Source organism: Papaver somniferum, chromosome 8 (assembly GCF_003573695.1).
Source record: "Papaver somniferum cultivar HN1 chromosome 8, ASM357369v1, whole genome shotgun sequence".
NCBI lineage: Eukaryota > Viridiplantae > Streptophyta > Magnoliopsida > Ranunculales > Papaveraceae > Papaver > Papaver somniferum.
The window spans coordinates 110,597,111-110,669,199 of record NC_039365.1 but is presented as its reverse complement, the minus strand read 5'-3'; the positions used below and the strand labels follow the sequence as shown (position 1 = coordinate 110,669,199).

The window sequence follows — 72,089 nt, the reverse complement described above, 5'->3', positions numbered from 1 at the left end:
AATAAACAACTGAAACAACGAAACTGATTTACATAACAATATAACATCATGCTCAAAAGCAATCTCTTGTTGTTGCCTGGATACATTTACTTTGACCCACTGACCAAATCAAGTCTCCTGGGATAGCCCGATACAGCTGATAAACTTGCGAAGTGACATGGAAACATATATGGCCAATATTGGGTGTGCTGAACTAGATAGCTGATACATCTCTTAAACACAGTTAACTAGGAAACAGATACTAAATTTGTCTGCGCTATACACTAGTTATGATATGATTCAATATATTCCTTCACATGATTATCTGGTAAGATGGTAATTCTTGCGAAGTCTAGGTACTAATTAAAATTCTTTAAAGACATCCAAAGTTTGTTACACAAAGATAAATTGGCTTTCATCTACTAAAAAGGTTAATCCAACTCTCAAACGAAATCCTTACCAGAAATTATGCTAGAGCATCCACCCTGCTATAAATGATGCTGGTTCTGATAAATATCCTGCAAAAACAGTCGAGCAAATAGCCACATTAGTACATTTGACTTTCAAGTTTAAGCATCCCCCCAAAAAAAGAACGCAAACTCAAAAGAGTTGAAACAACTACAATAGCCATGTGACACCATGCCGCAATTAGTTGCACGAGCTTCAGATTAATTTTCAGTTAGGCCAGATGAAAAAACAGAGAGTACATGATGCATTTAGCAGTGAAAGTTAGGATTTGAATAGGAAAAAGCATTGGCCTAAAATCATCTTAAATCAAATAGGTTGTAAACACAAAACGAAAATACAAATAGAAAAGGTTGTAAACAGGGAAGAAATGCGCAGACTATTTATATCAGTTGAGAATTGCTTCAGTTGAAGCCCATCAGTATCAGGATTATACAACAGGGCCACTCTGCTTTACCAAGTTGACTTGCCACAACCTCTACTTAATATGAGCAATTTACAAATCCTAAATTAGGTTGACGCATGCTCACAGAAAATTCATAATCAGATTATACCATAACAACCAAACAGGAGTCAATGATAATACTAGTAAGTAAATAACCAATGTGGATTAACACCAATAAAACCCTAATTCTAACTAATTTCTCCAAATTCTTGAAGAAATTTAGCAAATTAATAAATGAATTTACGAAAATCGAATTGTAACTTACTTAACATGGAAGAGAGAAAATTAATGCGCTTACAAGAACTGTAATCGTACTGTTTGGTTGCTGATTTATGACAGTGATTTTCCCCGTTACTTCATGGGCAAAGGAAAAAATTTGAAAGATATCAGAGTCATTGTTAAAAACACCCGTGCTTTATTGTTAACAAATCAAAACGGGCTGTTTGCTATGTTATGCCCGAGCAACTTTCCTTAGGCCATTATATTCTGCCAACCCCTATATTTTTTTTTTTAAATACATTCAAAAGACTAACTTGGGGGAGTTAGTAACCCTTACATCAGAGTGAGTAGAGTCATCTAATGCTGGGTAGAAGAGTCGACCCGAGCATTTGATATATCTACTTCTAAAGCATGATTAATACAAGATGGAGCAATAAATCTCCAATTGAGAATAGTTCTAAAGGATTTAGCTTCCTTAGCCAATATATCAGCTACATGGTTTGCTGTTCTTGGCACATAAAAAGAACCTAGAAAATTTTGACAAAAAGAAAACTCCCTTTTCACTAAATCCATGATGGACTGGTTCTGCCAAGATATTTGAGATGGTTTCCCATTCAGATAGTCAAAAAGATTCTTACAGTCCCCCCCTACACTGAAATTTGATAGATTTTCTTCTTTAGCCCACTGAGCTACTTGGAGGAGTCCTAATGCTTCTGCTTCTTCTGGGAATGAGGCTGTAAGTGGTCCTGCTCTGCCTTGTGTGAAGTCACCTGAGTTTCGCCCTGCTGCACAGTTGGGGAATCCAATAAGAAAGGCATTGGAACAATACCGTCTTTCGCCTGTGTGTGTTCCTTGAGATGAGATTTGTATTGGTCTATTTGAATTGAATCACCATTATCAGAGACTAAAATTCTAATCCCTTCAGATGAGGAGGAAGAAGGAAAATTTGGGATAAAATTTTTAAATGTTGATTTTGGCTGGGTTCTAGGAGAAGGTAATGATGCATGGATGCAATGCGATATTGAATGCTTAGGACTAGCATGGGATGAAGAAAATGCAGATGCAATTGATTCAGAAGAAGCAGGAGAACCTAAACTCTCATGAACATCAACAAAATGAGGAGAGTCAAAAGAAAGTCTTCTATTCACCAGTGGAACCGAAATATTGGTTCCAGAATTAAACGGGTTAACAATGTCCTGCAGAATTTCACTAGCCAGAACCGGAAAAGTTTCAATCGGAACCATAGAATCTACAACTCTGTGAGTTTCCGAGTTAACTGAGCGAACTGAATCGGAGCTAGAAACATTCAACGGGATGAAATTTTCAGAAATGCTAAAGGGGAAAGTATGTTTTCCCAGAACTGAATTAATAGGCAAGTCTTTCTCATAATGAACTGGACCTAAAACCTCATATGACTGATCAACTCTCCTAGAACTACCAACACTTTTAGGATTAGCATCGAGGGTTTGCATGCTAGGCTGAACACTTGGCTCATGGGTTTCCCTAAATAGGTCATAAAGAGTGTTACGAAACCCTCAAATTTCCAAGAATTTCTCGACCGACTCAGAGTTTCCATGAACATAAAAACTATCTTTTGGGTTCCATATCTGTATAGGAGTGTTGTTTAGCCAATAAATATCGTCACCAGGAGAGGGGGAATGCATTGTGATGTCATAAATATCTTCTAAAGGGAAATTTTGCAAAATAACACATTGATTTATCTTATGACCTACACGAAAACAATGGGTACAAAATTTTGATGGAAGATTAAGGTAGTTGAAAGTTAGTTCTCTCGCCGGGAATTTATCTACCTTGACTAGGTGATGGAGTAGGATAATTGGCTTTGGTTTTAGTGGAGGCCCGATATCCGATAATGGCTCAAGGGTGGAAATGAATACGCAAGTTTAGGGGAGTTTATTGGACAAAAGTCTTAATAGTTTGTTGGGTTTTATCTTGACATTTTTAGATTTATTCGTATGTAGTTGATGTCTATCTTTCTTAGGTTTATCTTTTCTTAGTTAGCAAGTTTAGGGGTTGTATTTAAGGGTTGGATTATTGTTTTAGTCAACAGTTTTTGATGAATGGAAAAGAAAAGGTTACACTCAAAGAGTTTTCATGTTCAATTTTATGTCTAATCCTATAACCCTGCATCGATTTTGGCGTTAGAAACTAATCAACGTTCATGGCTCGAGGATGAGGAGAGCGTAAAGTTGTTTTTCGTGCTGCTCCACAGCTAGAGGGGATGATGAAGTTTGACAGGATTACAAAACTTGAACGACAGGTTGAAGTGCTCACCCGCTATTATGCAGAAACAGCAAGAACACCATCAATATCCAAATCGGTGAGAGGCGGATGAGGATGATGATGAAGAAGGCATCTATGATGGCTTCGCTGGTAGCGTAGTGGGAAGTTAACTCGCTGCATATCAATCGCGTGTTTCCAGGAGTTGTGAATCTGGATTGAAAGTTGACGTCCCTTACTTTAATAGTAGCTTAATTGATTGTGTTTGTGATGTAGCGGAAGTTCTGGAGTTTAATGGTGTTGCACGAGATCCAACTGTGGACAGTCAATGGACGTTCTGTGTAACTGAGAAAAAGGAAGACAGCGCTATTGCGGATTGGGAATTACCACCAATCTGTGACACTTATCCGGATGATGAAGTTTTCTTTCGTTGAGATTGTATCGATACTTTTACAAGAGAAGATACAACAAATGTAAGTCCTCCTTTGGTTTTATGTGGTTCTGTTAATAAGTCTCAAGTTTTACGTATGGTAGAGAATATTGGTTTTCGTTCAAACTTTTATGAGAAAAGAGTTCGTCATGCGGAGATACTTGGAAATAATTATAAAAGTAAAATTCGTGGTCGAATTTTCTGGAACACTGAAACAGAAGCTACAGTTGAAAAGTTATCGGGAAATTTGGGTAGTGGCTTGTGATGTTCTAACACAGCAGACCCCGCTACTAAATTTCATACAGTTGAAATTTTTGTGCAATGGTCAACACCACAAGGTATAGGATGGTCGACAAAAGTTGGTCAAATTCTGTTTACTAATGAATATGACAGTTTTATTCAAATGGGGATTTTTGTTAACACTGGACAACATAGATCCATGATGGGTAAGCCTTTTACAGGAAATGGCGTTGGATTTTTTGTTGCTAATGATTTTTATGATGCTTCTAAATAGATCCTTGAAGATACACGTCCAGTTTACATGTCAAAGGTGGAAGAATGCTTTAGAAGGAAGAATACTACAGTTGTTTATGAGATACATAGAAGCAGTGAGGAGTTAATACAGTATCTCGACGTCTTGTATTATGCTATCACAACATATTCAGGCACTGATATTCGGATGAAGGAAGTTCATGTGCATTGGCATGCAACTACAAGTTTAAGATGGACAACTGCGCATCAAATACCTGTTATTGCAGACGAAATCTTACCATCTGTGAAAGCAAGAGAGTTATTTTCACCAAGTGAGCGAGACGGTTCGCAGCATCGAGGTCATCTAACAGTAGCAAGGTTGGTTGTCTCCTGTTTGTTTTCGTGGAGTTGTTTCTGCTATTGTGACGATATCACATTATAATGTTCAAACAAGTATAGATAGCTTCGGGTTTGATGTTGTGATGCTACTTATTTTTATTGGGTTTGTCGTATTTTTCCAGAACACTTCGATTCTTTCATGCTATGTCCGCCAGGAGAACTGTAGACGGCTTTTTGCACCTATTTTTCAGATTATGGAAAGGCAAGGAAGTTTTACACATAGAATCAGCACCGTGCGTACGAAGAGTTACGTCTCCCTATATTCGCGCATAAAATATTATCTCTGGTTTGGTACATGTGCCTCGTCTAAAAAAGTATCTTGATTCTAGCAGCAAACAACTATTGGACAACAAAGTCCATTATCGGGAGAAGGGTCGGAGAGGATTATCATCAAAGGTCAAGCATACTTTGTTGGAAAAAGATTAATAAAAAAATAATTTTTTAAAGTTTTAATAAAATTTTTATAATTTATTATTTTATTTTGTGAATGAAACTTTTTAGTCTCACGTTGTGGAGTTTCCAATTTTTAGTAGTTTTAAGAAACTATATAAACCTTTTAGTCCCACATCGGGGAGTTTTTCTTCTTAAGTTGTATTTGTCAATTATATAAACAAATTCACTATTTTTTTAAAATTTATGGGAAAGGGGTTGCTCTATATTTAGAGGGACCCCCAAGGGAAAAAAAATATTTTATATTGTTTTCTCAAGCGTTCGAGATTTTGCTTTATGGTTTTTTCGGAGTTGCCAAGCTCAAGTTGAGCATCTACTACATATGCTAGTAGTAGGTGTTTTATCCTGGACATATCCGTCCTGTGAGGGCTATAGCATCTCTCTTGATTGTGGCTTGGCGCTAATGTCTTAAGGGTAACGTGTTGAACACATGACTCACTCTGTTTTTCCAAAGTTTTGCCTTGTTGCTGTTGTGGAGATATAGGGAGCTCATTCGTTTCATCAAATCGATCACTTCCATTATAAAGGAGCTAAGTATCAATAACTTTTGCTTATTTGATTTTTCCTTGTTTTTGATTATTGCACCCAACAATCTTAAGACATTAGTATTTGTAATAATAAAAAATGGTTGGTTGGTTTGTGAATCATGGATGTTAATTATGCAGTGAAAAACAAAAACGAATTTTTGGTCAGCTGTAGAGTTTCGAGTTTATCTCTTAACCTAGAAGTAATTTCGATGAACCCTTTTGACACAAAGTAGTAGACATCCTGATAGTTACCCACGTAAAATTTCAGAAATTTTGGAGTTTTAAAAGTATTTTTTTGATATTTTACAAAACTGAGAAACGTTCCTGAAAAATTCTGACGGGCAGAATTTTGTTGTTAACTAAAGTAGTTTTTATGGGGTAACCATGAGTTTTTTGATATGGTGGTTTAAACGAAGTTTATAAATCTAGATATTATCTTCAAAACTCATATTTTATCTGAACTAAGGTTTGTGAGATATGGTGTATTAGGTGATTGGGAAATTACCGTGTCCGTGGTCAGAGTATAAACGAAGTTTGTGACATGAAATTGAAAAGGAACATGGCTACCAGGCGCATGTGAATGAACACAAGTCTTCCAAAGCTGACAAAGGAGAGAACATCAAAGACAACTCTAAGCATAGTCTTCATAATAAAGGTATGTTTCGTAAAATTGAATCCGGCATTACTTTAATTAAGGGTGATTGTTATGTTTGTAAAATTCCTGGCCATACGGCAGTAAAGTGTAGACAACATAAAACCTTAATAAGTAGAAAGTTAATGCTAATTTAGTTGAAACAAAATGAACCATGATGTCGGAAGTTATTTTAATAACCAATGTGAGAGACTGGTGGGTGGACTCTGGAGCCACTAAGTATGTTTGTTGAAACAGAGACCTGTTCACCTCTTATCAGAGGATAAGGGATGTCGAGAAACTCTATATGAGTAACTCATCTGCGACAGAGGTTGCATAAAAGGGAAAGGTCGAGCATAAGCTCATATCTGTAATATTCTCACACTGAATGAAGTTTTCATGTTCCGAGCATATGAAATAATATTGTATCTTGTTCTCTTGAAGATGGTAAAAGATTGAAGATCTTAATTAAATGTGGAAAACTTGTTATAACTAAGGGTATTGATTTTTTAGGCAACAGTTATAGGACTTAGGGTCTATATAAGTTTGAAGGAAAATCTGATAAAGTGAACATAGTTGATTCTTGTGCTTTCTTTTGTGTGTCTTTGAATGTTTTGCATGGTAGACTTGGAACCGTAAAATTATAAGTCAATGTATAAACTGCCTAGCATAGGCTTCGTACCCAAATTTAGTTTGGATCTTGAACACAAAAGTGAAATGAACATGCTATAAAATCTTTTAGCACAAATGTTCATAGTAATTCTAATCCCTTAGAATTAATTCAGTTAGGCCTAGTTGACATGAGTTCAACCCAAAACCACTATGGTAAAAGATGGTTTATAACTTCCGTAGATGATTGTACGAGGTACTATCTTGTATATTGCTTAGGGATAAGGATGATGCCTTAGAAGCCTTAAGATGTATAAACTTGAAGTTGAACCAATTAGAAGCCTTGAACATATAATTGTATCCTTAAGAGATGATAATTCCATGTTGATTAGTTCAGGATTACCTGCGGCTTGTGGGAGGAGGCAGTCCTCTTAACTAGTATATCCTGAATATAGTACCCTTAAGGATCAGATGAAACTCCATATGATTTATGGAAAGGTAGATGACCTTCTTATGAATATGTCAAAGTGTGGGGGTGTTTGACTAAGATTGTCATTCCTCTTCCTAAAAGAACTAGATAGAAACCAAAAATGTTGATTGTGTCTTCATATAAGGTATGCTGAGTATACTTCTACATATAGATTTTTGGTTGTGTGTTCTGATTTTTCATACTTTGGTGTGATTTTTCTGACTTTGTTGTGAATACTATTACATAATCTAGGGATGCTGAGTTCTTTGAACATGTTTATTCTTAAACCTGTACCTCATTAGAGATGTGTTGTTGATCCCCTAGATTTATTTTCAAATAGTCAGAACTTATCTTAAAGGAAGATGAAGTTAAGGTTGAGCCTAAGAGAAGTAAAACAATTAGACTTGAGACTTCTTATGAAGCCGACTTCATAACATGCCTAGCTTAGTCTAAGCCCTGGACTTGTAAAGAAGCCTTGATATCTACTGAAACCCCATTCTGGTAAGAAGCTTCATTTAGTGAAATGGACTCAGTCCGTCGGAACCTGACTTGGGAGGTTTATAGTTTACCTCCAGAGAGTAAGACCATGAGATGTAAATGAGTCTTTAAGAGGAAACATTAGGTATATGGAACTGTAGAAAAATATTAGGCTAAGTTGGTAGCTAAAGGCTATAAACTAAAAGAAGGTGTATATTTTCTTGATTCTTATACACATGTGACGAGATTTACTTATGTTGAGATGCTAATTGTTATTGCCGTCATAAACAAATTAGAGATACATCAGATGGGTGTTAAGACAGCTTTTCTAAAATCGTGAATTAGATAAAGAAATTTACATAGACCAACCTGAGGACTTTGTAGTGAAAGGTTATGATGACAAAGTTTGTAAGTTGAACAAAATTTTGTATGGTTTATAAAATAAGCACGTAAACAGTGACATGGAAAATTTGATCATGTGATAATGTGTAGTGGATTTAAGTTAATGAATCTGACAAGTATATTTACAAGTAACTTGTTAAGGATGCCTGTGTGATTGTATGCTTGTATGTTGATGATATGCTTATACTTTATACAAACATAGATGTGATTAATTCCACTAAAAACATGAGCTGAATGAGAACGTTGACTTGAAAGACTTAGGCCCTGTTGATGTAATCTTAGGGATGAGGATTAGAAAATAATCTAACATATGTAGTCTTAGTCATTCTCATTATTTTGAATTTTTGCTTAAGAGATACAATCAGTGTGATTGTAAGCCTTCTTGTACTCCGTACGATTATTCTTGTAGACTCAAGAAAAAAGGGTAATGGAGTATCTTAACTTGAATACTCAAGAGTTATAGGATGTTTGATGAATTTAATGAACTGTAAGAGTCCAGACATTGCCTATATTGTGAGTAAGTTAAGTAGATATAATTATAGTCCAGAGCAATAGCATTCAGATGCACTGAGTAGAGTATTATGGTACCTAAAATACTCTATTACCTTTTATTTGATTTATCAAAGGTATCTTGCTGTCCTTGAGGGAATTTGTTATGTAAACTGGATAGTTGACTCAGAGGAGTCTAAGTCTACGAGTGGATATGTTTCACTCTAGCATCATGGTTTGTTTTTGGAAGATTTACAAACAAACATATATTCCTCAATTCATTATGGAATCTGAGAGTATTGAGTTAGATAAAGCACGAGAGGGGGCCGAGTGCCTAAGATGTTTTTTAGAAGACATTCCTCTCTGGCATAGGCATGTGCCAGCTATATCTATACATTTTGTTAGCCAAGATATAATAGCTAAAGCTGAAAATAACTAATCTCAATCAGCGTTATTTCCATTGATTGGATAAAGTCCAAGGAGAATATCGCGCAATCTTTGACGAAAGGTTTATCCCAAGAGATAGTTATAAATGCATCGAGGGGGAAGGGGCTTAAGCTCATAAATTAAACTTGCCATGAAGGATACTCAACCTTGCTGACTGGAGATCCCAAGATCAAGGTTTCGAATGAGACAACTAATTTGTGGTGGGTAAAGGTAAACACTATCAGAGAATTTTATTCTCCGTCCCTTCCCTATGGTGTAGACGTGATAGTGTGACTGCATGTGAAGGATAACTTTTAAGAAGTCTTAATGAGTTCTATAGTTTCAATTTAAGATTGAAGTGGGGTGTAGCAGTAACACTCTTTATGAAAACTCATCTATCTGAATGAGAAAGTGGGCCGCTTCCTATGAGAATATGAGCTTTGATTCTCTAGAGCATTCTGAGAAACAGGATATGTCCAGGGCCAAATTGGACAAAACGGCACGAGCTTGGGGCAATCTTGGAGATATCACCCGTGGTTGTTATCACGAATTACATCAAATGCTAACAGTTCAAGACATAGTTCACCGTCTCTAGCAAGTAATTCCGGTAATATCTCACTAAGCAAAGGTTCAAGACATCATGGACACCTCTGCCTAAAATGGTATTTCCTGCGCTTTTTATGTGATTTTCGTTTTGATGGTTTTGGTATTACTGGAACTTAGGACCTAAAGGTCACTAAGGGTTCACTAGTTCATGCTTTTTCACTTTGATGAAAGATACCTATATAGTCTCACCATGTGAGAACTAAAGATGAAAGCTCTCAATACTATTATGATTTATGCAATCCATAGTATGACCCTGGGGTCAACACACTTTTGTGTGAGGGAGAGGACGTAGAAATGACTAGTATGAATTCAACACTTGCACGATCAGTCTGTTTGGATCGTGAGGTTGGGATGTTGATTTACCAAGATCTATCTGTGTTTTCATGTTTTATTGAGTTTTCATTCATGTGGGGGATTGTTGGAAAACGATTAATAAAAAAATAATTTTTTAAAGTTTTAATAAAAAATTATAATTTATTGTTTTATTTTGTGAATGAAACTTTTTAGTCCCACATCGTGGAGTTTCCAATTTTTAGTAGTTTTAAGAAACTATATAAACCTTTTAGTCCCACATCGGGGAGTTTTTCTTCTTAAGTTGTATTTATCAATTATATAAACAAATTCACTATTTTTTTAAAATCTATGGGAAAGGGGTTGCTCTATATTTAGACCCCCAAGAGAAAAAAATATTTTATATTGTTTTCTCAAGCGTTCGATATTTTGCTTTATGGTTTTTTCGGAGTTGCCAAGCTCAAGTTGAGCATCTACTACATATGCTAGTAGTAGGTGTATTAGGGTGTTTTATCCTGGAGATATCCGTCCTGTGAGGGCTATAGCATCACTCTTGAGTGTGGCCTGGCGCTAATGTCTTAAGGGCAACGTGTTGAACACGTGACTCACTCTGTTTTTCCAAAGTTTTGCCTTGTTGCTGTTGCGGAGATATAAGGAGATCATTCGTTTCATCAAATCGATCACTTTCATTATAAAGGAGCTAAGTATCAATAACTTTTGCTTATTTGATTTTTACTTGTTTTTTATTATTGCACCCAACATACTTTTGAGAATAATCAGCTTAAATCCTTTTTTAATAGTGTTCTTGTGAAAATTAAAGCAAACAAAAATTTATTACTTGCTTACTGTGCGTTAACGACTAGCTCGGATCATAGATTGTTATGTGCTGAGTATCAAGTAGGTGGACTGAGGAAATCAATGGCCTCCGCCAACAATGGTTGACGGCATTACCACCACTAATGACGTGGATTTTGTTTTTGATCGAGGAAGGTTGAAACAGAAGATGGTCGTGTCTGAGCTAGTAAGGATTAGTCGACCAAATATTCAGGAGTATCTTATCAAGACGGTAATAGGTACTCATGACGTTATCAAAAATTGCCAGGGTGGAGTTATAACTTCATTGAAGCGTTATGAAATCGGTATTCGAAGGAATGTTCTTGATTTACTCTATGGGTTTAGCGATAGTTTGGATGCAAGCAACATTTTCAAGGGATTATTAATGTATCTCAACTCAACGAATGGAGACACTACACCAAGGAGTTTAAGCGTTTTTGGAAGCTCAGAACGTGATCGAGAAGATCTCATTAAGCAACCTAAGACGTGCAGCATTAATGTTTGTGATGAGTATAAAAGTTTTGGTGTTCGGTTTCATTCCTGCAGGTTGGCTAACTGAATTCTTTTTGAGCCAGTTTGCTTGTCCACCTGTGTCGTACATGAGTGCGAATGAAGTTAGGGAAGGGAACGTGCTGACAAAACATAAGATGGCGGTCACTGGTTTCACACCAACAAGGGGAAAGCGATCCAACTTTGAGGGGTTTATCGCATTCCTAAAGTCCATCGCCAGAGGTCATTCAAAGAGCGTGCAGCGTGGATGAACTGTTTGTTAATGTCAAGTTAAGTCAAGTAACTGTTTTGGGCAGAACCATTAGTAAGATTAATGAGAAGTACACGAAGGAAGCAAATGGCGATCGATGGTATAAAAGTTTACATGCAAAACACAAAAGAAATTTGTTTCTTGTTTGCCGGGGTTTTTCGACTAGCTCGGGCAAGAGATTAGTATATGCAGAATATCAAGATGGGGTGACGACATTATTGCCAACTCATTTCAGTTTGATAAGTAAAGGTTTGGATCTTGTTTTTGACCGTGGGAACAAAGACGAGAGGAAAATGGTTTTTGTTTTTGACCGTGGGAAGAAAGAAGAGAGAAAAATTGAGAGGCGAATTTTATTTGAGCCCGGGAAAATGATGAAGTAGGATAATTGGTTTTGGCTTTAGTGGAGGCCCGAGATCCGACAATGGTCAAGTGTGGAAATGGATACGCAAGTCGAGTGTTTTCATGGAGTTTATTGGACAAAAGTCTTAACAATTTGTTGGGTTTTATCTTAACGTTTTTAGATTTATTCGTACCTAATTGATGTCTATCTTTTTTAGGTTTATCTTTTCTTAGTTAGTAAGTTTAGGGGTTGTATCTAAGGGTTGGATTATTGTTTTAGTCAACAGTTTTTGATGAATGAAAAAGAAAAAGTTAAACTCAGAGAGTTTTCATGTTCAGTTTTATGTCTAATTCTATAACCCTGCATCACTAGGAGCTTCATGACTAGAGGTTTTTCAATAATAATCCATACCAAGACTCTTGGTAGGCATTCCACAGTTTCACTTCCTTTGCAAACTCTGCTAACCGTACCTATTCTACTTGCTATCAGACCTAATCTTTCTTCGGTTATGTGCTCGCATTTAGCATTAGAGATATTGGCCCATAGAAGAATTTCTTTAACCGCATCAGTAGAGATGCGCATACCGGGGAAGGCATAAGTTGCAGATAAAATGTTACCATACGGGTACCATGGCCCGTTTTAAGCTATCCATTTTAAATTCTCAGCCGAACGGAAAGTAATAATAAACAGGTTTGGATCCACTTCACGTATTTGAAATCCTATACTAGTACTCAAAAATGACTAAGCACTCCTCTAATATTGGTAGCAGAAAAGAGTACGATTGAGAAACTCGAGCTAAGATGTTGTTCTCTTTTATACCAAAATCTCTCATTAAAAACAGAGGGGTTGGGAGAATTCGTATGTTAGTGTAGTTGGCATATCTCTGAGTTAGTGAAAGACCACTTAAGTGCTTATATAAACTATAACTATCACTCATTGTTGAGAAAAAACTCTAAAAATTGAATGCAGGATAGAAAGAGATCGAAAGAAAAGAGTAGAGCTTTAAAGATGAAAAGAGAAGAACATAGAAAGAAAAAGAGTACCAGGAGAAGAGCAGTAAAGACTAGTTAAATAGCCAAAGAGAAGACATCCAAATTTGAATTCTTGGGAAACTAACCTTAAAAATTGTTCTGCTTTTTTGATTGTAAATTAAACCTCGACCAATCCTCAATCGACAACATTCTTATAGGGATAATCAAAATAAAGAAGAAAAATCTTTCATATTTAAGATGATATCTGGGCTACACGGAAACAAATTTTGCTATTGTCTTGTCACTAGGCAACCATTGGTAACTAGATAATGATGGCTATGAACTGATCCATAAGAAGAAGGATACACGAAAAGGAACAATAAATTTTCTTAACCTTGTTTAACTAAAGTTGAAATAAAGATATAGAATAGGCGGCTACTCTATCATACTAAAGATTCAGGCTAGATGAAGAGAAGGGCCATTGAAAGGTCAAGAGATAAATAGGGTACCATTCATAATACCGCAATTCTCGAGAAAATCACTGACTAAGTTTCTGAAATTAAATTAGCAAGACGTGTAGAGAAACTTAAAGAAGTTAATGCCAGGGCAAATCAAGGGTTACAGCTTGATATAAAATCCTATCCAAGAATGGAATAGCTATCGAACAGAAAAAACTTAGAGAAGAAAAAGAAAACATGGCTTGTAATCATTTTAGGATCCCTATAGATGCTCAAATATCGTCAACTAAGGTGGTACGTTGCGGCGTTCAATATTATCGGTGCAGGTTTGCCTACGAGAGACATTTTTGTTTCCAGCACAGGCTCAGCGACTAGCATTATGAAATTTAAGCGAAGAGGAGAAGGCACGATTGGGGAAAGAGAGAGTTAAAGAGATTCATGCACGCTTAATCACCGGTGTTCCGGTGACTGCAACATATTTTCATTCCGAATACCCTCCTGGAATGGATTATGCATACGTGCATGAGAAATTTGCCATTTATCAGCAAATACGAGAGGGGGGGATGATTGAAATCAGCGACTCAGAAGAAGAAGAATAGCAAAGGAAGGAGGATATGGAAAGTTACCTAGGAACACAAAAAGAAGAAAGGCGAAGGGTAATAGGTTATCAATAGAAATTTGGGACTTTAGCTTTTGTTGCTATTGTTTGTTAGTTTTTTTTTTTTTTTAAAGTTTAGATTCCGTATGTAGTTATCAAGTATCTATATGTGTTATTATAACTTAAGTTTCTCTATGTTTCCTAAAAGTTTTAATCAAAGAATCCCCAAAGAAATCAAGAATCATGATAATTTCAAAACAAATTAAACTAGCAGAAAGGAGCCACCAAAGAATTTAAGAGAGAAAACGAGCAGCAGGTAAGGCAAACTAATTAAGAAACAAAACAGGGAAGGACGGCAAGTTAGAGAATCCTATGATCAGAACTTGGATGAATCGGAGCGTGCCAGACAACATTGAAGCCGGATAAAAAAAGCAAGAGAAAAATTTCTAAAGAGTTAGGAAGCCGATTTAAACAAAGAAGCAGAAATTGGACAAGAAAGAATGCAATGAAAATAAAATCAAATCAAAGAAATATGAAGACGCAATGCAAAGAATGCAAGAACTATGTGAATGTAGAGAATGATGTATGCCTAAATTAGATAAACTAGTATGTTCTAATGCAACCCAGTCTAAATCTCAATTCTGAATTCTCAGGGAAGAAGCTTAGGAACAAACACAGGTTACGGTAGTTCACCCTAAAATCTTATGGATCCCCATCTGGTTTAAGGGCGAAATCCAGATGGGGGATTTACTCGCCTAACATAAAAGATGAGAAATAATAGAATAATATGAAGAAGAAGGATGAAGAAAAAGAGCCGTTAGAGAAGTTTTTCCAGAGCTCTAGAGGAAAGAGTTTTGGACATTCATGGAGATTTGCCATTGATTTCTGCCAACGGTTAGTTCGTCCAACATAGACTATTTGAACCCCTAAATATATATAATACATATAAATTTTATTTTCCCTCACATTTTCTTTACACCTCTTTCTTAGAAATCACATGAAAATATTTTCTAATTTGTTACTGAACCCTTCTATTCACACGCAATCTAGTTCCAGAAATATAGATACGTCATTGACCCTAAATATCTGAAAAATGTGCGGTCTTAATAATAATGTAGGAGAAAATGCTCGAGACAAGAAGCAGAGAGTTCACGGCAAAATTTCCGCTTATGCAGGTTTGTTAGAGCAATGCTCGGTTGAACCCACAAGTTTTGTTATCTCAAGCTTGTTGTCAATGTTAGTTGATCAAAACTATATGTTGATTTCTAGTCTACTAAGTCAAGTCTCGGACTAGGTTAGAATTTCGTAGTTGAGTATCAGACGTCACCCTTGAAGACTGAATATCAACTGAGACATTTGAAGAAATTCATTAATCAGGTATGTCAAGACGAACCATTCTATTTTACTCAATATCTTACCATTTTATCTTATAAGACTGTGTCATATGAAATCTAGTAGATTTACAAAGAAGAAATTTTGAGTCAAGCTTGTCTTGTTAAATATCTTGAAATATGATTCAATCATAGATGTTCAAAGGTCCTTAATAATATTAGTTCGAAACAATCTGTTGTTCAAGAACTAATTTGTGGATCAATTGAAAATTGCCCTTGCAAATGATTTTATCATTTGGGAATGTTTCAAACATCAAATGAGGAAAATTTAAAACTTCTGATATTTTGACTCCGGGTGGGTTGGCGAACCACTTCGCAAACCATATATATATGACTTTTAAACCAAAAGTTCATAATGAGACAGTTCACGAACCATGATGATCTTAATTTCTCATGTTGGTATAAAAGGCTAACAGTTAGAGAACCCGGTTCACGAACCGAGTCCATCTGAGTTCTCAAGCCGAGTAGGGTTGGCAAACCCGGTTCCTTAACTGTTGCACCCTGACTCGGGAACTTGCCATACGGTTTATGAGCAATTTCCCCAACGGTCTTAGTAGAATATAGCAGATGCTCAAAGACTTATTTTTTAAATATTTTAGCATTGTTATTAAAAAGGCGGGGGTCTAACAACCACACCCAATATTTCGTTTAGGCAATCTGTATGGACTAACTCCAATATAATTCGAAAAGAATCAGCTAGACAGTCAGACTCAATCAAGAAAAATATATCCAAGAGTTATATCTCCGTTTCTCAAAATAATCAACAAATCAAACAGATAGAAATCCTCGAGCCTGATTATTATGAGAAACAACTTGAACGGTACCAAAGACTAATGTTCAAGTGTCAATCAATTTCAATCGACAACCAAAGGTTGGATTTACCAATTGATTGAACTACGCACAACCTGTGATATTTCAATTATATAAACAAATATAATGCGGAAAAGAAATAACACAACCACCAGAAATTTTGTTAATGATGAGGAAACCGCAAATGCAGAAAAACCTCGGGACCTAGTCCACATTTGAACACCACACTGTATTGAGCCGCTACAAACACTAGCCTACTACAAGTTAACTTCGTACTGGAATATAGTTGAGCCCTAACCAATCTCACATTGATTAAGGTACAGTCGCATTCCTTAAGCCTCTGAATCCCAGCAGGACTCTACGCACTTGATTCCCTTAGTTGATCTCACGCACAACTAAGAGTTGCTACGAACCAAAGTTGAAGACTTGATAAACAAATCTGTCTCCCACAGAAAAGTCTATTTTAATAGATAAATCTATCTCCCACGGAAATACCTAAGAAGTTTGTTCAGTCTTTTGATAAATCAAGGTGAACAAGAACTAATTGATAATTCAGTTTTATATTCCCGAAGAATAGCCTAGATATATTTCGGTTTGTCCTTTATTTGCTCGTACCTTTGTCATTTTGTGACAGAAAGGGGGATAAATATATGGAGTAAACAAGTGATATTGATTTGTATTGATTTGGTATCACTAAGGAAAGGATAATGGTGCTTAAACGTTATATCTAACGAAAGAGTAAAGCATAGACTAAGGGGGAGTAACATATCATATGATGATGGAAATAACAAAGACGTGCGGATTGAAAATCTACCTATCTTACCTTTAAGGACGGGGGGGGGGGGGGGGGGGGGGGGGGGGGGGGGAGATTAGATTTGTTATTATAATGTCAACAGTGGCATTTAAAGGATTGAATGTATACATGTTATTGTGTTGTTGAATTTGGGAATCAAGCGTATGTGTAATGAATTCTTGTAATTTGTTTATCCATATGATGTAAGAGTTTTGTCACTAAAATTGACAAAGGGGGAGATTGTTAGAGCATAGCTCGGTTGAACCCACCAAGGTTGGTATGTCAAGTTTGGTTGTCATATTTTAGTGAACCAAAACTCATTTAAAGAGTCGCTTGATTATTTACTAAAGTCAACTTCGTATAGGTTAGCTTGAAAGCATTAAGATATGAAACTTACAAGTATTACATGAAGACTTGAAGAATGTGAATAAGTAAGGAGCTACAACGACGACATCATCCTTCCACCTGAGGTTAGTAATATTTGACTTGAATTGTTTCATTCCCTAACGTATCTTTCAAGCCGTGCATATTGAAAACATAACTGCGAAGCTGTGAATGATTATACTCTAGTTAGACATAGTATTAAGGAATTATAATACGAAGTATAACGTCTATCTTTTGAACTTCATATATGATATATCGACATAATCGTATGAATGCTATTGTGAATATATATGGGTATGGGTGAAGATTTCGTCCTAGGAAACAATGTTTTACATTCATTTAAAGGAAGTAAATTCATAACCTTGTTTTGTGAATCGAAAGGGAAATCACTAGGCTTATTGGTATTGTTATTCATTGCAAATCTTTTTAATTACCAATATGTCTGTGTAGTATAACCGCTCATAACTTGTTTATGTATCTTGGAAAAACTATTCACAAGGCCTGACTTTTCTATTGGTATGACTTTTATTAGTGAAACCGATCTTAAGTAATCACCTAAGATGGTAAGATCGATATCTTGAATTTGATGGGACTAAATACTAGCCATTGGGTAACCGATCCTAGTAAGAGGTGTGACCGATCACAAGAGAGAGTGTAATCGATTCTTGTAAGAGGTTCAACAAGTTTTAGTAAGTTGGTGTAACCGATCCTATAACTTGGTCAACCGATCACAAGTTTTACCATAAGAAGTGGTAACCGTTCCTAGTACTTAGTTAGCCATTTAATGGTAACTAGTGTAACCGATCCTAGTACCCACTTCGAGGTAGAACCGAAACTTTATGTTGAGGTAGAACCGTGAAACCGATTAATGGTGATTTGATAGTATAATTAATCACATAGTTCTTGGAAGTCAGATGAACCAATTTTAAACTTGTTTGGAAGTGCGGAAAATCGGTTACAAGATTGTAAATATGAAAAAGGAGTTACAAATTAAAGATGTCGACATACTTTGAACATGTGCAGTAATTCTTATCTTTTATTGTTCAAAGATATTCCTTAATAGCTAAAGGAGAGAATCCCTGATCGGAATAAATTGAGAATCTTTTAATTAAGGTTTTTAGTTTTTATATGCTTTTAATTTCCAGCAATTAAAATGCATATCTTTAGAAAATAAAAATTAGTAATGTGCATTTACTAATTGGAGATCTTCTTCTAAGATTTTGGTCATTAATTAGACAGATTATTTCTAGGAATTATGAAAACCGATTTGGTGTTTATTGCATGTCTTTGAGAATATTCGGTTTTGAAAATTCCTTGGTGTCCAAAATTCCTTGTCTATAAATATTGAAGTTTGCATTTATTGCAAACTAATCCTTCGTAACAACAAACTACCTCTTGTTGTGCTGCTACTGGTAAAGTCGCCTATTCGGAGAGGAGAGTAACCTAATTAGGCAAAATCTATTACGGACGCTCGTTTTAAAGTTTTCTTTGGGATTGAGAAGATCTATTAGTACCGTTGGTGGGAAACTAGATTATTGTGGTTAATCTTTTTTTTCGATTGATTTAATTGACTAACAGTGGTTGAACTTTGATTGCACCTAGTTTGTTTATGCTTGAGGATCTTCTCTTCTGATATAAGATTCACTCAAACTAGGTCAGATTTTCGAATGGGATCTTTAGACTGTTTGTAGTTCTAAAGACAATCTTGTGATAATCCATTGTTAACAGACTCTGTTCTGTGCGTGATTGATTACAAGAGATTCAAGTTGTTGTGTGCAAGTATTTATTGAAGATCTAAGAAGATTTAAGGCTCAAATTCGGTTTCCATGATTCCTGGAAATGCTCTGTCCAAAAATAATGATCGAAATCTCTTGGAAAATCTCTAATTAGTAAATGCGCATTACTAATTATTATTTTCCTAAAAATGAAATTAGTAACCTTAATTAAAAGATTCTTAACTTATTTATGTTTCGATCCTGGGATTCTCTTCCCTTAGCTATTAAGGAATAACTTTGAACAATTATTTCACATCACGTGTTCAAAGTATGTCGACATCCTTACTTTGTAAGTCCTCTTTCATACTTACAACCTTGAAACCGATTTTCGACACTTCCAAACAAGTTTAGAATTGGTTCATCTGACTTTCAAGAACTATGCGATTGATTAAGAACACTCAATCACAAATCATGGGTGTAACGGTTCTACCAAAACAAGTTTCGGTTCTACCTCTATGCGAGTATTGTTCTTAGTCACACTATCTTTCCAAAATTCGGTTGACTAGGTACTAGGATCGGTTCCCCACATATATATGGTATCTGACTTATATGTATTTCACATGTCCATAGGATCGGTTCCCCTTTGCCTAAAAACGTGTTGCACATGTTCATAGGATCAGTTCCCCTTTCTGCTATAAACTTGCTGCACCTCATACAAGGATCGATTCCCCTTTGTGATGTACTGCAGCTCGTACTAGGATCGGTTCCCATTTACCCAGATTTGGTCAAACATAAAATCACAAACTCGATCATACCATCTCAGGTGATTACTTTAGATCGGTTTCACTAATAAAAGTCATACCAATACATAAGTCTCAGGCCTTTGTGAATAGTTTTACCAAGAACACAAACAAGTCATGAACGGCTATACTAATCACACATATTGGTTGTTCACAAGATATGCAATGAATAACAATACCAATAACACCTGGTGATTTTATTTTCGATTCACAAACCAAGTTCATGAATTTACTTCCTTAAAACACATGAAAAACATTGTTCCCTAGGATGAAATCCTTACCTCATACTCATACATAATCACAATAGAATTTAAACGATTATGTCGATATCTTATCTACAAAGTTTAATGGTTAAGAAATAAACCTCATGTTGTATTCCTTAATACTATGTCCATCTAGAGTTCAAACATGTTTCGCATTTTTGTTTTCAATATGTACGATTTGAAAGATACGTTAGGGAATGAAAAAGTTCAAGTCAAATATCACTAACCTCAAGTGGAAGGATAATGTTGTCGTTGTAGCTCCTTGCTTCTTCACATCTTCAAGTATTCGCAATACTTGTAAAGTCTCATATCCTAATACTTTCAAGCTAACCTATACGAAGTTGACTCTAGTACATAATCAAGTGACTCTTAACATGAGTTTTGATTCACTAAAATATGACAACCAAACTTGACATACCAACGCTTGGTAGGTTCAACCGAGCTATGCTCTAACAATCTCCCCCTTTGTCAATTTTAGTGACAAAACTCTTACATCATATGGATAAATAAATTACAAGAATTCATTACACATACGCTTGATTCCCGAATTCAACAGCACAGTAATCTGCATACATTCAATCCTTAAAAATGTTGATGTTGACATTATAATAACAAAGCTAATACTCCCTCTAAAGTAAGATAGGTAGATTTTCAATCCGCACGTCTTTTTTATACCAATTAATATGATATGTTACTCCCCCTTAGTCTGTGATTTCACTCTTTCGTTTAGATAAACGTTTAAGCACCAATATTCTTTTCCTTAGTGATACCAATCAATATAAAATCAATGCCAGTATCACTTGTTTACTCCATATATTTCTCCTCCCTTTTGTCACAAAATGACAAGGAAACAAAAAAAATAAAGGACAAACCGAAAAGAATCTTACAAATCTCAAAATAGACCTGCAACCTGTATAGTTAAGCACGAGGGTTCCACACACCATTTTCTGATAACCAATATCAAAAACCGAATCTACAAGTAGTTTTATTTTGATATGTTACCAAGGAAACGATTTTCCCATTTTAGTTTAGCAAACCAAAAATCAACTAAGCACTTTAGTTCCTTTGCTAAACCGATTGTACAAAAAAAATCGCTTATTCGATAAGACCAAAATAAAGATAACTCTATTTTTCTCATCAGGTTCTAATTATCCATAAACTTAGACCTTTCAATTTTAAACAAAACAATTACTAGGTTAGTTTACTAGCATTTCTTGTTAAGGCAATCGATTAGACTTGAATAACCAAAACCTCACTTCGATACGTCTAACTAAGATCATAATTAACTTAGTTTCTCTTATCCGGAATCGAATTGGACTAAACAACTCATCCCGTAAACCTTTTATTTCGTTAAACCATAAATAACTCATACAAACCAAATAAATCAAATTGCATAATTATTCACCTCAACCGGAGGCAATTGAAACAACATAGACATTAAAGTACCGCAATTGCACCGAAATTTTGTAAGCCTAAACAATTGATACCACACAATAAAGTAAGATAACAATAGTTTTTCTTTAACCTGAACCAATTGAATCACACATACATACATACACACATAATGGAATAAACATCAATTGTACCGAAATTTTGTTAAGCAAAAGCAAAATATATATGAAACAAAAATCGGGCTTTTCTTAAACATGAAAACAATTAACTAACAAGATTGTTACCTCAAATTTCGCATCCACTTCTCCAATATGTTTGCATCTTCTTCCAGGGAGAATTGATATTGAAATATCATCATGTTGTCATCCTTATGCAAGCAAAATCAGTTTTAACAATTGCAAGCAAAAGTTGAAAACCGTCGAAACACATACGCTTTTATGCTAAACCAAAACCGATTCAACATATTGTGACTTTTCACATATTGTTTCTACCAGAACCCCTCATGATCTACTAACATGGGCTAGAACTTAATCCTGCTAAATTAAAGAAATCACCCAAACCACAAGGGTTCACAACATTATGAGATCGAATATCAAGGTTAGAAAACCGAAATCAAACATCCCATAAACATACATAGCAATAAGATAAAAAAGCATTCAAGCACAGGCTATGTAAACCGAAAACTATCACAAGAAAAATTATAAATCAAATAATTTTATTCATAATAGTTTTATTCATAATAGACTAATACAATCAATGAAACAAATCAAAAATTGACGTCTATTTCCTCTTGCAACTCAGTCCTTCATGTCAGTGCTAAATGAAGGCGGATTACTACTCTTCAGCTTTTGAATTTCTTCAAGTAGAAAACCATGTTGCTTGACCAGAATTTCTTGCAGATGAGAAATTTTCGTGAAGGACTCTGCAAGAACATGTAATTCTGTCTCTGATTGAATACAAAAATGTGTCAATGCTTCAATACACCGATCTTTCTTCAACGTATTCTCTCTTTCCTTCTTGCTAAGACAATCTCCGCTTTTGATTTTACTCTTAATATCAAGAGACGATCTAGGCTTATTCTTCAAGTGATCTTTCTGATCTAGCATCTTTTCCAGAGAAGCCATTTGATCCAGACCCATAATTCGGACAAGGAATAACCAAATTAGGAGAAATATCTTTCTATAATTTTTCATACTACCAAAAATATAATATTCCTAAAAATACGAATATATCAAATATCTTCAAATACTATTATTTCCATAATCTACACAAAAATGCCTTGATTTTTCTTCTTCCCCACTCAAAGATTTGGCACACGTGGTGAGGAAAGAATTCTAATACCGATCAGATGGCATAAGTATGAGATTTTCTCTCATTATGGAATTTTGAACAACCAGAGTGTTCTTGATCTAGTATAATATGAAAAGATCTCCTTTTGTTACCTCGAATTAACGAAGTATCTTGGGATTGACTGGAATTGCATATGCAACTCTTAGCAATTCTATTTTTGAGACAATTTTTGCATCTTGTCTTATTTCTCCCTTTACCATTAGGTGATTTAATAACATCGGAAGACATGCCCATTCTTAAAATGGTTAAATCACGAATGGAGGAGGAAGGAATAAGATTAACAATTAATGCAATATTAGTTGTTTCCTCTTCTTCAGAATCATATGAATCAGAGGTCTCATCTAGAGTTACAGCTAGAGCCTTGCTTCCAGTGTATTTCTTAAGATTGGGACAGTCTTTAGCAGTATGTGAAAAAGCGGGGGTACAACAACCTCACTCAATATTTCGATTAGCAATCTGTATGGACTAACTTTAATATACTTTTAAGAGAATCAACCAGACGGTTAGACTCAATCTTAATAAAAAAGTATATCAAGGAGTTAATATCTCTATCTCTCGATTTGATCTATACTCAAGCAAATAGAAATCTGTGAGTCTTTATCAAATACTAGAGAGATAACTTGGATGGTACCAAAGACCAATATCCAAGTTTCAATCAATTTAAATCAACAACCAAAGGTTGGATATTCTAATTGATTGATCCTTACGCACAACCTGTGATATTTCAATTATATAACAAAATATAATGCGGAATAGAAATAACACAAACACCAGAAATTTTGTTAACAAGGACACCGCAAATGCAGAAAAACCCCGGGACCTAGTCCAGATTGAACACCACATTGTATTAAGACGCTACATACACTAGCCTACTACAAACTAACTTCGGTCTGGACTGTAGTTGAAACCTAATCAATATCACATTGATTCAAGGTATATTTGCGCTCCTTACGTCTCTGATCCCAGCAGGATACTACGCACTTGATTTCCTTAGCTGATCTCACCCACAACCAAGAGTTGCTACGAACCAAAGTCGAAGACTTGATAGACAAATCTGTCTCACACATAAAAGTATATAGGATTGAATAAATCTGTCTCCCACAGAAATACCCAAGAGTTTTTGTTTTGTCTTTTGATAAATCAAGGTGAACAAGAACTAATTGATAATCCGAACTTATATTCCCGAAGAACAGCCTAGTATTATCAATCACCTCACAATAATCTTAATCGTATGGTAGCGAAACAAGATGTTGCGGAATCACAAACGATGAGACGAAGATGTTTGTGATTTCTTTTTATCTTGCCCTATCGGAGATATAATCTCAAATCAATTATTCAATTGAACTAGTACGATAGAAAATGGCAAGATCAGATCGCTCAACTACAAGAGAAGTAGTTTCGCCTGGCTTCACAATCCCAATGAAGTCTTTCAGTCGTTAACCTGCAGGGTCTCGGGAAGAAACCTAAGGTTAAAGGAGAATCGACTCTAGCAAACTAACTAGTATCACATAGGAGGTGTGGGGATTAGTTTTTTCAGTTGATAGATGTCTCCTTTATATAGTTTTCAAATCAGGGTTTTCAATCTAAGTTACCTTGGTAACAAAGCATTCAATATTCACCGTTAGATGAAAAACCTGATTTCTCCAAGCTAATATATTTCAACCGTTAGATCGAAACTTAGCTTGTCATACACAATTAAAATGTGTTTCATTTAGGCTTGAGTAACCGTACCTAAATGTGTACACTTGGTTGGTTCAAAAATAGTTAACCGAGGTTAGCCATATGAGTAATTTCATATCAACCATATTCATCTTTCTCATAACTATTTCAAATGACTCATAAGAACTAGTTGATAGAGTTGTTCAATTGCTTGGGTCTTTATTCATAGACACAATTGAAAAAAAATCGGTTTGATTCACTTGAATCAATTCATGAACAATATATCCATGGTTTGCAAAGATTGCATTCCTTATTGATTTGTTGTTTTAAGTTCATGAACTTCCGATTTGATAAATAACCAGCTTGGGTACGCATACGGGTACGTGTACCTTAGCTTACCGGATTTGAGTTTGGAAACTCAGCAGAAATTTTCGGTTCGAAAACTTCCGTGAGTATGCGTACCTAAGGTGACTGGTTTTCCAGTTTGTAAACTATAAACTCCAGCAGAAATTTCCGGTTTGAAAACTTTCGGCAGTACGCGTACGGGTTCACGTACCCAACCCGTCTCCTTTAACAATGTCGCATGCACAAATGCACACAATTGGTTTCCGGCACATGGATTTATATGCTAATGTGTGAACACACTATATATATGCTTATATTCGTAGTTGGTTACATAATCTCAACTCTACATTTCAATCATTGAAACATTCTTCTATAATTTTATAACAATCGTGATTCACGACTATCGTCATCAAAGTTATTTTCAAGATTGAAACGTCATCATGACTTGTATCACGGATAAAGATGAAAAGTGGTTAAAGCGAAAGCTTACCAACACGTATTTCGAGAAAAAGATAGGCGAGTAAACTCGGCTCAAAATAGCAAATATGTATGTATGAAAACTATCATACTTATACGACTTTGTCTCAAGAGTATGAGATAGAGAGATATACTTTTGAGTGATATATAAGTTCAAGTTTCCACATACCTTTTAGTTGGATGAAGTTCCACTGGTTCCTCGAGTAGTTGTTCGTCTTTGTAAGATGATCGTCATGGAGTCTGGAGCTCAACTACACTAATTTTTCCTAAACCGAGACTTAGCTATTAGTAGCCTAGAAATCAAGACATATAGTTTTGACAACTAAACTTGACAAACATGCTTGAGATAGCAATGCATGCGAGTTCGACCGAGCAGTGCTGTTAATATGACCAAACCCTTTACACTTGAAGCATTATGGCTGATAATCATCATCTTCATTATGATCCTTTTTGACAAGAACTCGATCACGTGGACGAGAATATCGATGAATATCCTTAATGAATATCTTATTTCTTTTCTTTAAGAGATCTCGAAACTGTCTAGTAATCAATGATAATGATTGTTCAATTTCATCATCAGAATTTTCAGCAATCTGTTCATCTGAATCATCCATCTGTCATTCCTTTCCATTAGAGCTTTCGGAATTCTTGCAGCTTTAAAAACGATTCCTTTAACTTGAATAGATTGTGATTCATGATCAAAGATCTTTAACTTACCAACGAGTGTGCTTTGTGGGAGAGTTGAAAGATCGTTTTCTTCTATGATTGCATGCTTCTTAGAATCATATCTTGATGGCAACGATCTGAAAATTTTGCATACTATATCCTTTTCAGAAACAGTCTTTCCTAACGAGAAAGAAGCATTAATTATCTCAGAAAGTTTAATATGAAACTCTTCAAAAGTGTCGTTGTCATCCATTCGAAGGTTTTCACAATCGGAAGTGAGAGTTTGAAGTCGAACTTCTTTCTTTGATAAATTTCCTTTGAATACGATATGAAGATTATCACAAGCTTCTTTCGAAGTTTGACATGTAGATACATGATGTTGAAGATCACGGCTTACAACATGTATTATAGCATTCAAACCATCTGAATTCTGCTTTGCAAGTACCTTTTCTTCGTTCGAAAAATCTACTAAGCGTTTAAACTCAGTTTCCGAATTTTCTATCTTTGGACGAATATAACCACCGACGACTAATAGCCATGTATGAAAGTCTCGTGATTGAAGAAAAGATATCATAGCAGATTTCCACCATAGATAGTTTGTTCCATCAAATCTTGGCGGTACGTTAATTAAAGTCGATTCATGAGAACTCGAGTTCATTCTTATAAGTTGGATCGCACCAAACATAGATTGTTAGATCTTTTCGTGTTTGCCTGCTCTGATACCAATTGAAAAGACAAGGGTAGCCAAATATACCTCAATCTAAAACTTTTCCTACATATAAGTCCTTTCTCCGAAAGTGATTGTCTATGGACTGAGTCGAGACAATGCAACTAATCGGTTCACACTTCATGTGATTATCTATGGATACGAAATTGAGAAAATACAAAAATGAAGTATGTTTACTTGATAAAAAGGTTCAGACTTAACCAAACACAATGGGATCACTTATCAAGTAAATAGGAATTAACATTTGTGCAATTTACTTTAATTATAATAAAACAATTATAATGCGGAAATATAAAGTAAATGACACATCAAGATTTTGTTAAAGAGGAAACCACAAATGCAGAAAAACCCCGGGACATTGTCCAGAATTGAATACTCTCAGTATTAAGCCGCTACACAAAATTAAACATAACTTCGTATAGTTGAGACCAAGCAACTAAACCTATAGTTCACCTAGTTCCGTCTGTATTCCCACGCCTCCAACTTATGAATAAGTCACGTACTTGGAACAATTCCTTTGGTTCGTATTCCAAACAGTAAAGGAACAACAAATCTGTTTGGTATCAACTCTCTTCAACCAAGTGATATGAGTCGGACAAAGGCTTTTCTGTTTATCTTAACATAAACTCCTTCGTCAGGTCCTTAGATCTATCTTATGTTGAACTACCAAAGTAATCGTTAAGATTTTTCAATCAACACTCTTGGTCCAAAGAATTGTGTTGATGCCGATCTACTCAACTAATCAATCCAATTTTATCATAAGGATAAAATCGATTATAGTTGGATCCTTTTTTACCGAAACAAGTATTGTGTACACCAAAGAATATGAACCCCAAATCAGAAATCTTCAATATCTTCTTTGTCTTCAAATCTTCTTAGATCTTCAATAAATACCTGCACACAACAACTTGAATCTCTTGTGATAAATCACGCACATAACAGAGTCTGTTAACAATGGATTATCACAAGACCGTCTTTAGAACTACAAACAGTCTAAAGATCCCTGTCGAAACTCTGAACTAGTTTGAGTGAATCTTATATCAGAAGAGAAGATCCTCAAGCATAAACAAACTAGGTGCAATGAAATTTCAACCACCGTTAGTCAATCAAATCAACCGAAAACAAAAGATAAACCACAATTATCTAGTTTCCCACCAACGGTACAAATATATCTTGTCAATACCAAAGAAGACTTTAAAACGAGCGGCCGTAAGAGATTTGCTTAATTAGGTTACTCTCCTCTCCGAATAGGCGGCTTCACCAGTAGAAGCACAACAAGAGGTAGTTTGATGTTACGAAGGATTATCTTGCTAGAAATGCAAACTTCAATATTTATAGACAAGGAAGTTTGGACACCAAGGAATTTCCAAAACCAAAAATATTCTCAAGATATTCATTAAGGCACAAATTCGGTTTCCATAATCCTGGAAATGCTCTGTCCAAAGATAATGATCGAAATCTCTTGGAAAATCTCTAATTAGTAAATGCACATTACTAATTCTTATTTTCCTAAAAATAAAATTAATAACCTTAATTAAAATATTCTTAACTTATTTATGTTTCGATCCTGGGATTCTCTTCCCTTAGCTATTAATGAATAACTTTGAACAATTAAAGATTAACTTTCACAGCACGTGTTCAAAGTATGTCGACATCCTTACTTTGTAAGTCCTCTTTCATACTTACAACCTTAAAACCGATTTGCCACACTTCTAACACAAGTTTAGAATTTGTTCATCTGACTTTCAAGAACTATGCGATTGATTAAGAACACTCAATCACAAATCATGGGTGTAACGGTTCTACCAAAACAGGTTTCGGTTCTACCTCCATGTGAGTATTGTGCTTAGACACACTAGCTTTACAGAATTCAGTTGACTAGGTACTAGGATCGGTTCCCTACATATATACAATGTCTAACTTATATGTGTTGCACATGTCCATAAGATCGGTTCCCCTTTGCCTAAAAACGTGTTGCACATGTTAATAGGATCGGTTCCCCTTTCTGCTATAAACTTGTTGCACCTCATACAAGGATCTCAGACATAAAATCACAAACTCGATCATACCATCTCAGGTGATTACTTTAGATCGGTTTCACTAATAAAAGTCATACCAATATATAAGTATCAGGCCTTTGTGAATAGTTTTACCAAGAACACAAACAAGTCATGAACGGTTATACTAACACACATATTGGTTGTTCACAAGATATGCAATGAATAACAATACCAATAACACCTGGTGATTTCCTTTTCGATTCACAAACCAAGTTCATGAATTTACTTCCTTAGAACACATGAAAAGCATTTTTCCCTAGGATGAAATCCTTACCTCATACTTATACATAATCACAATAGCATTTAAACGATTATGTCGATGTATTATCTACAAAGTTTAATGGTTAAGCAATAAACCTCGTATTGTATTCCTTAATACTATGTCTATCTAGAGTTCAAACATGCTTCGCAGTTTTGTTTTCAATATGCACGACTTGAAAGATACGTTAGGGAATGAAACAATTCAAGTCAAATATCACTAACCTCAAGTGTAAGGATGATGTTGTCGTTGTAGCTCCTTGCTTCTTCGCATCTTCAAGTCTTCGAAATACTTGTAAAGTCTCATATCCTAATATTTTCAAGCTAACCTATACGAAGTTGACTCTGGTACATAATCAAGCGACTCTTAACATGAGTTTTGATTCACTAAAATATGACAACCAAACTTGACATACCAACCGAGCTATGCTCTAACATAAATGGAAGAGACTTTTGTCAAACTCTTGGTTGCAAATAGTTGTTACCGAACATATTTGTTGTTCCTTTACTGTTTGGAATACGAACCAAAGGAATTGTTCTAAGTGCGTGACTTACTGCAAGTTGGAGGCGCAGGGATACAGACGGAACTAGGTGAGTTATAAGTTTAGTTGCTTGGTCTCAACTATACGAAGTTGGTTTAGATTTTGTATAGCGGCTTAATCCTGAGCGTATTCAATTCTGGACAAGGTCCCAGGGTTTTTCTGCATTTGCGGTTTCCTCGTTAACAAAATCTTGCTGTTTCTTTTACTTTTCTATTTCCGTAATTATAATTGTTTTATTATAATTAGAGGTAAAATACACAAACGTTAATTCCTATTTACTTGATAGCAATCCTATTGTGTTTGGTTAAGTATGAACCTTTAAGTAAACATCCTTCGTTGTTGTATTGTCTCGATCTTGTATCCATAGTCAATCACACAAGTTTTCTTGTTGTCTGATAGACACATTTGTGTCTGAATTGTCATCATTTTTCTGTATTGTTGGTACTCGATTTTGTACTTATTATGGTATTTCATGTCTTTGTAAGTATTTTTGGGAAATAAACATTTTTGGAAAAAATCGGCTCGAAAAGTTGTTGAAGGCACCACGGAGGACATTTTCTAAACGGACCCCTACTTTGGATAAGGGGCACCTCAATTGATAAGGGGCACCCACATGATATTCGCACCCAAGCAGCTGGTTAGGGGACACTCATCTTCATCGTTTGAAAAATATCTTTTGGTGGGAAAGTGGAACTTTTAGGTGCGACGAGTTCTGGCAAGATTTTGGGCGAGATTTCCTCCAACTTCTTTGACCATTTGGATCGATATTAGCCTGACTTAACAAAACATGGGAGGTACATGGTCCATGCACGTGAAAGAGGAAATATTTCTCTTGATTATCGTTAAACAAAGAAGAAATATTCTCGAATTCTCGGTATCAATCTCTTGGCGTTATTTTGGGAAGTTGTGTGCAGATTAAGAAAGTAATATACCAGGGATTATATCCTAATTACTAAGGGAGATTTTGACAATCCAGAGATGAGTGGAAAAGATAAAAGGAGAAAGAAAATATCGGTGATTTTTCAGAGGAGTAATGATGAGATTTATTGCATTTAATCAAGAGATTGAAAGTGTTGGTGGTGTGTAAATAGGATGTTGGATTCATACGAGAGGGGATGGAGAGTTTGGAGTGAAGTTAGAGAAGATTGGTGAGTTGTAGAGTCGAAGAAAAGAGCTGAAGGAAATGTTTCTGCTGCTGCAGAAACTCAAGAACACGCAGAACAGTGACCCATATATGTCTGTCGCAGAAAGTGTCGTATATTACTGCAGCATAAGCTATTGATATTCAGCAGTCTTATTTCATTTGTTTCCATCGTAACAGTCATTTTGCAACGCTTATTTACGTTGCAGTTGAGCTGTTTTTACCATTTTCTCATATTTCTTCAATAGAAACACCTTTTCAGCCATGAATAAATATTTTGAGTGTGTTTTCGACATGAGAAGCTAAAACCCAATACTGGGACAACGGAGGAAGACGAATTTCATACATAGGTAAAATTATTTAATTCTTTTTAAGACTTTTGCATTAATTTCAATTGAAATATGATTTGAATTAATTGGTTGTCATTTAATTTGACGAGGTATGTTTAGCTTAAATGTTTTGATACATCATGCTTTGGATTTACAACTAATATTTTGAGAATCTATCTTGGTAAAATCAGAGTCCATGTTAAATTAATTTTATTGAGCTTTAATTGTTGAGAAAAAATAAATTGAACCCTATGTTATGTATTCGACGAAATCCTAGTCCCAGTAACTCTCTTCATCATGTGACAATATTTTGTATATATTTTAGTATTTTTTTATTATTTAATCCTAAAATCAATTTCAACAAAGTCCGAGTGAATGACAACTCATCTTACCACTACAACATCATTGATAAATCCCATCAATTTTTGGCGCCGCCGACGCGGACTTGTGTATAGATTTTTTTTTAGGTTTTATTTTTATCTTTATTATTTTTGTTCCTTTTTACGCGTTTTTTTTTTGTTTTTGTTTTATTTCAGATTCGGAGCGAAGCTAAAGAAAAGGAGAAAGTGCTGAAAATAAAAGCAAAGCCCAAAAACGAAAGAAAAGAGGATTCCAAAAAGCGTGAAGAAGGAGATTTTGTATATATTTTATTTTTATTTTTAGAAACTGTAATTAGGATTTTATTTTTGTAATTTTTTTTATTTTTGGACAATTTTGGACTTTGTTTTTGGACATTGGACATTTTTTTAAAACCCTACGGAAGGGTAGTTTTAAATATAAACTGTTTGCAGAGAAGGACGGCGATTATGATATCGCCTCGGCCCCTCGGGTTCGTACACTGACATTGGGATCGGTAGCTCGAGTCGACTTCAAAGGTTCATCCCCCGTCTGGAACGGGAGGTAAGAATTCTAAACACCCGCAAATATCCTGTCAGTGGGTTTACTGGATGATTTTTTTTGCATATATGTTGAGGAATTAAATACGGTTTTAAATTTCTAGTAAAGGGAAAGGCCTGGCCAAATTAAGGTAAGGATTCGGATTTCATCACCGTTTCCTTCTTCCCCGCCTTAGGAATATGTAACCTACGGGAATCTAAGCCTTAAAATTTGGACTAGAGCGAGACCGATAGGGTAACGAGCTTAATAGGAAAGTCGTTCGAAAAATATTGGTTACCCTATTGAGCATACTTTGAAGTTCATGATGGTTTCTGTAAGTTGAATACGCCGCCTTGTAATGCCGGTGAAGCCTTGAGTATCAAAACTCCATGCAGCTTCCCTCGTCTCTATTTAACTTACTTAAACTCGGATTGATTCCAGAGAGGTTTGCTCAGATTTTAACGAATTCCTTTTCGAAAGAATAGAAGCTGGTCCAGAAATAATCTAAGTGGAGCCATCATGCTTTTTTTTTGCTAGATAAAATAGGCTTGTTGTGGTCGAGTCAGCCTTCTTTGTACTTGTTTAGAATTCCCTTGCAGTTAGGATGTCGAGCTGGTATTACAATATCCAATACAATGAGTATCCGATTGAGCATCATGGACATTATTCTTTTTATGACCATAGGGAGGAAAATTACTATCCATAAGCCCAACGGTCATACGAGCAAAATTCTGATGATTCCTCTTTACTAGAGTCGACACGTAAGCTTGCTGAGTCGACACGTAAGTTAGCGGAAATGAATAACTTAGTTATGGACGAAAGTAACACAACGTTTGAACCTTCTTTCCTAGATAAAATCAGGAAGTCATGTGAGTCGACTCAGAAATTTTTTTTATAGGCCCAGGAAAGAAATGCTCGAGATAATCTTAATTTCTAATATAGTGTTTCCAATAATACCCCTGAAAATGAGGATAGTTATTTGCATAATCAAGATGTCGAGGTTATAATTGGTAACACTACTTGTTTAGATGAGGTTCAACCATTTTCATGTTATTATAATGATGATTGTGATGAGGATAGTGTTGATGAAGAATTTGAAATAAATAGGCATAGTGATCAGGAATTTGCTACTCCAATTGAGCTTTATAATAATAAGGTTATTTCTAGTTCAAATCCAAATAATTTTAATAATTATTCACCTATTCAAAAGGACGAGGATTTGACTAGAGATACCACTTCTTTAGATGATTTAGAATTTCCTTTTGATTACGAAGCAGATAATGGTTTAGAGGAACGAGTTTATTCTGAGAATACTGTTTTAGAGTCCAATGATTTAAATACTATAGTCTTAGACAAAGAAGATGAACTCGTAGAGATGAGTGAGGATGAACCTGACTTAGAAGAATCAATTGACCATTTTCAGGAATCTGATAACCTTGAAATTAGGGAAGTTATGACTAGTCTTTCTAGAGACACTGAAAACTCTAAATTTGGGGGTGATTATCATTCTCCATGTGCTTTAACTCTTAGAAAGGTCCCTCACTTGGGACTTGACATATGTACCTCAACCATTTTAAAAGATTATCTTCATACACTTTTTCCTGAACCTAGTGATGTCCATAAAGATGTTCAGTTGTTAGAAACCCATCCTCTGGTTGATGTGGTTAACCCAGGCTATGATACCAAAATTGACTTTGTTTTCCCACCAGAAACCTTTCTTCCAATTGTGGGAACTTATAATTTTCAGATGTGTCGGTTATTAAGTTTTGAGACTAAACCTAATTACTTTAGGAGAATAGGGTCGACACATTTGCTTAAGGAAGATCACCTTTTTCATTGTGGTCAGCTGTGTGAGTCAAATCCAATTGACTTAGAGGATCACCAGTTATTTAGGTTATTATTATGTGCTTCTAAGTTTTTATTTGAGTTTTTCCAGACTCTAATACCTGAGTCGGATCTTAACTACGAGGAAATGCAGTCCATGAAAATATTTTATCTAGACCCAGTTATAGAACCTGAACCACAGCTAGATGTAGTTGTCTTAAACAGGAAACTAGACAAGGGTGTGCTTTATTCGTTAATTTTCTTGGCATGTTGCAGATTCCTTTTGCTTGTGATAGCTCTATTTGGTTTTGGTGACCCGAAGTTTTTCCGACTATTACTTTATGACTCTATAAGGTGAGTAATCCTTTCTTGGTCTGGCTGAAGACGTTAAACTTAGCACTTCTTGGGAGGTAACCCAATCTCTTGCAACACGGTAATATCTTTCCTTAACTCTTTTGCTTCAAATGGTAACAGTTTCTCCTTGTTCATGCTTTTAATTTTATCTTTAGAACATTGAGGACAATGTTAGATTTAAGTTTGGGGGTATGGGAGAAACTTTTTAGTTGCATTAAACTCCAGAGCCTAGAAATTTATGCTTATTAAGGATGGCACTAACCAATCTAAGTGGATGGAAGCATCTTGGTTGTAGGAGTTGATGAACCAATCTGATTAGATGGAAACATCTAAAGAGTCTATTCATAAAAGCACAGAGCTCAGGTGTTAGAATGTTAGAAAAAAACATGGTAGTTTTGCCCATATCTCGTTGAATCCTTTTCACTTCTATTTTTATTTTCCTTTCTTTTAAATATGTTTCTAAGTGATTTGGTGGGGCACACAATTCAAGTTGTTACCATTGCTTAAGGGTGGAATAGAGTGATTGAGATAAAAAAAAAAAAAAAAAGAATTGAGACCAGACCATCAGACCAACCGGAATAAATTCAATAATGTCGACCACGGGTGCCCTTGTATATGCCAGTTGTGTTGACCTAGAGTTAGGATTATCAACCGTTGGTCCCCTTGTATATGCCAGTCGTATTGATATTAGTCTGATCGGTATCTCAACCCATTAATATAGGTTCACCTTGGCAGAGGCCTTCAGACAGATATGGGAAACACCGTTCACCTTAGTCAACATCAAAACCATCTACGTTTTTCTCTACATCCATCTTCTTAATCTTTCCATGTGATTGGTCGACTCCGGTTATGATGTCCAGAACTATATGAGTAGAGCTCTGTCACTTATATATGAATTTTAGTATGCTTGAGTGCAAACTCATGTACAATAATTGGAATTTCGCATCAGGGTACTTCCTCCTATAGCCAATGATTGTATGCCAACCAAGGAGATTCTTTAGTGCTTTCCAAGGTTCTGCGTAGATAGCTAGGGTCGGGAGTAAAGGTTTTGTGGGTACACCTCTGGTAAACCCTCCCGAGACTATATCTCGGTCACTAGGGCCACCTAATGAGTTAGGATTTTATTTTCTAGATTAGTTTTGCTCGAGGACTAGCAAATAATAAGTTTGGGGGTATTTGATAGACACATTTTTGTGTCTGAATTGTCCTCATTTTTCTGTATTGTTGGTACTCGATTTTGTACTTATTATGGTATTTCATGTCTTTGTAGGTATTTTGGAAATAAACATTTTTGGAAAAATCGGCTCGAAAAGTTGTTAAAGGCACCACGGAGGACATTTTCTAAACGGACCCCTACTTTGGATAAGGGGCACCTCAATTGATAAGGGGCACCCACATGATATTCGCACCCAAGCAGCTAGTTAGGGGGCACTCATCTTCATCGTTTGAAAAGTAGCTTTTGGTGGGAAAGTGAAACTTTCAGGTGCGACGAGTTCTGACAAGATTTTGGGCGAGATTTCCTCCAACTTCTTTGACCATTTGGATCGATATTAGCCTGACTTAACAAAACAGGGGAGGTACATGGTCCATGCACGTGAAAGAGGAAATATTTCTCTTGATTATCGTTAAACAAAGAAGAAATATTCTCGAGTTCTCGGTATCAATCTCTTTGCGTTATTTTGGGAAGTTGTGTGCAGATTAAGAAAGTAATATACCAGGGATTATATCCTAATTACTAAGAGAGATTTTGACAACCCAGAGATGCGTGGAAAAGATAAAAGGAGAAAGAAAATCTCGGTGATTTGTCAGAGGAGTAATGACGAGATTTATTGCATTTAATCTAGAGATTGAAGGTGTTGGTGGTGCATAAATAGGCTGTTGGATTCATACGAGAGGGAATGGAGAGTTTGGGGTGAAGTTAGAGAAGATTGGTGAGCTGTAGAGTCGAAGAAAAGAGCTGCAGGAAAAGTTTCTGCTGCTGCAGAAACTCAAGAACACGAAGAACAATGACCCATATATGTTTGTCGCAGAAAGTTTCAGCAGTCTTATTTCTTCTGTTTCCATCATAACAGTCATTTTGCAACGCTTATTTACGTTGCAGTTGAGCTGTTTTTACCATTTTCTCATATTTCTTCAATAAAAACACCTTTTGAGCCATAAATAAATATTTTGAGTGTGTTTTCGACATGAGAAGCTAAAACCCAATACTGGGACGACGGAGGAAGACGAATTTCGTACATGGGTAAAATTATTTAATTCTTTTTAAGACTTTTGCATTAATTTCAATTGAAATATGATTTGAATTAATTGGTTGTCATTTAATTTGACGAGGTATGCTTAGCTTAAATGTTTTAATACATCATGCTTAGGATTTACAACTAATATTTTGAGAATCTATCTTGGTAAAATCAGAGTCCATGTTAAATTAATTTTATTGAGCTTTAATTGTTGAGAAAAAATAAATTGAACCCTATGTTATGTATTCGACGAAATCCTAGTCCCAGTAACTCTCTTCATCCTGTGACAATATTTTGTATATATTTTAATATTTTTTTATTATTTAAGCCTAAAATCAATTTCAACAAAGTCCGAGTGAACGACAACTCATATTACCACTACAACATCATTGATAAATCCCATCATTGTCGCATTGTCTCGATCTCGTATCCATAGACGATCACACGAAGTGTGAACCGATTAGTTGTATTGTCTCGACTCAGTATATAGACAATCACTTTCGGAGAAAGGACTTATAGGTGGAAAAGTTTTAGATTGAGGTATATTTGAGTACCCCTAGTCTTTTCAATTGGTATCAGAGCAGGTAAACACAAAAAGATCTAACAATCTGTGTTTGGTGCGATCCAACCTATAAGATATGAATCAAAATAAGAAAAGCAAGGCTAAACTTATAAATAAAGACTTAGTTAACGTACCACAAGATTTGGGAAAAACTCTCTATGGGTTTAATTTCAGCAAATGTTTAGAAGGAGCATCTTCTACAAGTTCTACCTACTCTTTCGAAAATATGTCCTCATATTCTCAAGAAGAAGTCAAACTAAGTCATGTAATCACAATCAATGATTCAGATTCTGAATCACTTCATGAGGATAACGAAGAAAGTTATTATGTGAATATAAAGGCTTCTCATATAGATGAACTAAGTAAAGAATTCCTCTCATGTGCAACAGAACTCACACTTGCACTAAAAAGGGAAGGAAAGCTCCTTGAAGACTTATGTCATATGAAAGCTGAAAATGATCAACTCAGTCTTGATCTAAAAACCCTTAAAACTGAGTTAGAATCTCTCAAGATCACGTCTTCTTCAAGGATTCAATCCTTAGAATTAAAGCTAAAGAAAAACATTGATCAAGAAAAGAAGACTGAAATCTTAAGAAAAACAGCTACAAATGAGTATAATGCTTTAAAAAAATCATATGACTCTGAGCTAAGGACTGTCACAGAACATGTCAAGTATCTTAAAGATGAAATGCATTCTTTAATATCAGAAAAGCAGTCAGAAAGTTCCAACTTGGAAAATCCAATATTTCTGATCTAATCCTTCCCTCAAAAAGAAAGAAAAATGGTATTAAAAACTCTCGAAAGAAAGTTTCATCACCTAGAAGTGCATTGATATTCTCGGAAAACTCCAAGATAAACAGCTCACACATGAGTGTTCAACATCATCACAGAGGATGCTATCGTTGTGGAATCAAGGGACATGTTATTAAAGAATGTCAACTATTGGCTCATTCTTTTTCTGGTCAAAGATGTAATTTGAAATCTTCTTCAAGAAACATCCTACATAAGGCTGATCTCCTTAGTTTAAAAAGTTCAACCAAGTCCATTCATTGCAGAAAGAGAGAAGATCTGAAGACTGGAAACACCTGGAAGTGGATCCCAAAGAAGACAATGGAGCTAAACAGACAAAAGAGTGAAAATCTTTCCAGATCATCAACACACACGGTAATACCCAACTATCTTGATGATAGTTATTTCTATGATAAGTTTGGATTGTCCGTCAAAAAGAATAAAATTCTTAAGAGAACAGATAAGGGGAGTTTCTCTATTACTCGTGTAAAGAGTAATCTGTCTCAACCAGATACCTAGTATCTATTGGGAAACACACTGGCTCATGATATGCTCAAACATATGTTTGATGAGTCCAATGTCTATTGCACAGGTGTGTAAAACTTGCAAGATTTATGAAAATAATCAAGGATTGCACTTCCTTAAAATCTTAATATTGATAAATTTCAATTATTCCATATTAAGAAAGAATATTTGTTTTTCCCATAATCGATAAACAAAGTTTAGGAAACTTTTTTTATTTAAATTTTCGGTAGTTGTTGAGATTTCTGTCCATCTATCTGGAACAAAGAATCATGAACAATACCGATTACCATGCAAATATTTCTGCAAGGGTGTCAGAAAGGTATGCTGAAAAGATGGCCGGTGCTTTCAATCTCCATATTTTCGAAGGAAACGGAACTTCATCCTACATTGATCCAAATCATACTCCGTGTATGATCGATTATGAAAAAGAGTTTCATAAGATGGATCTAACCTGTGCTGAAACGAAGTTGGAAGTTTTATTAGTGAAACGAAGTCTTGAGAAATCATTACTTGTTCAAGCTCATCTTCTCAAGCAATTAGATTTGCTCACTAAAAGAGTGAACGAAGAGGAACCTAACTTCCACAAGGTTGAAGAATTATTCTTCAATCAAGGATCTCTGCAGGGAATTCGGAAAATTACTCCTATCAAGCGAAAGAGATCCCCTGATCATGAAGGGTACTAATTAAGTCCCAGGAAAATAGACATCAGTTTTTTATTTCTTTCAATAATAGTATAAGATTTATTTTGAATAAAACTATTTATTTTTTATGAATAAAATTGTTGGTTTATAATTTTTCTTGTGATAGTTTTTGATCACATAACATGTGCTTGAATGCTTTATCTTATTGCTATGTATGTTATGGGATGTTTGATTTCGGTTTTCTTAACCTTAACATTCGATCTCATATGTGTGAACCCTTATGGTTTGGGTGAATTTTTGGTTTAGCAAGATTAAGTTCTAGCCCATGTTGGTAGGCTTTATCAAAGGATCATAAGGGGTTCTCATTGAAACAATATGTGAAAAAGTCACAATATGTTGAATCATTTGGTTTAACATAAAAGCATATGTGTTTCGGGGTTTCAACTTTTGCATTGCAATAGTTAAAACCAGTTTTCAACCTTTCTCTGGTAAAGGTTGCTCTTTGTTGTTGTTTTTTTGTTTTGCGAGAGGATGATAACACAACGGGGGAGAGTTCTAATGTGAACTTGCGCTTAATGACATATCTTTTGGGTGTAAAGAGGATGCGTAATTTGAGGTAACAAATTTGTTAGTTAATCGTTTTCGTGTGTAAGAAAAACCTGATTTTATTGCATATATTTATTTCTTTTGCTTAACAAATTTAGGTATAATTGAAGTTTTATTCCATTGCTTGTGTATGGATATGTGTGATTCAATTGTTTCCGGTTAAGAAAAACTATTGTTATCTTGCTTTATGGTTTGGTATCAATTGTTTAGGCTTACGAAATTACGGTGCAATTGCAGTACTTTAATGTCTATGTTGTTTCATTTGCTTCCGGTTGAGGTAAATAATTATGCAAGTTGATTTATTTGGTTTGTATGAATTGTTTATGGATTAAAAAAAGAAAAAGTTTTCGGGATGAATTGTTTAGTCCAATTCGATTCTGGATAAGAGAAACTAAGTTAATTCTGATCTTAGTTAGACTTATCAAAGTGGAGGTTTCGGTTATTCAAGTCTAATCGAACGCCTTAACAACATATGCTAGTTAACTAACCTAGTACTTGTTGTTAGAGCATTGCTCGGTCGAACTCGCATGCGTTTCTATCTCAAGCATGTTTGTCAATGTTAGTGATCAAAACTATAAGTCTTGATTTCTAATCTATTATAGCTAAGTCTCGGACTAGGATAGAAAGCGTAGTTGAGCTCAAGGACTTCATGGAGATTCATCATACAAGTAGAAGAACTACTCAAGGAACCGGTGGAACTTCTCGACAAAAAGGTATGTGAAGACTTGAACTTATCTGTCACTCAAAAGTCTATCTATTCTATCTCCTACTCTTTGAGACAATAAGTCGTATGCTATATATATAGACTTCGATTATACACATTTGGTATTTCGAGCCGAGTATACCTCGCCTATCTATATCTCGAAATATGTGTTGGTAAGATTTTCGCTTCAATTAAGTTTATGTTTACCATGTGAAGAAAGTCATGATATGTTTCAATCATCTTGAAAATTGCTTTGACGAGAAATGGTGTAACAACTACATAACGTCCTCTAAGAATGTTTCAATGATTGAAATGAGAGTTTAGATTACATAACCAATGGTGGACATAAGCATTGTTGTGGAAACACAATTATGTATAAGTCCTATTTCTTGAACCAAAGTTTGCGAACTTTGTTGATCAAGAGAACCGGAAGAATGGCGTGAGCCAAGTCCGCAAACTCAGTCCGCGAACTGCCGAAGTTCTCAAACTCAAGAATTTCTGCTGGAGTTGACAAACTACTAGCGCGAACCCAGTCCGCGAACCCAGTCCGCGAACCGGCGAAGTTCTCATACCCGAGAATTTTTGCTGGAGTTTGTAAACTCTGCCCGGTAACTTAAGTCCGCGAACCTAGTCTGCGAACTTGAGAAGGTTATATATCAGAAGATGATTTCTGAACTTAAACTTAAAAAGACTAAGGAATGCAGTTTGCAAACCGTGGCTATAAAAGTTCATAAACCGATTCAAGTGAATCAAATCATCTTTACTTCAATTGTGTCTTGTGTAGTACATGAGATTTCCTTGCAATTGAAAAACTCTCTAACTAGTTCATTTTGAAGTCATTTGAACTAGTTATGGTGAAGAAGAACATGGTTGATATGAAATGCTCATATGGATAATCTTTTGGTTAACTATTGATGAACCAACAAGTGCATACATTTGGGTACAGTTAACAAACCTAGAAGCGTGTATTTCAAGTGTGTATAACAAGCTAAGTTTTCGATCTAACGGTTGAAAAATATTAGCTTGAATCTAAATCAGGTTTTCATCTAACGGTGGATATTGATTGTTTTTTTACCAAGCTAATCTAATTGCAAACCCTGATTTGAAAGACTATATAAAGGAGACATCTAGTATTGTGCAAAACTAATCCCCACACCTTACGTGTGATACTAGTTTGCGTGCTAGAGTCGATTCTCCTTTAACCTTTGGTTTTCTTCTTCAAAAACCAGGTTAACGACTTAAAAACTTCATTGGGATTGTGAAGCCAGGCCGATACTACTTTTATCGTAGTTGTGTGATCTGATCTTGCATCTTCTATCGTATGAGTAAAATCAGATTGATTGGATTGAAATTGATATCTCCAATAGGCAAGATATAAAAAGTAATCACAAACATCTTCATCTCATTGTTTGTGATTCCGCAACATTTTGTTTCGCTACCATACGATTAAGATTGTTGTGAGGTGATTAATAACTCTAGGTTGTTCTTCGGGAATATAAGACTGGATTATCAATTGGTTCCTGTTCACCTTGATTATTATCAAAAGACGGAACAAAACCTTTAGGGTTTATCCGTGGGATACATATTGATCATTTGATAGACTTGTCTGCGAGAGACAGATTTGTTTATTGTCAAAGCCTGCGATTTTGGGTCGTAGAAACTCTTAGTTGTGGGTGAGATTATCTAAGGGAATCAAGTGTGCAGTATCCTGCTGGGATCAGAGGTGTAGGGAATACAACTGTACCTTGGATCAGTGGGAAACTGATTGGGGTTCAACTACAGTCCAGTCCGAAGTTAGCTTGGAGTAGGCTATTGTCTGTAGCGGCTTAATACAGTGTGTGTTCAATCTGGACTAGGTCCCGAGGTTTTTTTGCATTTGCGGTTTCCTCGTTAACAAAAATTTTGGTGTCTGTGTTATTTCAATTTCCGCATTATATTGTTTTATCTTTATAATTGAAATAATACAGGTTTTATGTTAGATCATCAATTAGAGTAATTCAACCTTGGTTGTTGATTGTCATTGATTGATCCTTGGATAATGGTCTTTGGTACCATCCAAGTTATTCCTTGAATTTGGTTAGAACTCGCAGTTCCTGCTTGAGTAAATCAAATCAAGATAGAGATATAAACTCGTTGATATACTTTTAATTGATTGAGTCTTGTTGATTCTATTAAAAGTATATTCGAGTTTTTCCATACAGATTGCTAAGCGAAACATTGGGTGGTGTTGTTAAACCCTCGCTTTTTCACTTGTCTTATTTAAAAGTGAAAGGTCTAAGTTATTGATGAGAATAATTAGAACCCGATGAGAAAAATAGAGTTAATTCTGATCTTTATTTTGGTCTTGTCGAACATGCGATTGTATTTATACAATCGGTTTAGCAAAGGAACTAAGGTGCTTAGTAGATTTTTGGTTTGCTAAACTATTATGGAAAATTGGTTCGAGAAATTGTTTCCTTGGTAACATATCAAGACAAAATTACTTTGTAGTTTCGGTTTTTATATTGGTTATCAAAAATGGTGTGTGGAACCCTCGTGCTTAACTCTTATAGGTTTTGCAAGTCTCTTTGTAAGATTTGTAAGATCCTTTAGGTTTGTCCTTTATTTGCTCGTACCTTTGTCATTTTTTGACAAAAAGGGGGAGAAATATATGGAGTAAACAATTGATATTGATATTGATATTGATTTATATTGATTTGGTATCACTAAGGAAAGGACAATGGTGCTTAAACGTTATATCTAACGAAAGAGTGAAGCATGGACTAAGAGGGAGTAACGTATCATATGATGATAGAAATAACAAAGATGTGTGGATTGAAAATCTACCTATTTTACCTTTAGGGGGAGTATTACCTTTGTTATTATAGTGTCAACAGCGACATTTAAAGGATTGAATGTATACAGGTTATTGTGTTGTTGAATTTGGGAATCAAGCTTATGTGTAATGAATTCTTGTAATTTGTTTATCCATATGATGTAAGAGTTTTGTCACTAAAATTTACAAAGGGGGAGATTGTTAGAGCATAACTCGGTTGAACCCACCAAGCATTGGTATATCAAGTTTGGTTGTCATATTTTGGTGAACCAAAACTCATTTAAAGAGTCGCTTGGTTATTTACTAGAGTCAACTTCGTATAGGTTAGCTTGAAAGTATTAGGATATGAGACTTACAAGTATTACGTGAAGACTTGAAGAATGTGAAGAAGTAAGGAGCTACAACGACGACATAATCCTTCCACTTGAGGTTAGTAATATTTGACTTGAATTGTTTCATTCCTTAACGTATCTTTCAAGTCGTGCATATTGAAAACATAACTGCGAAGCTGTGAATGATTATACTCTACTTAGACATAGTATTAAAGAATTACAATACGAAGTATAACGTCTATCTTTTGAACTTCGTATATAAGACATCGACATAATCGTATGAATGTTATTGTTATTATGTATGGGTATGGGTGAAGATTCCGTCCTAGTAAACAATGTTTTACATTCGTTTAAAGGAAGTAAATTCATAAACTTGTTTTGTGAATCGAAAGGGAAATCGCTAGGCTTATTGGTATTGTTATTCATTGCAAATCTTTTGAATTCCCAATATGTGTGTTAGTATAACCGCTCATAACATGTTTATGTATCTTGGTAAAACTATTCACAAGGCCTGACTTTTGTATTGGTATGACTTTTATTAGTGAAACCGATCCTAAATAATCACCTAAGATTGTAAGATCGATATCTTGAATTTGGTGTGACTAAATACTAGCCATTGGGTAACCGATCCTAGTAAGAGGTGTGACCCATCACAAGAGAGAGTGTAATCGATCCTTGTAAGAGGTTTAACAAGTTTTAGTAAGTTGGTGTAACCGATCTTATAACTTGGTCAACCGATCACAAGTTTTACCATAAGAAGTGGTAACCGATCCTAGTACTTAGTTAGCCATTTTATGGTAACTAGTGTAACCGATCCTAGTACCCACTTGGAGGTAGAAACGAAACTTTATGTTGAGGTAGAACCGTGAAACCCATTAATGGTGATTTGATAGGATAATCAATCACATAGTTCTTGGAAGTCAGATGAACCAATTCTGAACTTGTTTGGAAGTGTGGCAAATCGGTTCCAAGATTGTAAATATGAAAAAAGATTTACAAAGTAAAGATGTCGACATACTTTGAACATGTGCAGTAACTCTTATCTTTTATTGTTCAAAGATATTCCTTAATAGCTCAAGGAGAGAATCCCGGATCAAAATAAATTGAGAATCTTTTAATTAAGGTTTTTAGTTTTTATATGCTTTTAATTTCCAGCAATTAAAATGCATATCTTTAGTAAAAATTAGTAATGTGCATTTACTAATTGGAGATTTTATTCTGAGATTTCGGTCATAAATTGGACAGAGCATTTCCAGGGATTATGAAAACCAATTTGGTGTTTATTGCATATCTTTGAGAATATTAGGTTTTGGAAATTCCTTGGTGTCCAAACTTCATTGTCTATAAATATTAAAGTTTGCATTTCTAGCAAACTAATCCTCAGAGCCAGCAAAACTACCTAGTTGTGTTGTTACTGGTGGAGCCGCCTATTCGGAGAGGAAAGTAACATAATTAGGCGAAATCTCTTACGGCTGCTCGGTTTAAAAACTTCTTTGGGATTGAGAATCTCTATTAGTACCGTTGGTGGGAAACTAGATAACTACAGTTTATTATTAGTTTTCGATTGATTTGATTGACTAACGGTGGTTGAACTTTGATTGCACCTAGTTTGTTTATTCTTGAGAATCTTCTCTTCTGATATAAGATTCACTCAAACTAGATCGAAATTTTGACGGGGATCTTTAGACTGTTTGTAGATCTAAAGACGTCTTGTGATAATCCATTGTTAACATACTCCTTTCTGTGTGTGATTGATCACAAGAGATTCAAGTTGATTGTGTGCAGGTGTTTATTGAAGATCTAAGAAGATTTGAAGACGAAGAAGATTTGTGATTTTGGTTCATAATCTTTGGTGTGCACAATACTTTTTTCGGCTGGAAAAGGATCCAACTATAATCGGTTTGTCTTTTTTATAGATTTGATTGATTAGTTGAGTAGATCTGCATCAATACAATTCTTTGTGATTCAAAGTATTGATTGCAAAATCTTAACGATTACTTTAGTAGTTGTTGAAAAGATATATCTAAGGACCCTACAAAGGAGTTTATTGGGATAAACGGAAGAGCCTTTTGTCAAACTCATATCACTTGGTTGAAAAGAGTTGTTACAGAACAGATTTGTTGTTCCTTTACTGTTTGGGATACGAACCAAAGGAATTGTTCCAAGTGCATCACTTATTGCAAGTTGGAGGCACAGGGATACAGACGGAACTAGGTGAACTATAGGTTTAGTTGCTTGGTCTCAACTATATGAAGTTGATTTAAATTTTTTATAGAGGCTTAATCCTGAGAGTATTCAATTCTGGACAAGGTCCCGGGGTTTTTATGCATTTGGTTTTCTCGTTAACAAAATCTTGTTGTTTCTTTTACTTTTCTATTTCCGCAATTATAATTGTTTTATTATAATTAGAAGTAAAATACACAAATGTTAATTCCGATTTACTTGATAGCAACCCTATTGTGTTTGGTTAAGTCCGAACCTTTTATCAAGTAAACATACTTCGTTGTTGTATTGTCTCGATCTTGTATCCATAGTCAATCACACAAGTTATCTTGTTGTCATATTGTCTCGATCTCGTATCCATAGACGATGACATAAAGTGTGAACCGATTAGTTGTATTGTCTCGACTCAGTCTATAGACAATCACTTTCGGAGAAAGGACTTACAGGTGGAAATTTTTTAGATTGAGGTATATCTGGGTACCCTCGTCTTTTCACATTCCCAGTCTATATCAAATGATTATCTCACACAAATCATGTAAGATGTTACCAGGTGATTTTCACATGATCGTCTTTTGACTTTCCACCACATATTTCAAGAAAGATATAAGCGAGTTAAACTCAGCTCGAAATGTCAAGTGCATATAATGTAAAGTCTATATATCTATACGACTTTGTCTAAATAGGAGATAGAATAGAATAGACTTCTGAGTGATAAATGGGTTTAAGTCTCCACATACCTTTTGTTGATGAAGTTCCACAAGATCCCCTTAATAGTTCTTCGTCTTCAATCGATGAACGCCGTGAAGTCTAAAGCTCAACTACACATTCTATCCTACTCCGAGACATAGCTATAAGTAGACTAGAAATCAAGACTTAAAGTTTTGACAACTAAACTTGGCAAACAAGCTTGAGATAGCACCGCTTGCGAGTTCGACCGAGAGGTGCTTTAACATCTTTCAAATGGGAAAATAAATCCCCGACACTTTGTGTCCTATTTGATAGCTAGAGTCATCCTTTATTGACCTAAGTTTCCTCTATGAAACATTATTAAGTTTACGACTAAAATATTTCGCTTTGGGGATTAGTGAAGCCAGGCCCGATTATTTTTTACCTTGATAGTTCGTGTATCATGATCTCACTTTTTCATGCATCGAGGTTATCGTAATCTCTATCAGGCAAGATATATAGTAATCGCAAAGTTCTCTTCGTCTCAGACTTTATGATTCCTCAAGATAAATATTTAAAAACTATTCTTAATTGATAAGTTTAATATTGTTTTTGAGAGGTGGTAAAGAACCCAGGCTTCTCATCTAAGTGAGTCCAAGTGTTCCGGATTTGTGGGGTTTGTTAGCTTTGTCTATTGCAAACAGATTTCCAAGCCTTGATCTTTGATCAAAAGGAAAATCAAATAGGCTTATGTTAGAGGCAGATTTGTATCAAAATTCTTCACTTAGGTTGTAAAGGATGTCAGTTAAGGGAATCAATTGCGTAGAGCCTTGCGAGAAGGAGCGCGATTGTAACTGAATCGCTTAGAGGGTGAAATCGGTCTAAACTACATTCTAGTCTGATAGTATGCTAGTACTTGTAGCGACTTAATACAGTTTGATGTTGAAATCTGGATGAGGTCCCGAGGTTTTTCTACTGTTGCGGTTTCCTCGTTAACAAAACTTCTGGTGTCTTGTGTTTTTCCCTTTCGACATTATATTGTTTATCTTTATAATAGGATTTACACAAGTAGCACATATCAGTATTAGTATATATACGTCCATATATTTGTGATCGTCCATATATACGTATATATCAGTATTAGTATATATACGTCCACAAATTATTGTAGAATTTGTATCATGAAAGATAGATAACAAGTTTATTACTTGACAGAATTCCGATTTGATTATTTGGATACGACTAGATTGATATTGAATATTGATTTTTGATATCGTCCAAGTACTCTTCTTAACAATCAGGTTCGCAGAATTCTTAGTTTATACGTACTGCTTGAGAAGAGATAGATATATAAAATGCACATACATATTATCAAGGTCATTAAGTTGGTCAGCTTGAAATTGTATTAGGTTTTGTCCATACAGATTTCCGAACGAAAAATTGGTGGTGTACTTAGTACCTTCTCCTTTTCAAGGTTAATTTTATATCTTTAGGGAGTCGAACAAATCTAATCTTCTTAACTATACCACTCTTGGTTTGGTTACATCATCCCATAATAGAAATTATTTTTAGGGAGTAGTTTGTATTGTCGTTTGATTATAGGTGCACTATTAATGTCACTTAAATATGTGCTTATAATCAAACGATAATATGTTATCAGCACGAGTAGTTATACACTGTTTTCACACACCACAGAAGAAACCCCGAGTAGGTATATACAGAGTTTAATTTACATGCTTAATAAGTCATTGAAGGGATACATGTGCCTATATATGTATCTCATAGATTTTTCCAGCAGAATCGGTGGCCGAATAGTCACACTATAATTTTTAGGCCAGGTATCTGTTGCACACCGTTTTTCCATACTAGAAATTAACGGACTTTGTAAACATGGAAATTTGGAGCCTAAATCGGATTTTTCCCTTGTGGTTTTCCTGAAATCTAGGAAACATGTTAGCGACGGTCAGCAAAGCTTGAGGTATTACACTTTTTTCGTTTGTATATTTTTATCCTATAGATGCATTGCACATTTTTTCGTTTGTCCATTTATATCCTATTGGAGTTTTTCTGGTAAACCTTTTAAAAGACAACATCTTTTGAAATGGTGATCATCCAAAGAGGAATGTTGTGGATTGTTAGCTATTGTGGCTGATCCACCAAAGTTATGGACTAAATCAAAACAAAATTGATAATAATTCTGATAAATTGATCAGTCTTAAAAGTAACAGGTCCGTTTACGAATCACCTACCATGATATGAAATCTATAAGATTACCACATCAGTTATTGTCAATTTTATCTTGACTTAGTCTATAACTTTAGTGGGTCAACCACAACAACTGACAGTTCATAATAATCTCCCTTGAATGACCACTTCTTCGAAAATGTAATCTCTCGTACCATGTATTAAATGTCCCGAGATGTCTAACTCTCTTTTAACAAAATCCTAATTAAATAGAAAAAGACAAAGTTTGACAAAATTGAAAAAGATGAGTGCACAAAAATTTAAAAAATATCTAAATCAAATACACAAAAACTAGAAATTATCCTTGACGTTGGTTTTTTGTCCTTTGAGTTTTTCCAGACAAAGTTTTAACTAGGTAACATTTGCGTATCTATCATTGTTCTAAGTACTCATATTTTTCTATGTTCAAGTTTTGTCCCTCTGAATTTTCCTAACGTAATTTTTAATGAAATACGGTGATCATCGTCTAAAAAGATGTATATCCATATATTTTTTCACATCACCTGTTGTCAAGTTTATTTTGACTTGGTCCATACCTTTGGTGCGTCAGTCATAATAGTTGACAGTCCACAACACAACAATGGTTGCCATTGGAATTTCCCTTATCAATTTAAAATGAAAATAACCAAATTGGCAGGTGTCGTTGTGATACAGTGGTAAAGTCATTTTGGTATAATGGTAAAGTCATTGGTGATGGGTGATGATACAGTGACCTGAGTTCGAAACTCGCCGGCGCAAAATTCTTTACCCTTACCGACCCAAAAAGAAAGAAAAACTATGCGTGTAAGCTGCTCTGGAGAGAAGATGGCGTGCAAATATAGTGCCATCCGTAAGTAATGCTCTCTATATATGTGATTAGTTTAAAAAGAAAATGACTATATAAATTTTGTTTTCTGTCAATGCAATAATCTTTTTCTTGGAGGGAGTTTGAAAATTTGAATTTTTTGAAAATGTAATATAAACCATTTGTGAAGTGGTTTGAAAATGGAAAAAACATGGATGGGTGTGTAAAGCATGAACCAATTACCTGCTCTCTTATAGTTTGGATGAACCTAAATTACTATACTTGTCAGCATAAAGTACTAGTTGATGATAATAATATTTAACCATTCCTTCAGAACAAAAACAAATTCTTATGTTATTGTTCCTTCATTTTGATTAATGGCTTCCATCTACACAGCCATTTTCTTGATCTTTTTCAGCATCAACATATGGGGTTCACTTTTAGTAGGAGCCAAGGTTTACATGGTTATGATGGAAGATGATGAACCTGTTATTTCTCTCATATCCAAGAATTCTAGCCTCAAGAGGTCTAAACTTTTCTTAGTTGCATTACTGAAGAAAAAAAAATTAATCCGATTTTTACTTGCATCTAAATGCATTTTTTGATATAATTTTCTGCATCAATTTACTATAGTAATTGTTCTGTAGGTCTAGTGAAGATGTCAGGTTATACAAAGAGAGTATGATCAGCCGGCATGACTTATTCTTGGAGTCTCACCTCCCAGTGGGCTCCTACAAGAAACTCTATAGCTATAGTCATCTTCAGAATGGGTTCGCGATTCACGTTTCCTCCCATGAGGTAACAAATCTGCAAGAAAATTAGCTTAAAGCACATGTTTGTAGTACTCTTAGTTGAAATCATATGATTTATACTTTAATGACAGTAATACTTCAAGATCTAGCGTTTGAGTATATACAATTTAGTTAAACCGTGTGTCACATTTCATATAGCGTTTTTTTTAAGTCATGTATGTTTTAAATTTCCGTGGGATGTTGACAGTAACTTCTGCTACTGTAGGTTCTTGAAGCTATAAGAAATGCAAGGGGAGTTAGAAAAATCGAGGAGGATATCAAGATGAAGAAACTGACAACACGTACACCTGACTTTCTGGGAATCCCCTCTGAGGTTTGGCCAATATTAGGAGGTGCTCAAAATGCCGGTAAAGGAGTGGTAATAGGCATTATTGACACCGGAATCAACCCAAATCATCCTAGTTTTGTTGATCAATCTTCATCAGGAGATGATCCTAATGGAAGCTTCCATTCGAATAGCAGTAGTGCTAGCAAAAAGTTCAAGGGACAATGTGAGATTGGAGAAGGATTTCCTCAATTAGCATGTGCAGGTAAGATTGTTGGTGCACGATATTTTTCACGTGCAGCAACAGTAGCTGGTGACTTCAATGCATCTCGTGATTTCGCTTCCCCTTTTGATGCTGATGGCCATGGAAGGCAAGTCATGTTATTTAAAAAACTATGATAATGGTGTCGTATAAGTTGAATTTTGGATGTTTAATTTGTGTCATTTACATATTCCTACGGTGATTTATAGTATACATTCACTAGCAATTGAACTTCGAATTTATTTAACAGTCACACAGCTTCAACTGCTGCGGGAAATTTTCGTACTCCAGTTATAGTTGATGGGTTCAATTACGGTTCTGCAAGCGGCATGGCTCCTGGAGCACAGTAACTATTCGCAATTGCCCTCTTATATATTAACTGTTGTAGTTAGGATCTTTTCTTATCAGAACTCTATGTTTATCTGTAGGATTGCTGTGTACAAAGCACTCTACACGTTTGGAGGTTATATGTCTGATGTCATGGCTGCAGTTGACCAGGTAATTTGCTAATTTACAAGCAAACTACAGAATAACAATTCATTTTATCTTTTCAGCAAAAAATTGTGAAACTTTGTCAATGGTTTCAGGCAGTTGAAGATGGAGTTGATATACTTAGTCTATCAATTGGACCTTCAAGTGTTCCTCCAGGATCTGCTGCATTTTTAAATGTACTGGAGATGGAGTTATTATTTGCTACAAGAGCCGGTGTTTTGGTTGTTCAAGCAGTTGGAAATGGCGGTCCTTCTACTTCTTCAATACTCTCTTTCAGTCCATGGATTACAAGTGTTGCTGCCTCAATCATAGATCGAAAATATAACAATTCAATTGAATTAGGCAATGGACGTAGTTTCTCTGGCACCGGGCTTTCACGTAAATGCTCAAATACTGAATCTTTAAAGTTGTAGATTAGGTGGTTATCATAATCAGTTTTTTCTCTTTTTTCAGCTCCTACTTTGGGAATGCAAAATTATCCGATAGCTGCAGCGGCAGATGTAACTACCAGGAACGCAAGTTTTATAACAATAGAGAACTGTCAACATCCTGAGCCATTCATTCCATCTTTGGCCCGAGGGAAGTTAATTATCTGCACATACACATTCGACTTTGAATTCGAATCAGCAAGTATCGCAGCTATTGCCGATACCATGCAGAAAATCGGAGCTGCTGGCTTTATAATTACAATGGACCCTGACCTTGGTTCTGAGCAAGTTCGAGGTACTACAACTACCTTACGTGTACCTGGAATTGTGTTGAGCAATATGCAAGCCTCATCTGTAAGTATAGTGAGCATTTCGCAAAACAAAAATGTTACTGATAATATCTAAAAAAAGTATTGGTTGTTGCTCCATTTGATTCGCGATTTAACCCCCTTTTTCTATGTTAGGCTCTTTGGGAGTACTACAACTCTCAAACCATTCGAAACAGGCTTGGACATGTAATGGCATTTACTGCAACAGCTAGGATTTTAGATGGAAGAGTAGCAAGTTATACTGCACAGGCACCAATTGTGGCATCTTATTCATCTAGAGGACCCGATGTGAACAACGCATTGTTACAAACTGCAGATGTTCTTAAGCCTAATGTCATGGCTCCTGGATCATCAATATGGGCTGCTTGGAGCCCTAACAGCGAAGGAGATCACCATATTAGAGGTAAGACGGTAGTTTGAATTCCGAACTATAGGCATGAGTACAAGGCTCCCATGGTTACACTTCGAATCCCAACTGACAAATGTGTACTATTGCTTGTGCAGGGAAATTTTTCGCCCTTGTATCTGGTACAAGCATGGCTACTCCTCATATAGCAGGTGTTGCTGCCTTAATCAAACAGAAACACCCAACATGGAGTCCATCAGCAATCACGTCCGCTATGATGACAACAGCAAACAGAACAGACCACTTCGGTGCACCAATTTTAGCTCAACAATTGAACCAACTTACTCCCGCGACACCATTCGATTACGGTGCTGGTGCAATAAATCCTTCTAAAGCTATCGACCCAGGACTGGTTTTCAACACTAAGTTCAAAAATTACATACAATTCCTTTGCTCCGTTCCTGGTGTGGACGATGAGTCGGTAAGACGAGCAGTTGGTGTTGGGTGCCCTACAAAGAAAAGAAGGTGGTGCTCAGATTTGAACACAGCAAGTGTGACGGTTTCGAATCTGGTTGGTTCAAGGAGGGTTATTCGGAAAGTAACGAATGTCGACAATGGAACTGAACTGTATGAAGTACATGTTACGGAGCCTATGGGTGTTACTGTCACTGTTACTCCTCAAGCTTTCATTATTCGACCAAACAAGTCTAGAGTTCTCACAATCATGCTAGAGGCAAAAGAAGCAACAAATTCATATACATTTGGGGAGTTGGTACTTACTGGAGACAGGAAACATGAAGTCCGAGTCCCATTATCTATTTACGTAACAAGTACCATTAAGTCTTAATATTCAGTACCTCTTGCAGACATGGTTTTTGTCAACCATCATCAACATTATTATTAGGTAGAGGTTACTTTTATGTAGGATTTCTGATGTTTGATGTTAGGTTTGAGCTTTTGAGTTGTATCTTCTCATATTTATTTGTTTTTCACTTGAAATGACACTATTCATTCAGTAGCTAGGATTTCCAATAAACTTGCTCTTGGTGGTTTCTTGATGATATTACAAGTAAGTTTTACCGCCATCTTTTATTATCTTCATGTTTAGTAACTAGTAAAAGCTGCTAGGAAGAAAATGAAACCAAACACCTTTCAATTGGAACTTGGTAATATAATTTCATATATGCCGGTATCAAATTTCCCAAATGGTAAAAGGTTGCAAGAAAAGATCTAAGTTCTATAGTTTATGGAAACTAAAGCACTGTCATTTTCTCATATATTCGATGCATGGCGCTAGCTAGCTATATATATTTATCAGGTAAATGCTTAATTTACCTACATAACCGGATCCTCGAAAACAACTTGGAAAGTAAAGCAGCACATTTCTTTTGTACTCTCGCAGTTTTTAGCTTAGTTGATCCGGGCAGTCGTCTGCGTTTCCTATTCTTCTTCCTTCTCACTATACTCTTGCTCCTATTAAAACTTGTTAGTGAATAATTGAAGAAGCTTGCATTGAAGAAAATCTCCCACTTGCCAAAACAAGTAGGAAATCCTGAAAATCTGCGCGTGTTATCACCTCCAACTGGCTTACTCTACAAAGAATTTGTTTTAAAAATTAGCATCAAATTTGTCATCATTAACAATGCATAACCCTATACAGGATTTAACACAAAAGAAGAGAAATGAATTTATTTTACCTTAGTTGGAATTTGCAACGGAGTGGGGGAAGTAAGTAGTACGGGAGTGGATGCCGTTGATTTAGCTGACTCACGTAAGCGATGAGAATATTTGAGAAGCTCGGCCTTCCTATCGTAGCCATTTCCTCCTCCTCCTTGACCTTTTCTTCTAGCGACTGCACCACCACTTATACTTTTATTATTAGGATAATGATGAAGTTGATGATGTATTGCAGCTTGTTTAATGCGATGACGGTTCTGAAACAATTGACTATTACGATTATGAAATAATCTACGCTGCGGTGAAGAATTTCTCCTTGCAATAGTTGGCCTAACGACGTAGACTGTCACCAATACTGCTTTTGTCGTACAACAACCAGCAGCACCCTGAAATATATATATCAATCCAATTTAAGCAACCAGACCATGCAAAACGTGATGATAGTTAGAGAGATCTGAGAGACAGAGAGGGGAATTCAATAAACAACCAAATCAAGTTTTCATGATTAATTAGCTAAACAGAAAGAGGAAAAAAAATGATAAAAATTAACGATGAATCCACCTTGGGCATGAACATATTATTGAGAGAGAGTGATCAGTAGGCACACAATACAGAGATCTAGAGAAAGAGAGAGATGACAGATTTTTGTACAGAAATGTTGAATCTTGATTTGCCAAGAACAGTTATGTGCTGCAGGTAAATCTGTTTGTGGATGCTTATTTTAGAGTGTGTGATGTCAACAAAGAAAAAGTCAAAATCAAATCTTTGGTTAAGTAGAAATGAAATGAACAACTTATTATATATATTTGGATTGCTAGACTCTTCGCCCAGGAACAGGTATAAAGAAGGAAAAACAAGAGTGACAAGACAAGCCACAAACGGCATAATATATGACAGGAGGCACCAAGTTAAATGAACCATGACACTATTTGATATTGAACTAAAAGTTTATTTATTTATTTATATATAATCATTATTGGATACAGAGTATTACAAGAAGCTAGTTAGAAGCTCAACAAGCTCAGCTCCAACAACGTACTACTGTTACATTAGTTGAACAGGTTGTCATGCTAGTCTACCAGCGAGCTTCTTGAGGAACCAGCCAAAAGAATCGAAGCCAAAAGAATCGAAGCGGGCTGATTATATCGCAAGAGGGGCAAGCTAACTATACTATTTTCCATGTTAAATTCTGTAATATTGCGCCATCGGGAACTCGAACCTGGGACTTCCTAGAACACATCAAACCTTTGAGGAAGGGGGATGACCAGCTGAACTAGCTACCCGTTTTTTATTTATTTATCACCCGAACATCCGGCGATCCTGATAACCAACTGCACTTAAATACCCAATAGGCGCCACCAGCACAAAAGGGCGGGGACATATTATCGAAGTCCATGGGCCTAACTAGCCTTGGAAACCTGCTTGTGAGGTTAGGGTTTCCCAAGGCTTCTAAACCGCAGGATCGTAGATAACACATACAATATGAGATTGAGCTTAACACGCCCCCTCACGTGTATCCTCGTTGGGTCTAACACGTGGACATTTAATCGGGTGACGCGGAGTAAAAATGCGGTCAAACGACTCGTCAAAAATAGTCTGCTTTGGTACCATATTATACTATGAGTATCGAGGAATCATAGACCAAAGAGAAACTAAACCGTGACAAATATTTTAATGTGGTTCGGCACCAACGCCTGCATCCATACGTCGCGTAGGGTGCAACTATATTGATCTGCAGAATTACATAATACTTGGATAGATTTACAATTACATTGAACTCTTATTTATAGAGTGATAAACATTCCTAAAACTAATTAAGAAGATAATACCAAAATCTTGACATCTTTGACGAGATTAAAAGCTAGAAAGATTACAAGGAATATTTTTATCTTGCAGTCTTAATTATCTTCTTTGCACGTATATTGTACGGATACTTCGGTTGTCTTCTCTTCATGATCACTTGAACTTCTTGCACACGTGTTACATTCTTCTCTACTCGTGGTTGATTCTCATGATCTCTACAAAAATTATTCAATGGATTAAGGTGAAAAAAAAATGAAAATTTGGCCTTTGTTTAGTTAACTTTATACATCAGAGGTATTTTGCTTTCTTAGCTAACCCTATTGTGTTCTTTTCCAGTAGAGTCTTAATAACCTTGTTATTCTCTGAATCTCGTTATTGGCTTGTTGGAATATGATAGTTTTTATTCATACCAACAATTCTCTATCTATCTCGGCATCCTTAGAAGATGTCCTTTCTCATTTCTCTTTAATCAGTTGTTAAATGGATTCAATTTAATATGTTATTTCTTATAATCAAACTCATTTTCATAGTTTTACGTCTTCATGCTCATTAAATGTGATGATAGAAGAGAATGTTCATGGTTATCTATTATCATATATTTTTCTGGTAGCATATTTTCTAAAAAAAAATATCTTTTATGAAATTCAATTCGTTAATTCGGGAACATTAACTTCCTGGTTTTCAGAATATCTTATCAATTCGGTAATCTACTTAACTGCAAATATTTTCAGCATCTCCGGAAATCAATCGAAAATACATTTTCTTTTCTTATTATCATGCTTTCTGAATATATTGTTTATACTGTGATTTTCGTGAATTTAAGTTTGGCTCCGGAATAAAATCTTTGTATTTGAAAAGGAGAAGGTACCAAGTACACCACCAACTTTTGCATTCGGAAACTTGTATGGACAAACCTAATACAATTGCAAGTATACGTACTTAAAGATCCTTGATAGTATGTATATGAAGTTTATATCTCTTTCTCTTCGCAATCAAAAAGTCAAGACAATAAAGTCTGAAACCTGATTGTATAGAAGAGTACTTGGACGATCTCAAAAATCAATATCCAATATCAATCTAGTCGTATCCAAATAATTGAATTTGCATCCTACCAAGTATGAAACATGTTATCAATCTTTCAAGATACGAATTCTGCAAGAACGAGTCTCGTAATTGATCACAATTAACATGGACTTATCTACTAAGAGTGATTATGTACTACTTGTGTTGATCTTATTATAAAGATAAAACAAAATAACACGGAAAAGGAAAAACACAAGACACCAGAAGTTTTGTTAACAAGGAAAAATGCACCTGCAGAAAAACCTCGGGGCCTCGTCCAGATTTGAACACCGAACTGTATTAAGCCGCTACAGACACTAGCGTGCTATCAAACTTCATACTGGAATTTAGTTGAGACTGAATTCACCCTTCAAGAAATTCAGATGTCATAATCCTTATGTCTCTTGAACCTCGCAAGGCTCTACGCAATTAATTCCCTTTGCTGACGTCGTTTACAACCTAAGAGTTGCTTCAGCCTAAGTGAATAAATGATACTAATATGCCTCTAACAGGTAAGACTATTTTATTTCTCTATATGGAACACGTACACTCAGTTACATGAGAAGCTTGGATTATTAACCACTTCTCAAGAATATCTATCTTGAGGAATCAAAAAGTCTGAGATGAAGAAGACTTTGCGAGTTCTATCTATCTCATTCCTAAAAAGATTACTAAAATTTGGATAACAGAAAGAACAAGATCACGATATACGAACTATCAAGGTAAAGATAGTGAGACCTGGCTTCACGAATCCCTAAGTGAAGTCTTTAAGTCGTAAACCTAATAATGTTTCTCGGATAAACCTAGGTTCATAGAGGACGACCCTAGCAAATAAATAAGACGCGGTTGTGTCAGGGATTAAATTTCCTAGTTGATTGAGTCTATTTATTTATAGACTTTCAAGATTAGGGTTGCTTAGAATTCAAGCTAAGATAACTTGAGATTCAATCAAACACTTTCTCTGTTTAGATGAAACTCTTGGTAAGATTTCATGCAAGCATTTGAGAATTTTGTCTTTGCATTACATAGAAGAATATACACTATGGTCCACAAAGTTGTAGCAATGCTAAATTCGTACTGGGTTGGTATGAAAAAGGATACACGTACTTATGAACCAGTTCATGAACTCAGATGGACAAGGGATGTGTAATGGGTATACGTACCCTAAGGTTATTCACGATCTACGTCCCTTGAGATACGCGTACTAGGTATGTGTACCTCCCCTATTCACGAATTTATAACACCATGGTACGCATACCGGTATGAGTACCTACTTATATTCTGGAACTTCAGATATCCATGGTACACGTGCTACCTAGGTATGTGTACCTACCCTGAGTCCAAATTTCAGTAATTCTGAAAACTTTCTTTTTGATTTTTGAAACATTCTCAATTGCCATAGATATAAATATAATTGTTTGGGCAGTTTTCAAATGATCCACAAACATATTCTTGAACAATAAATTGTTTAGAACTAAGATTGTTAAGGACCTATGAACATCCATTGCTTCAATCATATTCAAGATGTTTAACAAGACAAGCTTGACTTGAAATTTCTTCTTTGCAATATTGAATTTATGAGAAGTCATACAACATAGTCTTATACAGATAGAATGGTAATACTTGTGAGTAAATTGAATGGTCCAGTCTTCACATACCTCTTTGTTGATGAAGTTCTCCAAATGTTTTCATTTCATATTCAGTCTTCAATCTTCAAGGGTTACTCAATGATGCCTGATGCTCAACTACCAAACTCTAGTCTTAGTCCGAGAATTGACTTAATTAGACTAGAAATCAAGATATAGTTTTGTGTATCTAACTTTGATAACAAGCTTGAGATTGCAAAACTTGCGAGTTCGCCGAGTATTGCTCTAACAATACTCATGGTCAACTAGTCGGTTCATCCTGCTATTATTCTGGTTTCATAATTTCGAAATATCTCCTGAACAAGATTATTGTTTTACAAAACATATTTCTTTCCATTTCATCTCAGAAATTCCTCTCTTACTTACGTCAATATCATCTTTCATATCTGAAATCAGTTCTCATATACGAATCTATGTTAGAAGTTCATCATTTGTTCCTATGAAAAGTTATAAGGCTGAAGTCCATGCTTTAATTAAGCTATTCATTTCTGGATCAACATGTTTTGATATGGACCACAACAAGAAATATCGTACAATGTTGGTGGCATCTTTATTAATTTACTGGGTATTTCTTCTTCTAGCCTATGGGGTTTGGAAGGTGTTACATCTACGTGCAAGCTTTTCAACAACTTTTATCCCGAAAACACTCACTTTCATGCTCAGGTTCAGCGACGTACTGCTCCAATTATTACTAAATTAAAGTGATGTTGTTGTTATTATATACATCATCGGCAACGTCTTCCTACCTTGGGGTTTTTGTTAATTATTCGAGTTGCGGACTATGTTTCTCTACGTGTCCAACTTGCGGGTGAGTATTAGAATATAACACATGTAAAAGAAGTCAAGGTGACCGTAAATAGAAGACTACCGAAGTGTCCATACAATATATGTGCAGAAGATAATTGAAGATTGAAATATAAGAATATTCCTTGTAAGCTTTATAGTTTCTTAAATATTTACCGAGTCAAAGATTTCAAGATTTTTACATTATCTTCTTAATTAGGTTTAGGAATGTTTGTCACTCTATAAATAAGAGTGATGTAATTGTATAAGTATCTCAGAATCATCAAACTCTAGAGATCAATAATCTAATTCACCGTACGAGGTTTCTCTGTGGACGTAGGTCATTAGTGCCAAACCACTTTAATATCTTGTTTCAATTTTATCTCCATCTTAGTCGATAATCCGTCTCGATACTCATAACTTATTACATATATGTACATCATACAACTTAATTACTCTAAATCGACCCCAAGAATCTCATGCCATAACAGAATCTAAATTGACCATCAACTTGTTAATTGAGTATATTGAACAATGTTGATTATTCTTCATTTTCAGTTAGATAGGACATGTAAAGTTTAATTGAGATTCAAAATTGAGGATTCTGTTGGAATGGCGCCATATTTCTAAGTTTATAAATTCGGCTCCTAGCACTAGGTAAAAGAGAAGATTCGTCACTTTTGCACCCATTATGAGTATGGAGAACTGACAAACATAACCGGATAAGTGGTGTATTTTCCACTTAGCCCGTCGTGGTATAGACTCTACCGAGCGATAAACACACCATCGCTCAATAGTATTTATATAGCTCGATCATGTTTTCATCGCTAGCAACTATGTCTTCGTCGCTCGGATCTATGTTCATATTGATTTAGCATCTAATGTTCACAAATCCATCCCCTATAAAGACTAAATTTCTACCTCATTTCAAGTCACACATCTTCTATGATTTCTCAATCTCTCACTCACATTTCTCCTAATCTAAAAAAAAACACACTATTTTCGTTCACATCTTCTTTATATTTTACCATTTTCAATTTTTTTTGTAATATGGCTTGTCAATCGAAGTTTCAATTTCAATATGGATGAAGTAACAAAGTTTGGGTACAAGATTTATTGTTACTGAAGATAATATATTTTCCAAAGTTATGTTTATTTTACACAAGATAGTATCGACGGTGCATAACAACAAGATAACACCATGTGCGAAATATATATCATGAACAAACCATGATCATAGATAATTGTGATGGAAAAGGTTGCCAAATCGCTTCGTTGTAATCAATAGGGAAGTAGCCTTATATGTTGTTGCAGTAATGCAAGTTGTTTGAAGCCGAGAGAGTTGTGATGTTGATGCTGATGTATAAAGAAAGTGTTGTGCGGCTTGGTAACACAAAAACGGTAAGAGTTCAAAAATTGTTATCATATTTTAAAAGTGTTGTCCAAATATAATCCAAAGCTGTTAGAAAATAACCAACAAGTACCTGAAAGATCACATATACTTCTTCGCTTTCAATATCAAATTCACAATCAACTTAACCTGGTTAACCTAATCCATTTTCTTCACCAGATACCACAATAAACACAAATGTCAACTTAAATCTAAATGTTGTTAATAAGAAGAAGAAAAAAAAATAGGAAGAAACAATGCAAGATTGGCGAGAAAATTATCTCAAGGAGAAGCAAACCCTGAAGTTTTTAACATGGGGGAGTTTATAGATCATCAAAAAACCGTCGATAAATAAAGAACGATTGACCGAAATTTCAATAAAAGGAGTTGTAACAAGAAGGTCGGCTTTCTCAAGATAAAATTTTTCTACGACTATTACAAGCATAAGAATCTTGATATGGACACTACAATAATGAACCAACAAAAAAAAATATGGAAAATGGATTTTGATAAGCTACAAAGAGATATAAAACAACAATCGACATCTAACAACCCAATTGGTGACAATGATGATGATGTTAATGCATTTCTCGGTCAAACTCACAAGTTTTGGTATGTTAAGATTGTTTTCAAATTTAGTTGATCAAAACTATATCTTGATTTATAGTCTACTAAGGTCAATCTCATACTAGGAGTAGAGCATGGTAGTTGAGTATCAGACTCACCAATCGACCTTGAAGATTGTAGACTTAAGAACAACGAAGACATCTACGAAAACTTCATCAACAAAAGTATGTGTAGATTGACTATTCTATTTAGTCATATTTTTTGACATTCTATTTACTGAGAAAATATCATATTACTTTAGTATTATGATGAATATTATAAAGAAAAAATTGATAGACACATTTTTATGTCTGATTTGTCTCAATTCTCTTTATTGATAGTGCTCGATTTTATACCTATTGTGTTATTCTGGGTGTTTGTAGGCGTTTCTGGGAAATAGACTTTTGTGGAGAAATTGACGGAAAAAATGATAAATGCACTCATGAGAATTGCTAAAGGCACCCTCTTTTTGGATAAGGGCACTCCAGTGCTAAAGGGGGGTCCATTTCGTATATGGGAGCTCACCTTCTTCACAGATTTTTAGCGGGAAAGTGCAACTTTGAACCTGCATATTTTTTTGTATTGATTTTGGGAGATTTTTTCGTAGTTTTGGATGGGCGTTACGCTAAAACATGGCTGGTAATGGTTGAAAGTTGATAAAAAAAAGTTTCGTTCTTTATCTCCACCATAAAGGGAGGTGTGAACTATCGGGTTTTCTTTCCTCTATTTGGAAGATACGTGTTAATTGGGAAATATTTTATTCTCTGGTATATATTATATCGATTAGGAGAGTCTTGACAGCTCATATACTCGTAGCATATGAGGAAAGGAGAATAAAATCTCTGTGAATTGGCAGAGGGAGTAAAGAAGATTATTTTGGAGCTATTGTCGAGATTTGGGTTGTTGTATATATAAAAGGTATTAGGAAGTCTTAGAAGGGCAATAGAGAATTTACATGAGTGTAGAGAACACAGCGAAAGAAATAAGGTTGCAGATAAATTCATCATTGTTAGAGCACTGCTCGGTCGAACTCGCAAGCGTTGCTATCTCAAGCTTGTTTGTCAAGTTTAGTTGCCAAAACTATAAGTCTTGATTTCTAGTCTACTTATAGCTAAGTCTCGGATTAGGATAATGATTGTAGTTGAGCTTTAGACTTTACGGCGTTCATCGAATGAAGACGAAGAACTACTCAAGGGAACTTGTGGAACTTCATCAACAAAAGGTATGTGGAGACTTGAACTCATCTATCACTCATAAGTCTATCTACTTTATCTCCTATTTGAGACAAAAAGTCGTATTGCTATATAGACTTCAATTACACACATTTGGTACTTCGAGCTGAGTTTTTCTCGCTTATCTATTTCTCGAAATATGTGTTGGTAAGCTTTCGCTTTAACCAAGTTCATCGTTTATTCTTGACGAAAGTCAAAAGATGATCATGTGAAAATCGCCTTGTAACATCTTACATGATTTGTGTGAGACAGTCATTTGATGTAGACTCAGAATGTTTCGTATTGATCATCTGGTCACTTGAAAATTTCTTTGAAGCTAATAGTTTGTGTGAGACAGCTATTGTCGTTTTCCAAGAATGTTTCAATGATTGAAATGAGGGTTTAGAACATATAACCATGATTGGATATAAACATAGTGTGTATTCACATCCGTGTAAAGTTCAAAACCGGGAACCATGGTATGCGTACCCGTACGCGTACTGGTTGGTTGTTGGAAGTCCGGGAACTAAGTATGTGTACCCGTACGCGTACTGGCGGAAGTTCAAGTTTCGTGAATTTCTGCTGGAGTTTAGAAGTTTAAAATGGTATGCGTACCCGTACGCGTACTGGCGTAACCAAACTTAGTCCGGCTACTTAGGTATGCGTACCCGTTTGCATTCTTAAGTAGGATATGTTCTAAAATCGGTTTGTTCGTGAACTAATACATTTATATAATAAGGAATGCAATATTTTGTAAACCGTGGCTATAATGTTCATGAAATGATTCGAGTGAATCAAAATCGATTTTTATTCAGTTGTGTCTTTTATACTTCTATGAGAATATAAACAATTGAACAGCTCTCTAACTAGTTTCATTTGAGTCATTTGAACTAGTTATGATAAAGATGAATAAGTTTGATATGAAAGTGATCATACGGCTAACCATTGGTTAACTATTGTTGAACCAACTAAGTGTACACTTATAGGTACGGTTACCTTTAGCTAAATGATGGTACATTTCATTTGTGTATAACAAGCTAAGCTCGATCTAACGGTTGAAAGATATTAGCTTGAATCTAATCAGGTTTTCATCTAACGGTGAATATTGAATACTTTGTACCAAGGTAACATTGATTGCAAACCCTGATCTGAAGACTATTGTTGATGGTGGTTTTCAGCTTAGGGTTAAAATCGTAAAAGCGTACAACTGACATGACGTCACTATGACCATTAGAACATTTATTGAATCGATTAGCATTCCTACGTAAGAATTACCAGGGTACCCTTTTTTTATGTGTCATGTTCCACGGCAGAACCTTAACATTGACCGACATCATCTATGCCAAACCCTAATTCTCATGCTACCATGCCAAGGCGTGCCAACCATGCCAGCCGCACCACTGTGCCAATGGAAAACCATGCCAGCCACATCTCCGCTCCAAGGCATGCCAACCATGCCAGCCGCACCACTGTGCCAATGGCAAACCATGCCAGCCACATCTCCGCGCCAAGGCATGCCAGCCGCACCACTATGCCAATGGAAAACCATGACATCCACATCTCCACGCCAAGGCATGCCAACCATGCCAGCCGCACCACTGTGCCAATGGCAAACCATGCCAGCCACATCTCCACACCAAGGCATGCCAACATGCTAGTCGCACCATGCGCCAATGGCATGCCAAACACTTGGCCCCACCATGCCAAGCCAACCGCACCTTGCCTTGGCCCCAACCATGCTAGCTGCACCATGCGCCAATGGCATGCCAAACCCTTGGCCCCACCATGCCAAGCCAAACGCGCCTTTCCTTGGCCCCAACCATGATAGCCGCACCATGCGCCAATGGCATGCCAAACCCTTGGCCCCACCATGCCAAGCCGTCTGTACCAAACCCTTGGCCCCACTATGCCAAGCCATCCGCGCCATTGGCCTTGGCCCCACCATGCCGGCCTTCCCTATACGGCTACCAAAACGAAGGCGTGCGACGATCAACGACCACCCTTCCATCCTGGATGCAAATCCAAGCCGTCCAAGGTCGCCAAACAACGCATGGTAACCTTTGGCCCAAAACCCTAGTTTTGGCCACGCCAAACCGCGCCAAGGCATGCCATGCCACATGTGCCAATGGCATGCCAACCACCTTGCCGCACCATACAATGCCGTCCTTCCCTATGCGGCTACCAAAACGAAGGCGTGCAACGATCAACGGCCACCCTTCCATCCTGGATGCAAATCCTAGCCGTCCAAGGTCGCCAAACAACGCATGGTAACCTTTGTCCCAAAACCCTAGTTTTGGCCACGCCAAACCGCGCCAAGGCATGCCATGCCACATGTGCCAATGGCATTCCAACCACCTTGTTGTGCCACACCATGCCAGCCTTCCCTATGCAGCTACCAAAACGAAGGCGTGCGACGATCAACGGCTACCCTTCCTTCCTAGATGCAAATCCTAGCCGTCCAAGGTCGCCAAACAACACATGGTAACCTTTGTCCCAAAACCCTAGTTTTGGCCACGCCAAACCGCGCCAAGGCATGCCATGCCACATGTGTCAATAGCATGGCAACTACCTCGCCGCACCATACCATGCCAGCCTTCCCTATGCGGCTACGAAAACGAAGGCGTGCGACGATCAACGGCCACCCTTCCATCCTGGATACAAATCCTAGCCATCCAAGGTCGCCAAAAAATTCATGGTAACCTTTGGCCCAAAACCCTAGTTTTGGCCACGCCAAACCGCGCCAAGGCATGCCATGCCACATGTGTCAATGGCATGCCAACCACCTTGCCGCGCCATACCATTCCGGCCTTCCCCATGCGGCCACCAAAACGAAGGCGTGCGACTATTAACGGCCACCCTTCCATCCTAGATGCAAATCCTAGCCGTCCAAGGTCTCCAAACAACGCATGGTAACCTTTGGCCCAAAACCCTAGTTTTGGCGACGCCAAACTGCGCCAATGGCATGCCAATCACCTTGCCGCTCCATACCATGCCGGCCTTCCCTATACGGCTACCAAAACGAAGGCCTGCAACAATCATCGGCCACTTTTTCATCTAAGATGCAGATCTTAGCCGTCCAAGGTTACCAGCTAACGCATGGCAACCTTTGGCCCTAGTTTGGTCGCGCCTAAACAAAGCCAAAACCCTAACTTTTGTCCACGCCTAAACTGGGCCACATTAAAGCCATACTGATCATACTTTAATGCCACTGGATACCAAACAAAAGGTTGCAATAATCAACTGCTACCTTCCTCTTAAGATGCAAAATCTCGACCGTTGAAGGTCACCACCGAGCCGGCAAGTCTCCCAAGCTCAACTTGCCAGAAAACAACAACATGCTACACGTTTTCCACGAAAACACTCGAGACATCAACACATCTCACAAACTGGGCGATGCTCATTGGGTATTGGTTTGGCGGTTTACAGCGTGCGGCGTACACTACGCTCGTTATAAGAAAGTGTCATAAGGATGAGGCGGTTAGTAAATACAGGGAGTAACGGTGAAATGCTTTCTTTTATGGAACATCAATTCCAAGCGTTACCGGTTACCACCTCCTCCCATTTACTCACCCGTTTTCCATGAGACCGAAGTACGTTTCACTTCGACTTGTATAAATAGGCATTACCTATTTCCACCGAACAAAAAGTTCTGGTCAGGAGCATACAACACTCAGAAAACGTTTGCTAGCTTTCCCATCTGTTAGCTTCCCACTTTCTGATACAAGTCACAAAACAACTACTCTTCTATAATCAACTATTCTGGTCTCAACACTCTCTTCGCTTCCCTCCCCAAAACCAACCCTTCTCCTCCTCTTTGTGACTGAAGCAAGTCTGGAACGGCCATTTCTTGGTTTAGGCCGGCTTCGTACAGATTGATCTCTCGAATATAAAGTACTCCCTTGCAGTACATTGTTTACGGCTTAGACTCGTTTCTCACCCATACGCCCGAAATTACCGAAATCAGCAGAAACCATCACTAAACTCTGAGCTTTCATCCTTCTCGGGTTCCCCATCGCCACGGATAGGCTCAGCACCACCACCCTCCGTCTCGAGAAGCGATGTTTTCTGACTACTTGCAAGTTTGGTAAAGGCGTTTACGCTGCTGAGACCCTAGGAAAGATACAAAGACGGGTACTCAGGAAAGAAACAAGGATATACACGATCCAATTAAAGTCAAGAGGAAAATCACACGTACCCGCGTATTGGACGAACTGAAAGTCGGTAGGGATGTCGAAACTGACTGGGAACCATCTGCACGGCTTTTAGATCTTCGCTCCTTCACTTGGGGACTATCTGCACTCGGGCTAACGGATTTTCGCTTGGGCGAAGAAGGATCCCTCAGTAGTGGATGCTCCGCTAAAACCGCAGGAGAAGGATTACCGCGACGGTTTTCTACCACATCATTCACGAATCCATGGAAAACGAGAAACTCATCCTGCCAAAATATGTTATATTTGGAGGTTGTTGATGGATTTCGTTCCGCAAGCAGGAAAGGGAGACTTTTACCCAACACAAGAACAGTAGCATCGAGAACAGTTGGCAACGAGACTTCTGGAACAACCGGCTGACCAACAAGTGGGACCCCTTGGTCAAAACCCATATGCCGAGCCACCCTATCGATATTGTAAGAGACTGCTTTGCAAGATCCTCGAAAGAAAGACGACACATAACCGGGTGTGCAACTTCGCATGAACACCATCTCTCCAACACTCATATCCTCTTTATCAGAAGAAAAAGACATGCTCGGAGCAGGAGCAAAGGTACTGATCTGAGTTATGGATGCATGCACCGGAGCCCATGGACGAAAATTGACCGTGTACGAGTTGTCAAGGAATCCAACCAGGTTCGAACCAATCTTTGGGCGCCTATTCGACCAGCGCAGTATCCTAGAGCCACCCCAAGACTCGGGAAGTACGGCCAACGGTTTTGGAGCATACCTTTCGAAGTGCTCCCACAGCCACGCTTGGAGAAAGGCGTCATGAATATACGAATCCACTTTCATGTAACCATTTGAAGCGCACATGTCCGCGACCAGCTGATCCAAGTGTGTGTGCAGACAACCAAGAAACAAGCCGCCAATAGGGAGAACGACACCTTTTGCCAATTTTATGGCAAACTTGATAAGTTCTTGTATTATCTCCTTCTTACCCGAGCCGTCATCAAAAATATCTCTAGATAACCAAAGAGCTAAGAACGCCGCCACATGAAGCGTATTATTCTTCTGATTCGGCTCCAACCCATCGAGAAACCACTGAGACACCCACCATCCATAGAAGCACCTCGTCTCGTTTTATTTCCGAACGAATCCTTTTGATTTCGCAACCAGAGCGGTGCACATTTATTCTTCATCTGCAGACAATTTGACATCGAGGTTTCCTATTACAGGAAGGTTCAGCAACACGGCCACGCTCTCTAAGGAGATGTTCATTTCACCCCACCTGCATATGGACGTGTGAGTGTCTGGACACCATATGGAAATAAAAGCAACCAAGCCTGGAATATCTTTCCTAATTTGAAGCACTGCGGAATCCGCGACAGCATCAATGATCCGCGCCTTGGTCAAACTCGCTTTTACACATTCCTGGCTCATCGTGAGTCTCATCCATTTCTCAAAGGGACGCAACAGACTCACAAATATTTTAAATTCAATAGGAGAAGCATGATACTCTTTCCTCTGAAGACAAAACCTTATTACACCTCCTGGCCGAACCGAACGGGCCTCTCCTTCACTTTCCGGACCAGTCAGAAGAATCGACACATACTTGGGATGATTTCTCCTAATCGTGGCGTATGTTGTAAAGAACTCATCATCTATGTTTGGCTTGGAATGGCCAACATCTTTCGGTACGGCAGAACTTTTCTCAAATGACATCCTAACGAAAATTCTCCCACGCTACTTCCACGTTCGAAATAACTACAATGGAACAATACGAAGAGAAATTATTACGGAAAGTGCATGGAAATTATTTTATCAGACACAGGAGATCCATCCTGGACGCAAGACAATTTTTTTCAAAGTCATAATGCGCATAGGCAAAGAAATACGGACTGACAGACCCCGCATCACCTCTTCATGCCAAGACCATACCCTGCAGCGGGAAATTTGCGCCCGGACGAGGAGGCGCGCCCCACCACGGGAACCATACACATGGTCACACCAGGAAAAAGGAGTAAACCCTAGAAGCTAGGTTTTCGCGGGAAGGGAATGACAATTACCAGCTCATGCATGCCTACTTTGCACGGTAATTGAGGCGGCCAACATCACTACGGTATTCGCGCCTAAATGTTACTACAAGTTCGTGCAAAGCATACCTACGGCTAGGATTCATACCAACGCAGAAGGACAACATTTCTACAAGTTCAAGAAAAGGTACGTCTACAGCTAGGGTTTGCACTAACACACAAAAAAAACAAGAAAAACAAGAAAAACAAGTTAAAGAGGAAGTGTTGGAAGACATACCTGGGATTCGCTCGTCCGCTTTACTGTTACCACATGGTCAGAATAAAAAAAATATATAGGTGTGAAGTAAAAGGAGAGGTCGGCCCTCCTTCGTGATACTTGGGGGTTTGAATAAGGAAAGGACTTCCTATTTGAGTCAAGTAAGGAAAGGAGGCAACCAGGCCCGCGAAGACCAATCACCATGCCAAGACCGTCCGCGCCATTGCCTTGGCCCCACCACGCCAAGCCGTCCGCCATGCTTGCCTCACCAGGACCGCCCCATTCCAAGCCGTCCGCGCATGCTTTGCCTCACCAAACTTCGTCATTGCCTTGGCCCCACCACGCCAAGCCGTCCACCATGCTTGCCTCGCCAGGATCGCGCCATGCCTTGGCCCCACATGGCCGTCCGCATGCTTTGCCTCACCAAACTGCGTCATTGCCTTGGCCCCACCATGCCAAGCCGTCCGCGCCATGACTTGCCGCACCAACACCGACAACTCGCCAAGCCAGCGTCATGATGTTCCCTAACCTAACCAAGGTGATGCATAGCCAGACTAAGCCGACGATCTTCGTCTCACCACTTCACGGTATACACCATGAATAGAATATACGCAAGGACGCCAAACACGAGGATCATGGACTCTCCTTACCTCTCGAAAAAGGTTAGTCGGACCTTCCTGACAATCTTTCCACGACTTGTCGTTTCGATTTTTGTCATTGCCCGTCACCATCTTATGCTTACCTCGCAACAATGCTCCTGTTCCGAGCTAAGCAGGAGACTTAATATTGATGGTGGTTTTTAGCTTAGGGTTAAAATCGTAAAACCGTACAACTGACATGACGTCACTATGACCATTAGAATATTTATTGAATCGATCAGCATGCCTACATAAGAATTACCAGGGTACCCTTTTTTTTATGTGTCATGTTCCACGGCAGAACCCTTAGCATTGACCGAGATCATCTATGCCAAACCCTAATTCTCATGCTACCGCGCCAAGGCGTGCCAACCATGCCAGCCGCACCACTGTGCCAATGGCAAACCATTCCAACCACATCTCCGCGCCAAGGCATGCCAACCATGCCAGCCGCACAACTGTGCCAATGACAAACCATGTCAGCTGCATCTCCGCGCCAAGGCATGCCAACCATGTCAGCAGCACCACTGTGCCAATGGCAAACCATGCCAGCCACATCTCCGCGCCAATGCATGCCAACCATGCCAGCCGCACCACTGTGCCAATGGCAAACCATGCCAGCCACATCTCCACGCCAAGGCATGCCAACCATGCCAGTCGCACCACTGTACCAATGGCAAACCATGCCAGCCACATCTCCACGCCAAGGCATGCCAGCCGCACCACTGTGCCAATGGAAAACCATGCCAGCCGCATCTCCACGCCAAGGCATGCTAACCATGCCAGCCGCACCACTGTTCCAATGGAAAACCATGTTGGCCACATCTCCGCGCCAAGGCATGCCAACCATGCTAGCCGCACCATGCGCCAATGGCATGCCAAACCCTTAGCCCCACCATGCCAAGTCAACCGCACCTTGCCTTGCCCCAACCATGTTATCCGCACCATGCGCCAATGGCATGCCAAACCCTTGGCCCCACCATGTGATGTGATTTGTAGATAGTGGTAAAACTGGTTCGATTCTCAGACTTGTGAAGGATATTAATTAGACTTAAATTCTAATATTAAAATAGAAAACTTACTAAAAATTATAGCAAACTCAATCAAAGATGATATCAATATTAAAAGAAACACTGAGGCTAAGATTCCACTATTTTCCAAGTTCAAAGTGATTAAACCAATACTTATATTTATGCAATTTTCTCGTTTAATTTGATTCTAAAATATTGCAACAAGTAGATTTTCAAAAGTAATAATTGTAAATACCAAGTATGAAGCATCAAAAGTCTTAAAACTAAGCATACTCCATCAAAATAAATCACAGTCACTCAAACGAAAATCATATTCAATAATAGTTCAAGACAAATAATCATATAATTATTGCAAATAAAAAGATAAAATAGAATATACCACTTTTTGTTGGAAAAATAGCTTCCTCTATCGCCTCAGCAATGGGTTTTAGCTCCTCATATTAATCATGGTCTCAAAATATGTGTTTCTTGCTCAAAAGATGATTAAAAGAGTGAAAAGTAATAACACAGAATTTTTGCAACAGTGTATTGGTGTTGCAGAATCACTGTTACAGGGCGAAATAGTAGTTAAAGGCCTAATGCAACCGCTGTGATGAACGACACATAGGTTCTGCTGTGAAACAACGATAGTTTTCTGCGACAGTTGCTTGTGCGTCAATGTTCTTCATGTTCTTCCTCTTCAGCAGCAGCAGTAGAATACGGTATTTTCCTGCAACTCGATCTCTGGAGCTTTCTGTTGTTCTAAACTTCTCTGAAAGGATTCGTCCCCCTTATATGACTTATCCCCTCTCCTTTTATAGGCCACAGCTCGATTAAATCTCCCCCAAAATCTTGGTTTATCTCTACAGTAAGTTTCGGAGTTTTCTTCCTGCCAAACTCTCTTCACGCGTATTTGACCTCTCCCAATACTTCCAAACTCTTTATTAGATAACTACGAATGTTGGGGAAGCTTTTCTAGCCTTTAATCTCCCTGAATTGTCGAAAAAAATACTCCAACAGCAATCCGTGACCACAACACCTCTGTTTCCTTCTCCCGGTCGATCTAACCCAATTTATTCGATCCAATCACCTATACCAACCCTGTTATGCTCTAGGAAGTCCAGCCCAACAAAAATCAGCCATTGAATCTCGTTATTTCACGTTCAACTGATGCTCCCAACTTCACGCAGGTAATAATGGAGTTTCCCGCCAAATTTGAAATTCGAATTTGTGAAGAAAGAGGGAGCCCCCTATCCAGAGTAGGGTTCCTTTAGCAGCTTCCTTAAGGGGTGTCCTGGGGTGCCCCTTATCCAAACCGGGGGTCCGAATAGCAAGTGTCCTCCGGGTGCTTTCCGACAACTTTTCGAGCCAATTTTTTCCAAAAATGTTTATTGGCCAAAAATACCTACAAATAAATAAAACACCATAATAAGTACAAAAATAAGCCTTAACAATATATAGAATCAAGACAAATCGGACACAAAAATGTGTCTATCAAATACCCCCAAACCTATTATTTGCTAGTCCTCGAGCAAAAATAAAATAGAAATAAAATCCTAACTCACTGTCGCAGGCATCGTCGATTGCATTTAGCGTATGCAATAAGCCTTTAAACCCCTA

General features: G+C 36.8%; 2 protein-coding genes and 1 long non-coding RNA gene across 3 annotated transcripts in view; 1 reads left to right on the top strand and 2 right to left on the bottom strand.

Annotated features, from left to right (window-relative positions):
• Positions 1 to 1,292, bottom strand: part of LOC113305599 — a 5,886-nt gene extending 4,594 nt beyond the window's left edge. Inside the window, exons 1-2 of the long non-coding RNA XR_003338510.1 lie at positions 1,155 to 1,292; positions 440 to 497 (exon numbers count right to left, since the gene is read on the bottom strand). This is a non-coding gene — a long non-coding RNA (uncharacterized LOC113305599). The remainder of the gene's footprint in view (positions 1 to 439; positions 498 to 1,154) is intronic.
• Positions 1,293 to 49,647: 48,355 nt separating this feature from the next.
• Positions 49,648 to 53,207, top strand: LOC113301357 (subtilisin-like protease SBT2.5). The gene is made up of 9 exons (XM_026550121.1): positions 49,648 to 49,796; positions 49,918 to 50,068; positions 50,288 to 50,718; positions 50,860 to 50,955; positions 51,038 to 51,107; positions 51,197 to 51,479; positions 51,555 to 51,883; positions 51,994 to 52,261; positions 52,363 to 53,207. The coding sequence occupies exons 1-9, from the start codon at positions 49,648 to 49,650 to the stop codon at positions 53,049 to 53,051; spliced, it is 2,466 nt and encodes an 821-aa protein (XP_026405906.1). The 3' UTR covers positions 53,052 to 53,207.
• Positions 53,208 to 53,395: 188 nt separating this feature from the next.
• On the bottom strand, positions 53,396 to 54,617 carry LOC113302579. Its single transcript, XM_026551513.1, has 3 exons — positions 54,443 to 54,617; positions 53,902 to 54,267; positions 53,396 to 53,796 (listed from the first exon to the last, which is right to left on the bottom strand). The coding sequence occupies exons 1-3, from the start codon at positions 54,455 to 54,457 to the stop codon at positions 53,536 to 53,538; spliced, it is 642 nt and encodes a 213-aa protein (XP_026407298.1). The 5' UTR covers positions 54,458 to 54,617; the 3' UTR covers positions 53,396 to 53,535.
• Between the last annotated feature and the right edge of the window lie 17,472 nt (positions 54,618 to 72,089).

Excerpts from the sequence above, each read along its gene's own strand:
- LOC113301357 (XM_026550121.1), top strand. The coding sequence starts at position 49,648 with ATGGCTTCCATCTACACAGCCATTTTCTTGATCTTTTTCAGCATCAAC. Across the intron at positions 50,069-50,287 it reads TTCACGTTTCCTCCCATGAG|GTTCTTGAAGCTATAAGAAA; the intron begins GTAACAAATCTG and ends CTGCTACTGTAG. Across the intron at positions 51,884-51,993 it reads GCAATATGCAAGCCTCATCT|GCTCTTTGGGAGTACTACAA; the intron begins GTAAGTATAGTG and ends TTTCTATGTTAG.
- LOC113302579 (XM_026551513.1), bottom strand. Across the intron at positions 53,797-53,901 it reads CGTTGCAAATTCCAACTAAG|AGTAAGCCAGTTGGAGGTGA; the intron begins GTAAAATAAATT and ends AATTCTTTGTAG.